Source organism: Drosophila guanche, unplaced genomic scaffold (assembly GCF_900245975.1).
Source record: "Drosophila guanche unplaced genomic scaffold, DGUA_6, whole genome shotgun sequence".
NCBI lineage: Eukaryota > Metazoa > Arthropoda > Insecta > Diptera > Drosophilidae > Drosophila > Drosophila guanche.
Window position 1 is genome coordinate 248,747 of NW_022995770.1, and position 70,051 is coordinate 318,797.

Below are 70,051 nucleotides of genomic sequence, written 5' to 3' on the forward strand. Positions count from 1 at the left end.
ATGCCCGAGGCATCGGCGACGTTCTGCTCTCCCGACACTCCCAGACCTCCACTAGATCCGCATACTCTGGCTCTCCGCCATGTTCTCTAACCCACTCTTTGAACGCCTTCCTCATTTCGTCTAGCGTCCCCTCTAATCGTACGCCAACCGCCTGAGCGCATTGCACCAGCTCCTCTTTCTTCAAATTGTGGATCCATTGTCCTTTTCCCATCGTGCCCTTTTCGATCTATCAGACCACCTTTCCCTACGTTACGTGTTTTGGTCGTGAGGCCCCACGTTGGGCGCCAGTTGTAACGAACCCTTTTTCCGGGTCTCGTGACCTGTGCTGGGCTGACTCAGCGAGAAATTGGGTGGTTGCAACGAATTTATATTGTTGCCTCGACGACCAAGTAAAAACATTGGATTGGTTTATTTCTGACAATTGGGGTTTTATTCAATATTAATCTCTATCGCTTAGCCTAGCTTATGGCTATGTTACCGCTATCTTGTGACCTGTCGATTTCTGACGGTTGGCTCCGGGCATTGCACGTTGGTGCCGCTGACCTGGGGCAATTGATCTTAATCCGCCACACCAATTCCGCACTCCAACGGTTCGCCTTTCTCTACCTTAACCTCGTCCGAAAATCTGCTGTTCACTCTGATTATGCAAGACTCACTCTGGGCATTCGATGTCGCGGGTCCCGTTACGATTTCCGCTATTCTGCACTTCGATTCACTTATTCACCCGAACACTCGGCCTAGCTCTTGGGCTGCTCACGCGTGAAGCTCCCTTCGCTTGGCGGCCACCCTCCTTATATAGGCGCCGGCTAACGGTTCTAATACGCGGTCAGTGTTTTTCCATCGGCGATTCTGATGCTTTCTCCCTTCTTCGTAACTGGACCACGATTCCATGGCCATATTTGGGCATGCGTTGGTCCACTGCCGGCCCGATCCCATCCTTCCACTCTCTTCTGCGCCGCCGTCTCGGGCTCCCCGCTCTCTGGGCGTCTCTTCCCAAATGGCCATATTTGGTCGTCCGCTGCCGGCCCGATCCCATCCCCATCCATCCCCTCTCTTCTGATCCGCCATCTTGGGCTCCCCGCTCTCTGAGCGCCTCTTCCAAATTCGCCGTGTTCGGATATCCGAGCCCCTGGCTTTAACCCTCTACAGCCTGTGAGGGACACGTTCCCTCACACTGTCTTCAGTATTCTACCCACCCCCGTACATTCCGGTACACGCGAGTCGATACAAAATGAATTCTACATCCATACATACACAAACACATATCTTTCTACACCCGCGCCGTTTCGAGTGCATAATAAACCACCATAATATCGAATATACTGTGCCTCTTCATTTCTGGACGCTCGGGTTTTCCGAGGACTTATCTGCAGCGACAGGAAACCGAGATACTCTAGATATAACAAAACAAAACAAAGTTTTAAATAAATCATGGTTTTTTAATAACATTCAGCTTTTAAAAAATAAAAAACAATTAAATATGTTGTATGGATTGAATATAGTTCGGTTAGTGGTTCCAAATAATAAAGACGCATTCACCACTTTAAAAACTTTGAACGTAAAAATATTAATTAATAAGCAGAAATTAGCACACTCTACAAAGCCCTTGAAATGGTAATCGATGCGTTGGGTGCCTAACGCGATCCAAATGCCACACAAGTCTTCCCAACGACCCGTTTAAAATATACTGGACTAACAGACTCGGTTGCAGAAATAATAATCGCCTGATTGTAGGCTGATTTGGATGGGATAGTGGATAAGAAGGCCTTAAAGCAATCTACCAGATTTTACAGTGCCCTGTGAAGTATATATGTACATATGTATAAGCTTTCTGCTTTTACTTCCTAGTGCATTTTCGCAGATCGATTGGTTAGTATTTCCACCCAGTTTCCTTCATCCATAGCTTAAATGGCATTAATGCTGAATACGATAGACATATTGCGCATCCTCGGATATGTACGTCCCTCTATTCTCAGTCAATCTAATTATTTTCGTGGCATTTCCTATCCTATCCCCTGTAACGAGCGCCCTACGGTCAGTTTTTTATTTGCCATCACATCTCAGTGGAGACTAGAGGGCGCTAGATGATCGAATTCTACCAGACTATGTTAACAGAACAGCTTGGAAAAGCTTGCGGCTCTATAAAAAAAAACTGCAGCTAAACCTCACTCTCTTTCTTAAACATTCCTTTGTTGCGGCGTTGACTTCCGAAAGGAAAGTAAAGAAAAAACCAAACTATAAGCGTTTCAACATTGCTATTTCGTATGCATGGTATACGTATCGTGGGACAAATTTTATACACGGTACTCGAAGAGTAAATCGAAATTACTCGAAAGAGTAAAGTAAAGTATCTGTGGTACAAAATGTAACACCCAGAAAGAAGCCTTTCCGACCCCTTAAAATATATATATTCTTGATCAGCATCAATAGCCGGAACCTATCCTTGGATAGGGTCTCTAGGGACTTTTCGCGAGCTTCGAAGTAGCCGTCTTTTTAAACTTTTCCCAGTTAAAAATAAAGGAATTTCCATAGAATTTCTTCGTAGCGTTCTTAAATTAATCACACTTGAACTGAATGTAGAAGGATGGTCTTTTCAAAACTCCGAGACAGATACCAGTGCCCTTTTTCCTGCAACAAGTGTTAGATCTAGCAAGTCCCAAGTTTGCTACTTGTTAATATGAAATCTAGGAGGGACTCACCTCTGTTATTGATGTCGAGTCTTTCCCACACACTGTGGTGGGCACCAGCTTCCATGTCAATGAGAAGTTGCTGATCGTTGGAGCCAGCTTTTGCCACCTAACTTGTAAGTTCCTAAGATCTTCAGGTGGTGCGGGCCTGTCGTGTGCCATGTAGCAGTAAGCTACCATGAGGCGCTTTTCCTCGCTCTTTAGCATCACCACTGTCAGGTCATCCCTGCTGTAATAAGACATAAGATAAGCGTGGATTCCCGTTCGCACGTAAAAGTTGGGGGACTTTACACACTGAAACCAGTGCATTTAAAAAATGAGCCACGCCCCCTTCCGCCCCCGCAAAAAGGCGAAAACCTACCAAACCTACAATTTTGAAGATAAAAGAAAACTAAAAACGCCATTCCGTAGTGAATGGCCATATCTATCAGATCACCAAATTGAGATCCGATCGGGTCACTATTATAGCCACAATGAAGAAATTAATTTCCAGTGGCTCAACCCACCCTGTCCCGCAGCTTTTGTTGCTCTTTTTACATTCTCTCATTCATACTCTGCTTCTGCTTCACTCGGCCCCTGCCTCTGCCCTCCCCCTGGCGATAACTCTCCCGACTTTTAACCCACCCCGTCCCGCAGCATATATTGGTTTTTTTTTTGTGTGCGGGCGCTGCCTCTGCCTCGAGTCTGCAGTATGTGGTTCTAGGGAAGGGCGGCGAGCTAAAGGAGCGTGTTGGTGTGAGAAGTGTTGCAGATGTAGATGACAGATGAAGAAAAAATTTAAAATTTAACAAAACACCGCTGAGGTGCAGATGCACTATTGCCCCAATGACCAGTTTTGGTGCCTATTTACGCCAAATTAGCGCAAAGGGCTTATGGCCGGGAGCAATTAGTATTTTGTATAACTAAAATGAATTTGTAGCATTAAGATATTGAAATGTTGCATTTACGACATACTCACAGAAGTTTGTTGCTATAGAACATACATGTAATATGTGAATACGATAGAGAAAGAGGAAGAACATGCATTTAATAGGTGAATATCGAAATTGAAAAGATGAAGAGATTAAATTGATTTGAATTCCGACTCGGTCGAACCAGCAGCACTTGGCTTTTTATTTGGAGATTTTGATTCCGAACTGGTTGCGAGGAGTTGCGGAAACAGTGGCCAGAAGCTAATTTTTAAAAGTTAAAACCAAGACTCTGTTTTTAACGCTCTGTATTAGAAAAAGAGTGACCATCAAAGTAGCGTACCGGAAATTTTCATGGATGGCGCCACTTTCGAAAAATCTGCTGTGGGTATAAAAGTTATAACGCCTAAGAAGCGTCTCACACGTCCCTTCTAGCTAAATATATTTTTGAGCAGAATGTTTCCATCGTTGTTAACATATCGACCAGATATTTATTTTCCATAATTAGGATAATACCCTTGGTAGCTAAGTGACTTTCACTAGCATCACTACCATAGTTTAAAATCATTTGCAAATACGATTTATAATGATAGTTATTATCGCTCTGAGAAACCAATATAATATTTAAATTGACTGATGAACTTCTGAACAATGAATGCAAAATATTATTCACTACTCCAACATTGCTTCCTTCAATGACACCATTATCATTTTTTCTTAGATGTACAACAAGTCTTAAGTACACACTTGACAGGTCTCGATATGTTTCACCATTTCCAAAGCACACGAACTCAATTGAAGAAGCTCTGGCCAACGATGAAACTTGTATGAAACTTCTTCAGTTCTCAGAATAGAGCTTTGTGTGGGATGTGGTTCAAACAGATCCAATTCGCTTTTCTTAAATTCTATATGGGTGGTCATTTTGTTTTCGAAAAATATCTTTTATATTTAATTTCTTGGATGATTTTTTCTTTATCGGTCTCGACTTGTTTAGATGATAAATGAGCTCGTTTTCTCCTAGACCTTCTCCTTTTATTCTTTTTACCTTCACCATTTTGGAATCGTGTACATTTATTTATTGCTTTATTTGCCTTTCCAGTTTCAGAGGCTTGATTTTGAATAGCATTTATCCCCGAAAGGAAGAGTGGTTTTATATAATTAAAAAGCCCACTAAAAAAATTTCCAATTCCTCTACCTTGTTGGATAACTCTGGGTGTCACATGTAGACTTCCTATATGATTGAACCCACCACCACATTGATTTAAATCATATTGTTGATAAGAGCTCGTCATGATGAGTATTTCTACTATGAACTAATTTAGATTTGTACAGTTTTATTTATAGCATTTCGATTCGTTTTCTGAAGTGTAGAGTTATAAATATTGGAGCTGTTGAAGATTCTAATGGTACTTTATATCCTTTGGAATCAGCAATTAATTTTGAAATTTCCTTTGGTTATCATATTTCAATAGGATAATATTCAATATTTTTGAATTGTATGAGTTGCTCATTTCCATTGAAATATAATACTCCAAGACATCGGGGTCTCTTGTTGCCAACACATCTTGGTTTAATAATGTCAGTGTAAACCAAAATCAATCCAGTTTCAAACACTTCAGACTCAATTGTTTCATTTTCATATCTAAATGTTTCACCATTTACTAAGCTAATAACGAATTCTGTTGTTTCAGTAGATATAATCGAAGAATTATTATGATTGACTGGTGTACATTTATTAAGATATAAGTCTGTGATTCGAACTTCCCATTCGTCATTCATGTTTTCAGGAATATTTACAATGTTTGTAAATGCACACTTAACGTTATCATGAAAGACATTTAACGAATCATTACTGAGTAACGTAACGAAAAACTGAGTTGTAAATGTCATTTTTTATTATATGTAATGGTTTTGGTTCACTTTTATCCCTCTTAAGATTTGCTCTTAGTTTTTGCTGCTCATTGGTAAGCTTTACTTTAGACACTGCTTGTATTTTTGGTACTTTGAATTGAGTTTCTAACGAGAAGGGACGTGTGAGACGCATTTTACTGGTCACAACTGGTCTGCACCTTAGCGGTGTTTTGTGAAATTTTAAATTTTTTCTTCATCTGTCATCTACATCTATAACACTTCTCACACCAACACCCTCCGTTAGCTCGCCGCCCTCGGTCTAAGGAACCCCCACACTGAAGACTTGCGGCAGAGGCAGAGGCAGCGCCCGCACACAAAACAAAAACGAGAAGGGACGTGTGAGACGCTTCTTACGCAAACAGCAATAAAATTGATAACATTGGTTGCACATTCTGTGCAATAAAGACCGCTAGGTTTTACAGCAGATTTTTCGAAAGTGGCGCCATCTTTGAAAATTTCTTGTACGCAACTTTGATGGTCACTCTTTTTCTAATACAGAGCGTTAAAAACCGAGTCTTGGTTTTAACTTTTAAAAACTAGTTTTTGGCCACTGTTTCCGCAACTCCTCGCAACCAGTTCGGAATCAAAATCTCCAAATAAAAAGCCAAGTGCTGCTGGTTCGACCGAGTCGGAATTCAAATCAATTTAATCTCTTCATCTTTTCAATTTCGATATTCACCTATTAAATGCATGTTCTTCCTCTTTCTCTATCGTATTCACATATTACATGTATGTTCTATAGCAACAAACTTCTGTGAGTATGTCGTAAATGCAACATTTCAATATGTTAATGCTACAAATTCATTTTACTTATACAAAATACTAATTGCTCCCGGCCATAAGCCCTTTGCGCTAATTTGGCGTAAATAGGCACCAAAACTGGTCATTGGGGCAATAGTGCATCTGCACCTCAGCGGTGTTTTGTTAAATTTTAAATTTTTTCTTCATCTGTCATCTACATCTGCAACACTTCTCACACCAACACGCTCCTTTAGCTCGCCGCCCTTCCCTAGACCCACATACTGCAGACTCGAGGCAGAGGCAGAGGCTGCGATCGCACAAAAAAAAAAAAACAAAAATAAGCTGCGGGACGGGGTGGGTTAAAATTCGGTAGAGGAAGAGGCAGAGGGACGGCAGAGGCAGGGGCCGAGTGAAGTAGAAGCAGAGTGTGAATGAGAGAATGTAAAAAGAGCAACAAAAGCTGCGGGACAGGGTGGGTTGAGCCACTGGAAATTATTTTCTCCATTGTGGCTATATTAATGATCCGATCGGATCCCAATTTGGTGATCTGATAGATATGGCCATTTCCTATGGAATGGCCTTTTTAGTTTTCTTTTATCTTCAAAACTGTAGATTTGGGAGGTTTTCGCCCTTTTGCGGGGGCGAAAAGAGCGTGGCTCATTTTTGAAATACACTGGTTTCAGTGTGAGCATATAGCACTCCGGAGCCAAAATTTTGTGGCCCTAGCTCTTATAGTCTCTGAGAACTAGCCGACAAACAAGACGGACAGACGGACAGACAGACATGGCTCTATCGACTCGTCTATTGATGCTGATCAAGAATATACATACTTTATGGGATCGGAAACGTTTCCTTCTGTGCGTTACATACAACCGTTATTCCCCACAAATACAATATACCCCATTTACGCTTCGAGTACCGGGTATAAAAACAAATATAAGCTGCGTGACGGGGTGGATTAAAACTCGGTAGGGTCATGGGCAGAGGGAGGGCATAGGCAGGGGCCGAGTGAAGTAGAAGCAGAGTGTGAATAAGATAATGTGAAAATAACAACAAAAGCTGCTGGGCATGGTGGGTATAGCCACTTAAAATTAATTTCTTCATTCTGGCTATATTAATGATCCGATCGGATCCCAACCGTTATTCCCCACAAAACAATATTCCCTATTTACTATTCGAGTACCGGGTACAAAAATGAAGTGTCCTTTACTTTACGTTTATTATGCGTTGACTTAAAAGTTTTTTCAGGCTTTTAATCTTCATCGTCGATGAGATTAGGTACATCATGTGACTAATTATTTATTGAGAGTTCCTTTTTTGGGTTTACATTATTTTTATTGTAAGGAATATCAGTTGTGTGCATTACATCAAACCCGACTGAGTCGTCTTGTGATTGTGTTCCAATGGTTTTAGATGATGGATGTGATGCTTTCAGAACAGGTCGTACATCCATTGTCTTATTTCTTTTTTTTATTTTGGTAGTAACTTGACGTATTTTGATCCATTTATTATAGTCACTAGTTTTCGTATCATTTCAAATAGGTAAAATTTGTATATATATTAAATCGTTTTCATTTTCACCTTTTATTAGTTTTTGATAAGCATTCGGAAGCATTAATATTACTTTGCTTAACTGATGCGTATTTCTAAGCATTGTTTAATATTTTTCCAAATATCCCCGAAAGCAATGAACTGATTAGAATTGGTAAAAATCCTCCCTTTTGGATGAGAACTTTTCTCTTGGAATTGATTGAACGTTTTGGGCATGAAATATAACGTAATGCATTTTTATACTTTTTGAGAGCATATAGTTGAGATTTTGATATCTTATGATTTCCTTGTAATGTGTTCAACACTATTTCCACTAATGCGTTCACCATCTCAATATCACAATTACCTATAATTGCATTTCGAAGATTTTGGTTGGCCCTTTTGAACACATACAATAAATGTTTGTTCGTTTTCAATCGATTTAGATTCTTTTTGTAAACCATTTTCATCAGCAAAGCAAATTGTGTACACAGAATTAAAAATATCTGTTCGAAATCTCAGGAGATCATTAATTCCCTCAGTAAGGTCAATAAGTAAATAACCATGTGGCTCATCTGTGACTTCTTTATATTTTCTAAGCGCTTTTCTTGCCAAGCATTGAAATTGCAGTTAATCTCTGGGGTTTTTGAATACAACGATGTATTATGTGTTTACAGAAATATCTCGCGTATGTGATGATTTATGAAATATGTTTTGTGTAACTACTATTACAGATAAGTTCCTGTGGTGAGATCCTCTCGTGAAAAGCTCGCATACATTTTTATTTAATGCACTCATCATCAAGTCATCTTATATAAAAAGAATCGGTTCATTAGCTTCATTTTCAAGTGTTTCAGGAATTTCTTTATAGTATTCGATGTTATTGAAATTTGGCTTAGCGCGTTCCTCACCATAACACCACAGTATTCGATCAATTGAAATGCTGAGCATTTCATTCCTTTCGTTTATTCAATATTCTAAAAACGTTGTCATTGTAAAAGGATGTATAAATTGTTTAAACATAGCTGATGTTTTTTTTTTCATAATTTTTATTTATTGAAAATTTATATAATATTTTCTATTCTTTAAAACCATTTATTTTGGTTTCTCGTGATCGCGTTTTTTCTGACAGTTCTTTTCGTAATGAGTATGAGAACCTCAATAATTTCAGTAAACAACTTCTGTGAATCCTCTTTTGCGTTGATCACTTCCAAACAGACACTTAAAGGAGTCCACTTTAAACAACTACTTTATGCAAGCGTTTAATGCATACTGGGATTTTATATTCTATACATATGTTTAACCATTACAGTAAACATCATAGTTCGAATTTTCCAAGATAACAAAAAGCTTGAATACATTATTTAGTGTACTTCTAGGAACTTTTTTGTGAATTCTACAGTTGGTAAAATAATTTTGAAATAAGGTCAGACTTTTTCCTATATCAATATCAATAATGTTATTTGTTAAATACTTAGACAAGAACTTCTTCTTAATTTCACCACGTACTATTACGGAGATAAGTCTGATTAGTATTTCACCTAAACTTAAATACGATATTTCACCATCTGACCAGTCCAATCCATTTATGGTCTGACGGTGCATGTTCTGCTGTTTAATCATTTCATGATCCAATTCATTTAGATGATATGGTGGTTTGAAATGAAAGAAGTTTGGTGTTACTGTTCCGGTTGGCATAAACGCCATGTCTTTAATAAAAAGTTGTTTATTATTCCCAAAGATATATTGAAAATAAACTATCACGCTTGAATTCCTGTCGATCGAGTTCATGTCGGCTTAAGATTTTGTAAGAAACTGAATCAGTCAGGGCTATCCATCCCATTTATATACCGCCCAATTCCACAAGAGTTCTTAGTTAAAAAAAATCATTCAACCCTAATGGACACGAAGCAATCAAAAAGAATTTGGTCCACCAGAAAGAAGCAAGACCACGAAGTCATTTTCGGGGTCGAATATTCTGTAGTACATAATTTAAAACTAAAATGCGGGTTTTCAACTACAAGAAAATTCACACCAATGATCTGGATGCAACAAAGCAAAAACAATTTCATTGGACTAGACAAAGATGAATGGATACAGTTGATTACCTACAAGGAGTATATTCAATTAAAACTTGATCAGTATGATTTCTTGATTCCTTATACAATTATAGATCATCCCCTATTGAGCACTATTAAATGTAATTTTAGATTTAGAAAATTCGATAAGCAGTATATTTTTACAAAAAATCATTTTGGAAATAAGATTGAATTTGATGGCGACTCTTGCAGTTCATTTTTAAGATTAGGTATGTTTTTTACAACATTTTTATGTTGGAATACGATACTTAAGCAACAAATTACATTCCTGTACTATAATAATATTATTCCTAAATGTGCTGCTCTACTAAAATTTGATATTAAACTTTCTGACTTAGACGGTGCTTATGATAAAAATGTTCAAATAGATTTAACGCGTTTATGCTTTGAAATTAAAAAAAAAATGTATATTCAAGTAAAACGCGATGTTCTTGAGTATAATCAAAATTTTTTGAATACGCAATCATCCAGAAACAATAATAAAAAATACAAATAAAAATGAGTAACCAACAAGTTGTGAATGAAATACATAAGCCTGCCAGAAAAAACTTTATCCGACGTAAACGTAATGGGAATTAATGATACTTGGCAAATCGACTTAGTTAAAATGATACCCAATTGTAAGGAAAAGAAACGCATTATTTAGATATTTGCTAACCGTGATTGATACATTATCAAAGTATGCATATGCAGTTCCCGTTAAGTCGAAAAAAGCATTAGATGTGCTATCAGCAATGAAGAAAATATTAAAACTATCTAACCATAAACCTCGAAATATTCAATCTGATCAAGGAAAGGAGTTTTTTAATGCTTCCTTCACTGAGCTTATGAAAACAAATACCATAAAATATTACCATACATATACACACACCTAAAAGCATCTATTTGCCAACGATTTAATAGAACATTAAAAAATCGTATGTGGAAAATGTTTAGTATGCAGGGAAATCATACCTGGATTCATAACTTGAAAGATCTAGTAAATGATTACAATAATTCATATCATCGAACCATATAAATGAATCTTGTAGATGTCAACAAGCAAAATGAGGAGTTTATATTGAAAACAGCTTGTAAGATTTGCAAGGTTTTCCCTAAACACAAGTTTCCATTGGTTAGAATAATTAAATATAAGGGATATGAACCGAACTGGACAACCGAGGTTTTTAAAATTTCAAAATTAAAGTCTACCAGTCCAGCAACATATGAACTGGAAGACTATATGGGGGAAATGATTAAAGGATCATTTTATGAACAAGAACTTCAAAAAGTGAAAGATGAAAATGCTTTCTTAGTGGAAAAAATAATCCGACGGTTTGATGAAACACACAATTCCTGGATAGATAAACAAGTATATTAAAATAATTAAACAGCAAGAAAACATTTTTGTATCTCGTTTTATTTTTTATAACATTTAAAATAGTTTAAATTACATAATAATTTTAAATATTTATAATTTAAATTTTTCTATAATAAATGCTTTTACTATTATTAGGATCTATAATATTTACAATTTCAAAGAGATTAAATATTATCGTTGAAAAATTATCGGATAATATAAATCTTTTGTCATCCTTATAATTTAGACTTATCTTATTTGCAATTTCAGTATACATTTTATGACCTCTACTTCTGATTACTCTCTGCTGTACATAATATGTTTTTTTATGTTTAATGCATTCAATATACTGAGCATGTAATAATCGTTTAACTACCGACTTTTTTACTCCTTTAATCTTTTTGACGTTCTGGTCAGGGCTATTATCTTTGGCAACTAAATAAGAGTATGCTCTCGCTTCTTACTCTGCAAATGAGGTCATTATACGACCCGCACTTTCGTCTTTCATTAAACCTGGTTCTTTGTTATTGCCCCGATTTATCCCGAAATGTTTGACTCTTGGTAATTTGAGGTATCAAATCGACTAGGATTGTCTTTAATTAACCCATAAAAATCTTCTTTTGATGATATAATAAATGAATCTGTATCCATGTAGAGTATTTTTGATGATGGGCATTTTAGAGAATGAAAATTATAGAAATAGTCATACATTAACCATTTTGAAAGTTCTAGTACACGAACTCCAATGTAGTGGACTCAATGGCAGCTAAATTTTCACCAAAGATTTCAACACTGTGAAAATTATGTCTAGCTATGCGTTGTCTAAACCCTGCGGAATTTTGTCTTGAATTATAGTGTTTAATTGCGAATGCGACCTAACGTCGCTTTTCTACATTCTCCATCGTTTTACCGTAGACAGCATTAACCATTAATTTATAAAAGTTTATCTCAAACTCATTCTTAGCTACTTTTCTATTGGATTTAGTTAGATCAACATAGGGTTTAAGCCAACAGGATTGCTTAAAAGATAATACTCGCGATATTTTTTCTAAAATCATACCTTTTCTATGCATAACTGCAACTGTTTCAAATGTATTATATAACTGTTTTTATCAGATAAGTCCGCTATCAATTTTGATTGTTTTCCGCCTGGAGGAATCTTATTTTCGGAGCAGCATGGTAAACTATTATGTATATTGTGTATAGCATCAGGATATTTCAGATCTACTTCTAAGATGTATCCTAAATCCCCGCAAGGAGATATACTTGGAGCGTTGAAAGATTGAATTTCATCGTTTACTTAGAAATTTGAAATTGGAATATGGAAGTGGCTGGCTCATTGCCCAACCATATAAATTTTTAGCATCAATGTACGCTAGATAGTATATAGGACCACTGGCCCTGAATCTTTCATTTAAATATTTAATTTTTGCCGTAGCTATCCGTTGAGTGCATTGAGTTAAGCCTCCGCGTACTGAAGTTTTCAAAAAGTTATATATATCCGGATCACTAACTAGCTCCAATTCTATCGTTGTATATTTAAGCATTGCATCCCATGAAACAGAAGGAGCAGTAACATAATTTATTGGGTCTAACTTATATATTCGGAAGCAAATACTCCTAAAGTTTTCAAATACATCAGCAAGAATTAAAACATCGCTTTCTAAGTATAATTTCAAATAATCTCGAATACTGCTGCAATTAAATGTTCTCCAAACCTTCTGCGCAAAGCTATAGTCTTCTAAACTACACTCCTCATCACTCAGTGAGTTGAAAAAAAATTCTCTCGAAGGTAGTTGGTGATCCTCAAATTTGTTAAAGCTATCTAAATATTCGTATGGAAATACTCCTTTTCGCCTTAACATATCAAATTTTTCCCCTTGATACTTGTTTTTTTTTTAATTTTAAAATTTGATGGATCCATATAACTAGCAAGTTTTTCTAAGCTGGAATTTAAAAATCTATTTGAATCTATATATCTTATTTTATAATGCTGTTGTTTTGAAATATCAATCTGAACAATTTGAGTTAGCGCAATGTATAACTCTTTGTTACACGGTATGGGGTTAAGTTCATCTTTTATTGATGTTACAAATAAATTAATATCATAACGAGACAAGTTATGAAAAACTACCGGAAAAAAGGATCGCTTAGTTTAAATGTTTGCTTACAAACCTATTGAATAGGACCTACATATTGACCTGTGAATTGGTTAAAAAACTTCTCCCGGTCGTCAGTCGAAATGGGCTCATCACAGGCATAGCACTCTCCATGTTCCTGATAGTCCTCATCCCAAATGTAGAACTCGTAGATTGGTTTTTTAGCGGATTTCCAGTACTTCTCATAAAGTCCCATGGTTTTCGATCGAAGCACTTGGAAAAATTTATTGATACAATCTGGTCCTGAAATAGCGTAAATCCTAATGTTTAACAGTTTTATTACCGTAAGATGGTGATAATATTTGCCTTCATATGTCCACATCTCATTTAAATGATGATTATATTCATGTACAAAATAAAATGACACTGCACATGCCGTATGGTTCTGAGCCATAGTGGTATATGATTTTAAGGGATCATTCAGATTTCTATGAAAACTTTCCAATACAGCCTCGATATCAGCATAAATGACCACAGGGGGAGATAGTTTTTTAATGAAACTTGTAGAACCCGTTTTGGTATTTGGAGTAGGATATTGGGCAGCAACTTTTCCGCACTCTTTATTGTCATGGGTGGTATTTGTGGTAGTATAAAATTGTAAACAATTTTCACAAAAATATGCCGAGGAATGGGATTTATTATGTTGAGAATAACATAATTTTTTCATGCACGTTATATAGGCATAATGCATCATTTGCAAAGAGTCATTATTAATCCCTAATATGTTGATGATTTTATGTCCTCGAATTGCTTTAGTCCTCACTGTTGGTCCTACAACGTTTTTTCCATTGTCATCGATTTCATACTCATTAATGCTAATATTAGCATTGGATGATTCGAATTTCTTTATTCCTTTGTTTGTGATTGGAAACTCAATCCCATAAAAATCCAGTCTCACTCCTTCATAGCAAATTATGTCTTGCCTGATGTCTACCATTCGATAGTATGAAGGGGTAGTTAAGTTATCTCGTGCTTTTTTTTTGGTTTGCTGTTGCGATTTTAGTGCTCAAGTGCCGTCTATATGAAAATGATGCTAAAATTGACCACTTGAAGCAATAATCATCTTCATTTTTAACATTTATTAATGCATTTAGAGATTTTATTTTATTGGGAGCTGGTATAAATCTATTTACAGCGATATGTTCCAATTTAATTATTGTCAGCTCAAAATATTCAAATTTTGTTATTGCCCAATCTGAATCCTTCTGCTGAAATTCACTACTTAGAGTGATTAAAAGGTCAAGGGCATCATTCAGATGTTCATCAATCTCCTCATTTGCATATATTGGCTTATATGATGTCACAAAATGCTTCATAGTTTCCTTTAAGGTTTCATCATCTGTTTGTTTGACATACAGTCCATATACTTTTAGATTTCGACTTCACCGACCTGTACTCACTCAAACAGTAACGCACTAATTTGGTTAAGTCCGCTTTGCAATCATTATAAAATTCTTTAAATCGAGGCGGTCACTTTTATCAGAGCGAGCACGATATTATTTTAAAGGAAATCGCGACTCTGTTGAAATTACAATAAAATTTGCATTATCCTCGAGTTGCGCTGCTGTTGCATTCTTATGTTTTTCTGACACTATATGACGCATTTCCCTAGAAGGCGGGTAACTTTCCCCGCAAGTTGTACAGGTGATATTGGCTTTTTCCAGAGAAGTCCCCAATCTAGGACGTTTTGATGCGCCTGACGTTGATGATTCTTGATAGTTTGACCCTTTGCTTGACCCTTTGGTCATAAGTACTTCAAAAGCATTTATACGATCCGAGCATTCCTCATAATGAGCGTACCACTCTGTTAATTCAAAGGACTTAGAGCACTGATCACACACAATTTTTGATGCCATTTTAGTTTTTAGTTTTTTTTTTTTTGTCAATAACCACTTGGAACCAATTTCACTATTAGAAGAGGACTAAGGAATTTGGGCCTCCAAAAGGTTCTATATATCTGGCAGTCACTTGACCGTTGAATGGAAAAGGATTTGTTATCTTTTCCAACCTGTTTCAAAAACCTCCCTGTGTAATAATATGATATGAAATTCAACCAATACATTTAATAGTACCGGCATTCTACCTAAAATCTACTTATTCTTTTTGTGTAATCCTCCCTTAGAAAAAAACCATGTTGGAAACAAATCCTATGAGTCTCTTGGTGGAGTGAAATTTCACCAATCACAGGTAAAAAAATTACCCATTGAAAATAAATAAAATATCGTTTTAAATGTATTTATTACATATTATTTGTCGAAAAATACATTAATTAATTGTATTAAACATAAATAAGAATATTATTAAAATTACGTCTTGGCTCTTTCTAGCGCAGCTATTTATTCGGCATTATCTTCGTCACGAAGAAGTTCCTCGAATCGTTTTCTGTCCCCTTCGTCATTATCATCGACCAGATCGAATATACTGTCATCATCCGGGAAGTTGAATGTATGAATTTCGTCAATCGGAGCAGCAGCCATTAGGTCATCGAGACTATCATCCCATATAATATCACTTAAGACGTTCCATTGAATTATATATTCTTGCGTTTTAATTCCGAATATCAACGAAAGGTTCACAGAGTCGGTCTGGGTGTCCAGATCTATAGTTGTCTCAGGTTGCGAGTTTATAAAAATAGTTTCGAGGTCATCCATCTTCGTTTAGAATCCACTAGTTTATGAGAAGGCTTGTAGTTGTGAGTAGCTATTATATGGGCATGTAACTAGAGGACAGTGTTAGGCATACGCAGAGACAAAAGAATCGATAACGAAAGTAAACGAACAGTCAACGGGCTAGGAGGACCTTTTACAGAAAAAACCATTAGCACCACAAAACCATAAAACCAAAAGAGATAAACGATCCCAAAATAAAATAGTGCCGCAGATTCATTTGAAAGGGACGGGATGAAACACTTGCTTGAGGGATGTTTGAATCGGTGCAGGGAACCAATCACATAAGCAGAGAGGGATAGTTGTTTGATGGTTGCTGTCCAGGATTATTGATCATGGAATTTTTGACAAAGTTAGTTCACATCTTGTCCGCTGGAGGGCGCCACAAAAGCAGTAAGGATATAGGGACTTGGTTTGGACTCGCCACAAAGTAGCATTCGATATATGAGGTAAGTATATTTACTATAAGTCGAATTGATTAATTTTTGTCTTCTCATCCTTTATGACTCCATTCTTGATGTGAGCTTTTACCATGATTTTACATACTATTTCCATATGCTTAGCTAAATATCTGATCCTAAAGCATTTACATATATTCACAATGTAATGTTAATAAATATCCCAAAAGAATGTGTTTTAGCATGATCATGTAAGTAACAGATCCTATAAGAATTTATTTCTTAATAGGAATGTTAATGGTGTCCACTAAAAACATTTTTGTTTAAATGAGCACCTAGATCATATCCTATACACACACCTGTAAAGGATCCTTGCTAAGCAGAATATCCCATAGCAGGCAACACAAGCGCCAAGTGGTGAGAATTTACTCGAATATCTAGTTCATAAAACACTTTCTCCGACGTGGCGCCCGACGACTTTGTCAAAAATTCCATGATCAATAATCCTGGACAGAAACCATCAAACAACTATCCCTCTCTGCTTATGTGATTAGTTCCCTGCAACGATTCAAACATCCCTCAAGCAAGTTTTTCATCCCGTCCCTTTCAAATGAATCTGCGGCACTATTTTATTTTTGGATCGTTTATCTCTTTTGGTTTTGTGGTTTTGTGGTGCTAGTGGATTTTTCTGTAAAAGGTCCTCCTAGCCCCTTGACTGTTCGTTTACTTTCGTTATCATTTCTTTTGTCTGTGTGTATGCCTAACACTGTCCTATAGTTACATGCACATATAATACCTACTGTAGTCAGTGTGCGTCCAGGAGAGACGACGACGGATTAGTCCGTTTCACCTACATACTTGTACATACATACCTCGACTTTTGTCTGTCTCTGCAGCTGAATGAACACCGCAGATACACGGGAAAAATGCGCATCTGCGTCTCGCACCAATTCTGTGAGATTGGCACTACAATCGTGGGTAGGGGAGAAAAAAGTGCAGTGGATTATCGAATGCTACTTTGTGGCGCCCTCTAGCGGACAAGATGTGAACTAACTTTGTCAAAAATTCCATGATCAATAATCCTGGACAGCAACCATCAAACAACTATCCCTCTCTGCTTATGTGATTGGTTCCCTGCACCGATTCAAACATCCCTCAAGCAAGTGTTTCATCCCGTCCCTTTCAAATGAATCTGCGGCACTATTTTATTTTGGGATCGTTTATCTCTTTTGGTTTTATGGTTTTGTGGTGCTAATGGTTTTTTCTGTAAAAGGTCCTCCTAGCCCGTTGACTGTTCGTTTACTTTCGTTATCGATTCTTTTGTTTCTGCGTATGCCTAACACTGTCCTCTAGTTACATGCACATATAATACCTACTGTAGTCAGTGTGCGTCCAGGAGAGACGACGACGGATTAGTCCGTTTCACCTACATACTTGTACATACATACCTCGACTTTTGTCTGTCTCTGCAGCTGAATGAACACCGCAGATACACGGGAAAAATGCGCATCTGCGTCTCGCACCAATTCTGTGAGATTGGCACTACAATCGTGGGTAGGGGAGAAGAAAGTGCAGTGGATTAGCAAAAAGTTTCCGGTGATGCTGATGCTGCTGTTGCTGTCGGTTGGGCTGTTGGGCACTTACCGGCGGCCTCGAAGCTGGGAGACTGTGAATAGATAAATATCAGAGAGACTGTTCCTAACTTTCCAGCGCGGCTACAATGAACTAACTGCAGAACGGAAAATGGAAACAAACTTTTTCGTCTGGAAGTTCGTATGGAAGTTTGAAGTTGAACAGACTCGCTCCGACTTTGGCAGTGGCTTTCTGTCTGATCGTACGCCGGCCCATTGTGAGGTATGAGAGGGGGTGGGAAAGTGAGTATATATTTCTCGAAGAATATATAGGGTATATTCTTGATCAGCATCAATAGCCGAGTCGATATAGCCTATCTGTCCCTCCGTCTTGTTGAGCGCCTGAATCTCAGAGACTATAAAAGCTGGAGCCCCAAATTTTGCATCCAACTTATGTATGCTCACACTGTTACAAGTGTATGTCAAAAATAAGCCCCGCCCCTTCCGCCACCGTAAAGAGCGAAAATCTCCCACAGGCTCAATTTTGAAGATGAAAGAAAACTAAAATAACTCCATTCTGTAGGGAAGGACCAAATCTATCAGACCACCGAATTGGGATCAGATTGGATCATTATTATAGCCAAAATAAAGAAATTAATTTGCTGTGGCTACCACACAACCAGTCCAGCAGCTTTGGTTATTTTTTGCACATTCTTTTATTCAACACTCTGCTTAGTGCAGTGCGCTGCTTTGGAGGAGGGGGCTAGCTAAAAGAGCGTGTTGTTGATGTCATATGTAGAAAAAACTTAAAATGTAAAATTCGAAAAAAGATAGCTTTAAGATAGCTTGGCGAATGGGACAAGAATGGAGTTAACGCGGGCAATTGAAGCAGAGGTACAACACGGACAATCACGGGCTAGCATTCTGATGCTGGTCCTACCATCGGCTCTCGACGATGTGCCACTCGCTTTGAATTTCTTTGGAACCATAGATGCCAAGATACAGGTAAGTGGTTTGCTTATCCCCTTGAGCAGATCAAACTCCAAAGCTACGGATTATCATCGACCGGCCGACCCAAGACCCGAGAACAACACCAGCCCGGACCCGGGCAATAGCAATCCAAGAGGAAGCGATGTCGCTCAGCGGGCGAGATATTGATCCAACGAAGACAAGCCAGGACGACGCCTGCATCCGCGAGGCGGTCGTCACACCAGCAGGGAAAAAGAGGACTCGAGGTGATCCCGGCTGGAAGCAGAGAGAGAGAGAGAAGGCGTAGGCATGAAGCAACTATAAAGAAGGGCCCGTCGGCTTAAACTCAAGATGAGCAACAAGTTTTCTCAAGTTCCTTTGAAGACTGTGCAAAACAAAGCAAATAAGCAAGTGATATTGAAATGGCTGAGAAAGTGACAACCCAAAAGTAAGAGAAACATATATAAAACAAGTTCAGCAAAGCATATTCAGACAAAATGCAACATTTTAGAAGCACAGAGGAGTTCGAACACCGCCTTGAATCTGAAGCCAATTTCCAGCTCGACTATATGGCATAGCAAAATGTAAGCCTGCAAAATAACCAAGAAAATGCTGCAAACGGAGAGAAAAGGTATTGTTGGTAATTGTATTTAAAGAATATTAGCAAATTCTCCTATTAAATGCCATTAAAAGTCATGCAAAAAATATTATGTATGAAATAAAATTGTAGACTACAAAAGGCTTAACATATTTTTTCTTTGACATTTTGGTTTAAAGGCAAACTAGATCGGAAAGAAATATTAATAGGAAAAGAAAACAGTTGCCAAAAAACCTTGCCAAACAGTTTCTGCACTTAATATGATTAATAATAATCAATTATTATATTATAATAATTAATTAATTATAATTCGCGGTGTATCGAGGGGATGCATCAAACATATCTTAAAGATCCTTTCATACTATTTTACAGCTCTTTTTATGCCGTTCCAGCATAGATGCAAGCAGTTCCAATGGAGTTCCGCCAAGTCATCTGCCCAGACATATTTCAACGTCTTATGAAATCTCTCAGATGACAAAGAACATCGACGCGGGTAGGCTCGATCCAGATACTTGGCCCTTAAACTTCCGCATGCCCGGCCCCACATTACCTTAACCAAAAAAGGAGCTATGACAAGCCACCCACAACACAACAACACTCCACAAAGGCAGAAAGGAAGCGGGCCAGACTTGTGCCATCGCCAGAGCCAGATGCTCGGTCTGCCGTTGCTCTCCTCCAAGATGAGAAAGAACGAGAGAAGCGGCAGGCTATGAAAGCGATTCCGATTGCGTACTTGCGTTTGATATAACGGGATACTACGGAAATGGGTCAAGTCCATGAGAACAGAACTTCCGCGGTGTGAAGCTGTAGAGATCGACGAGCTGTATAAAGCAGGAAAATGCATATATCTTTAGAACTCGTCAATAACTCGCCCTCAGAATGTCAGTTTGGTGCTCATGGGAGCCGCTGACGAAGACATAGTCATGAAAGACCAAATGGATGTGCCGCCTGAAGTAGAACATCCCAATGCCCTGCAGAATAAAATGTCAGGGACATCCCATTAACTAGTGCCAGGACTACGCATAAAAGTGGCTATGCCGGAGTACTTGCAGAAGGTTCAGAAAGGGCAGACAGTTGCAGTTTCCTCGGAGGAGGAGAAGGACTTGAACAAGGAAGCGCAACGGCAGCCTGCAGATATTGGATATGTGCAGCCCAAGCCACGAGAACAGGCCGAGTGCCAGTAGTGGCTACATCAGACTAGCCAAATCCTTACTTCCCACCACAAGTCACTGCTGTGGGAAGACCGATACCGAGTGATTTCGAGGAAGAAATCTTCTTCCTCGGCCTTGCAAGAAAATGGCTGGCAACATTTGGACGACATTTGCGAGGAAACCACAAGCGAGTATCTGCAGGCCAAAAGATTGCGCGAAAAATGGGTTGAGATATTTGGCAAGGGTTAGCTTCAAAACCTATGCCACGAGCTGTTCAGCAACTGCTCAAAATAAAGAGAATATGCAGAATGAAATGAAGACCTTGGAACCCCTAACCTTGGAAACCCTGACCATGCAGATTGAATTGAAGTATTAAAGCATTTGAAGCAGAAAATCGATCTCAAGTCGGCGACCAAAAATCTATCACGATTCGACTGCAAGAATCACATCAATGTCCTGCAAAAGATCGAGAATCATCACCAGCACTCGGAGCACATTCGGTTATCGCGGCGCTGGCCAAATGGCACTCTGACTATCATCAATGGCTGTCGCGACGACAAAAAAGATTTGATCGATGTGCAGGAGAAACTACTGGCCTCCATATTGAATGTCCCCCCTTTAAAGCGGTTCCAGGGCACAATGTACAGTACCTGCGCTGCGGTCCACGGCCCATTTTGGCTTTCAAATTGAACTAAAGAAGTTCGTCGAATTGTTCGTGCTGTCCACCCAGACGAGCCGCGATGATGTCTATTCGGAGTATGTGTATTATGTGATCAGTGAAATACCAGGCGTCGTGGCCCAGCTGAATGACCATGGGCATGTCTACGTGTATGTCATGATCATCCAGAAAGCGGACAAGTTTTTGATAAAACTATACTCATACTATATACTAAACTCCAAGCTCCACCATAGACCCATGTACGGGGTTGGGTTTTATTTATAAAACCTCCAAGATGATAAACTGTGTCGCCGCTGCGCTCACCCTCAAATCTTTCTGCATTTTTAGCCTAAAACAAATAGTAAACAAAAAATATATAAAACAGAAACCAAAACGAGAAGGTACGTGTCAGACGCTTCCTAAGCGTCTAAACTTTTATACCCGATACTCAGTGGTAAATCTGTATCTCAGTTTTTTGTCCAATTTTACATTTTGTCTACATACGTCATCTGCTTCTACATCAATTCTCACGCCAACACGCTCTGTTAGCTCGCCCCCCTCCGCTAGAGCCGCACACTGCACGAAGCAGAGTGTGGAATGAGAGAATGTGCAAAAAATAAAGAACCTGCTGGACGGGGTGGGCGGTAGCCACACAATTAATTTATTCATTCTGGCTATAATATTGATCCAATCTAATCCCAATTTGGTGATCTGATAGATATGGTCATTCCCCACGGAATTGCTTTTCGTTTTTAGTTTTCTCTTAACTTCACTCTTAACTGTGGATACAGCAGATTGCTGCCCTTTCCTGGGGCGGAAGGGGGCGGGTCGATTTTTTTAAATACACTTGTGACAGTGCGACCATACAAAAGTCTGAATGCAAAATTTGGTTGCCCTATCTCTTATGGTCTCTGAGTACTGAGTACAGACATGGTCATATCGACTCGGCTATTGATGCTGATCAAGAATATATACACTTTGCGGGGTCGGAAACGTTTCCTTCTGTTCGTTACATATGTATGTACACACATGTTTGTGCACAAATACAATATACCCTATTGACTCTTCGAGTACCGGCTATAAAAAAAGAACGGAAGAAAAAGTTTTTTACAACACCCTTTTTGGATTAACAAAATGGAGATAGAATATCTCTAAAAAATCGTTCTCTCCTCTCCCTCTCCTAAGGTATGTACATATGTACCTCTTCTCTTATGAAGTGCACGGTCCAACTGGTACTTGCAGATCCCGGGGAGTGACTTTTTTTGCGCCTAGGTGTAAAGTAAAGTGTTTCGGTATACATTATAGGTGCGTTTATCAGCTTTATAGAGTAGCCTAGTTAACTAACACCAGATGTAAGATGCTTAAGTTATGTGAAAAGAGCACTACCTAAAAAAAAAAAAAAACGTTACAAAAAACACTAGACTTTAAAAATTCTTTAAAAAATGTCTGGCCTAGAATATAAAAAATAATTCTCTATAAAAAAATTAAATACTCGATTTTGTCGAGTAGTGCAATGGAAATAAATTGCATCCTAGAGAAGCTTGTACTGGTACTTGTGTTTCTGAGAATCATTAAATATTATAGTTATAGTCACGGATGACCATACACATTTCGAATGTTTTTAAGAGGCAAGGTTCCGAAAATTCTAAACACACTTTCCTACTTCCCAGGAATTCAAAGGGATCGAATACCCTGCAGTGAAATATAAATACATACATATATTTAGAGCAGCGAACAATTATGCTTGTAAAAGTTAAAAGTTTCTAGCGACATTGTCTGCTCCGACCTTTTGTTTTCACATGGCTATTGTCACCCCAAAAGCCGCTTCCACTCCACGCGCTCCGCTTGGGGGTAAGCAGATAGCTGTACTCGTGTGTACGTGTTGTTGCGAAAGACGTAAACTGAAACTAGAAAATAGTTACCCCGAGCGACTGGCGTCCATTAGTGGAGAGAGCGAGAGGGGACTCGAGGATTTGTTTTGGGTGTCACAAACTCTGAGAGAGAGGCAGATGGGGAGAGAGATGGAGAATAGGCCACAGGCCGAGTAAGTTATCCTTTTTTTGGGTTCGAGTCAACGCGAATTCTTATTTGTATGCAAATATTTGTGAATTTAATAAAGAAAAGTTTTTCTACTCTGCACTATGGGTAAAAAGACAAAACTATTGTCATTAGTGTAACATGTTTGTGCTAAATATTTGAATGCGACTTTAATTTTCTGATTCCTGAATATCAATATGGAATAAAACTAGCTTTAGAAGATTTTTACAGAGTACCCTTATTTTTGTGCGCCCTTTCAAAGTCTGCTATTTATAAGTCATTGGATAAAGTTTAATTTTTAATAACTCTTTTTTGATAGTTATATGTTGCTATTGACATATCCAATTTTTTGTTCGGGTGTATTCTTTACTTTATAATAAGAAAAGTACGTGTGTTCAGTGGAACATTACTAGTGTTCAGCAAACCCCTTCACTAAGGTTCAAGTTGCAAATTATTTACCAATTAATATAGAATAAAGTGGTGTTAATACATTTTTTCCCGCTTTTGCGGGAAAAAGTAAATTTTGCAGATGCTCATTACTTCACTTATGTAGAGATGCTGGAGGTCTGGAGCAACAACAGTCGCAAAGCAGATGCAACATAATATTTTAATGTAGAATGTATGGACGAAAACTGTCTAACTGAAGACGAAACTCTCGAAATTGTAAAGAAAATTATCAAATTTATTGGTTCACTATCCAATTACTAAACGAAATGCAATCTCACATTGGAGCTATTCCAATCAAATTACATTTAACCAAGCAATCATTCAATAAATGGAATAACTATTTCTTTTAAAATTTGTTTATAGTATTGTTTATCAGAATTAATTTTTTAGTTTTTTTAATCTTTTTTGTTTATAACGAGAAGGGACGTATACCCGGCACTCAGGACTACATCTAGATGTAGAAGACATCGCCAACCGCTAGATATCGTTCACATTACAGAACACGTAGAAAAAGCCTACTAAATAAAATGCACCAAACAAATTGGATCAGTTAATATTTTCTAATTTATGAGATATTTAAAACAGCAATAAAATTGGTACATTCTTGGACCGACAGGTTTCACAGCAAATTTTTCAAAAGTGGCGCCATCTACGAAAATTTCTTGTACGCAACTTTGATGTCCAATGGTCTGCACATTCTGGGCAATAATGACCGATAGGTTTAACAGCAAATTTTACGAAAGTGGCGCCATCTAGCGTTCAAACCCGAGTCTTGGTTAAAAGTCGTAAGAGTCATCGCCAGGGGTAGGGCAGACGCAGGGGCCGACTGAAGCAGAAGCAGAGTGTGAATGAGAGAATGTAAAAAGAGCAACAAAAGCTGCGGTACAGGGTGGGATTAGCCACTGGAAATTAATTTCTCCATTGTGGCTATAATAATAATCCGATCGGATCCCAATTTGGTGATCTGATAGATATGGCCATTCACTAAGGAATGGCGTTTTTAGTTTTCTTTTATCTTCAAAAGTGTAGGTTTGGTAGGTTTTCGCCCTTTTGCGGGGGCGGAAGGGGGCGTGGCTCATTTTTGAAATACACTGGTTTCAGTGTGAGCATATAGCAGTCTGGATGCAAAATTTGGTGGCTCTAGCTCTTATGGTGTCTGAGAACGAGCCGACAAAAAAGACGGACAGACGGACAGACAGACATGGCTCTATCGACTCTGCGGAAACGCTTCCTTCTGTGCGTTACATACAACCGTTATTCGCACAAATACAATATACCCTATTTACTCTTTGAGTACCGGGTATAAAACTACGACGTAAATGGGTTTCAGTTCGTATGGGGGCGGCGGGAAGGCTAATTTGTTTCGATATTCTTGTCTGGACGTTGATATGCAATGACTGCACCATCAAGTGGCCCATGCGACACCAAGCCAAAGCCTGTTACGCGCGGAACCCAGCAAAACGCAGCCCTCCTCCCGCCCAACCGACCGTTGGGCGCTGCCGCATGACGCGCGGCGCCATTAACCGAACCGGTCGCGAGCATGCAGGAAAGATAGATGTTAGGCTAATATTCGAGGAAAATTAGAGCTAAACATAACTAGACTAGAGCTACTATAGCTAAGCAAGCAAAATTACCAAAATCAGAAACAAGGCAAAACTAAAACGAAACTAACTACGGGAGAGGTAGGCTAGTATAAGAGATTTAAGAAGAGGAAGGGAGTTAGTTGAGGATATAATGTGGTAGAGGGAATTATAATCCGAGCATAAAACCCTAAAGGGTTCGTGTGAGGCATAATTCGATCTACATAGTGGAAGGAACAAAGGAATAAAGTTTCTAGTGGGTCTAATGGGAATCGCAAAGTTTATGCGGCTCAGCAAGTCAGGGCTGTCTACATCCCCCTTGATCAAGTTGTGCATAAAAATTACACCAAGCATTTTTCTACGACTAACTAAGGATGGAAGATTTATTAAAAGAAGTCTACTACNGCGCTAAAGCTGCTGGTGGGGGCCAGGGTGGTCTTCCAAAAATATGCCCCTCTATGGGCCCAGTGGACGCCGTACGTATTTCTCCGGTGTTACGTGGGTAATTTATTCGGAACTCATCCGGTAACTGGCAGCAACCTCTTCTGTCTTCTTTTTATGTTCGCTCCATATGGCCGTGGCCGCGACGTATATGTACGTCTGTACTCTTTGAATACCACGAGGAGAAGGCTCGCTCTACTTTTTCCGGAAATCAGCTCTTCCCAGCCTAATTTTCGGTCCCCCTTCTGTTTCTCTTCTGGACGTTGATATGCAATGACTGCACCATCAAGTGGCCCATGCGACACCAAGCCAAAGCCTGTTACGCGCGGAACCCAGCAGAACGCAGCCCTCCTCCCGCCCAACCGACCGAGGGGCGCTGGCGCATGACGCGCGGCGCGATTAACCGAACCGGTCGCGAGCATGCAGGAAAGATAGATGTTAGGCTAATATTCGAGGAAAATTAGAGCTAAACATAACTAGACTAGAGCTACTATAGCTAAGGAAGCAAAAATTACCAAAATCACAAACAAGACAAAACTAAAATGAAACTAACTACGGGAGAGGTAGGCTAGTATAAGAGATTTAAGAAGAGGAAGGGAGTTAGTTGAGGATATAATGTGGTAGATGGAATTATAATCCGAGCATAAAACCCTAAAGGGTTCGTGTGAGGCATAATTCGATCTACATAGTGGAAGGAACAAAGGAATAAAGTTTCTAGTGGGTCTAATGGGAATCGCAAAGTTTATGCGGCTCAGCAAGTCAGGGCTGTCTACATCCCCCTTGATCAAGTTGTGCATAAAAATTACACCAAGCATTTTTCTACGACTAACTAAGGATGGAAGATTTATTAAAAGAAGTCTACTACGGTAGGATGGCAGTCTCACAGTTGCATCCCAGTTGAGGCCCCGTAGGGCAAATAATAAAAAGTTTTTCTGTACTGATTCAATACGGTCCTGATGTATGTTGTACTGAGGGCACCATACACATGAGCCGTATTCTAAAATCGGACGAACAAGCGAGATATAGAGAGTCTTCGTTATATAGGGGTCCTCAAATTCCTTTGACCACCTCTTTATAAACCCAAGCACACCCATGGCTTTATTTACCATGGTAGAAATGTGTTCAGAAAACTTTAACTTGGGGTCTAGTTTAACACCTAGATCATCAACCAATGTAATTCTCTCAAGAGAACTACCGCAGATGGTGTAAGGAGCCACGAAGGGGCTGGAGCGATAACAAGTCATTACATTGCACTTCGAGGCATTAAAGTTTTAGCATATTTGCACAGCACCATGACTGAAAGCTATTGAGATCAGATTGCAAGCGAGAGTGAAATCAAATGTGCTTATACTGGACACAGAGTTTAACATAATCCGCATACATAAGTACTCGAGAATTTGTTAAAACAGAAGGCAGGTCATTAATAAAGAGTGTGAAAAGTAAGGGGCCTAAATGCCTACCCTGTGGTACTCCAGAAGTAACCATAACAGGAAAAGATAAGGAGTTTTTGAAAAGGACCCTTTGAGACCTAGAACACAGGTAGCTAGAAATCCATCTCAACAGATTGGGCGGAAACCCTAGAAGGTCGAGCTTTTGTGCAAGAAGAGAATGGTTTACAGAATCGAATGCCTTACTGAAGTCAGTGTAAATAACATCCGTCTGCAAGTTACCTTGGAAGCCTTTAATTACAAAGGAGGTGAACTCTAAAGGATTAGTGCAACAACTAGCAGCGGCATATTTAGGAACGACACGACCTCTATATTCACTAAACGTCTCTACGACGTTCACGCCTCAATTTTCAAAGAGCTTGTAAAATCCTTATCGCCTATTGAATATATATAGAGATATCAAAAATCGCAGTCTGAACGATGGAAAAAATACCTCTCCTTAATATTTCCTAAGGAAGGTCTACCCCCAAGCTAGAAGAATGGATAGATAGAGTGAATATTTTAAGCAAAGGTCCGCACAGAGACTCGGCACAGTACCTGAGTACACAGCCGGGAACTCCCTCAGGGCCCGGTGAAAATACCGGCTTAACTAATTTAAGTTCATGAAGTAAGGAGCCTTCATTAAACAAAGGACAGAAAATTCCATTCGACCTTGGTAAATTATATGGATACATATGACCTGGGTAGCTTTGCTGGGAATACCCCCCTCCTCCACGTCGAGACGAACGATCATTTCTATAAGTTGTGTACCGATCTGCCAAAACTTCGGAACTAAGAATGTCCGGCTTTAACCAGGTTTCGGTAAACACAATAACATGGGATGACAATGTGAAACTATCCATAAAAAGAGTGCTCAGCTTACTACGTAAGCCGCGAGCATTTTGATAGGCTACAAAGAGGGATGTTAGTTTTTTGACTGCAAGGAATTGCAGTGGGAAGAGGAGAATGGAGCGGAGGAGGAAGGACCACTGGCCGCACTACTAGGAAGAGTTATGGGGGGCCTATTTTTCTTCTTAGCCTTAAACTCTTTCACAACCAGGTGCTCTGGCCAAAATTTGGAAGAGCAAATGGTCTCGAAATGAGTTGGAGACACGCTAATCTTGAAAGAGGATATCTCCCTGGCATAAGAGAAATTAAACTTCTCCACCTTTAAGCCAACGGCTTTTATTTTGCTTTGTATAAAAGCAGTTACATCATTAGATGTGAGGTCAGGGGCAAGCCGAGAGACAAAAACTTGCCGCTTTGGTGGGACTCCCACCAGAGGTTTTGGCACCACAGATCTGGTACCTGTGACGGCAATATCCGGTGGTCCGGGACGTTTATTAACTGGTGGGATCGAAATAGATGGGATGGGCTTTGGAACGGACTCGACAGACACGGACGCTACAGTACTAACTGGCTGCATGTTCTCCGAGATGATCGATTCGGTAGCCGAAACTTGATCACCAGCAGTTGTCGTTGCCCTTGGAGTAGCGAACGAAATTAGCTGCTGCACTATCGGAGTGGACGGAGACAGTTGATCAGCAGCGANATCAGTCTAACACAGAGGAATTCCAGGTCTTGTGAGACCTGGACTATGAAAAGTTCCGACGTAAAGTTAGAGTTTACTGCAATCAGAACCCCTCCTCCACGTCGAGACGAACGATCATTTCTATAAGTTGTGTACCGATCTGCCAAAACTTCGGAACTAAGAATGTCCGGCTTTAACCAGGTTTCGGTAAACACAATAACATGGGATGAAAATGTGAAACTATCCATAAAAAGAGTGCTCAGCTTACTACGTAAGCCGCGAGCATTTTGATAGGCTACAAAGAGGGATGTTAGTTTTTTGACTGCAAGGAATTGCAGTGGGAAGAGGAGAATGGAGCGGAGGAGGAAGGACCACTGGCCTCACTACTAGGAAGAGTTATGGGGGGCCTATTTTTCTTCTTAGCCTTAAACTCTTTCACAACCAGGTGCTCTGGCCAAAATTTGGAAGAGCAAATGGTCTCGAAATGAGTTGGAGACACGCTAATCTTGAAAGAGGATATCTCCCTGGCATAAGAGAAATTAAACTTCTCCACCTTTAAGCCAACGGCTTTTATTTTGCTTTGTATAAAAGCAGTTACATCATTAGATGTGAGGTCAGGGGCAAGCCGAGAGACAAAAACTTGCCGCTTTGGTGGGACTCCCACCAGAGGTTTTGGCACCACAGATCTGGTACCTGTGACGGCAATATCCGGTGGTCCGGGACGTTTATTAACTGGTGGGATCGAAATATATGGGATGGGCTTTGGAACGGACTCGACAGACACGGACGCTACAGTACTAACTGGCTGCATGTTCTCCGAGACGATCGATTCGGTAGCCGAAACTTGATCACCAGCAGTTGTCGTTGCCCTTGGAGTGGCGAACGAAATTAGCTGCTGCACTATCGGAGTGGACGGAGATAGTTGATCGAGGGACAGGCACTTGCAGATCACGAGGAGTGACTTTTTTGCGCCTGGGAGACTCATTCAGCACTTTAAAACTGCTGAATTGAGATTCCATGGCTAGAAGCCGATCGTACTGCTTTTTAAAGCACACGGTCAGCTCCTTAAAGCCCTTTCGCGTCTGCCTCATAAACGTGACCATGTCATTCTCGATAGACCGACATGCCTCACAACTGTAATGCAGACCATTACGCTTCGAAATTGCGTCACCCACGAGGCCTGAGAACCCAATACATTTTGCGTGCACTACGTTATCGCAGAGCCAGCAAGGGATGATCAGCTGGTCGTGGGTGATCTGCTTTTTGCAAGCCTTAGCGGAGCACACAACCAAGTATTCCATTATTTTATTATTTATTTTGAATATATAAATAAATAAAACAAATAAATATTATTTTCACAAAACAAATAGCAATGGGACCAGTGTGCCGACCAATTGCTTAAAGAAATTTTTAAAGCGGGATCGAAAACAGATGAGCACAGAGAGGAGAGAAGGACAAGCGCAGCGGCAGCTAAAACAGTGTCGCGTGCGGTGACGTGTCTTTCATAACTCTCGCTCTCTCCCTCTTGTCAATGAGCTTGATATCTCACTTTCTGTCTTCGCGTTGATGTTCTCTCTCGCCAATTATCACTCCCGCATGAATGTTGTTCTTTTTCGTGTTTGTGTGTTGATTGGCTGCGTGTTTACTTATGCTTTTTAATTTTAAACAAAATAATAGGCAAGCACTCGCGTATTAGGATAGTTAAGAAAAGCGGCAAGCTATTCAATAATTATAGAAGAATTATTTCGAAAAAAAACCCGTTGTTTATCCAAAATAGAAAGGAAAATACGGAGCGCAAAACAAAAACACGTCTGGTCACTACGAAAGAGAACGCAAATTCCCAAATTATTCGGTCTAACAAACATTGGTGCAAATTTAAAGAAATCTATCTTTACTTTTGGGATTAATGCCAACAATTTGGGCTTTTTACCCATAGTACTCGCTGGTGTTTCTGCGTGTGTAGCCAAATCTGTGCCTTAGCTTTGTTTATTTGTCCCTTTAATGGTCCTTCATTATAATGATTATTATCAACGCCCCGTTGTCAGCAATTCAGCATTATGATGGACTGAAGTAGAGATGGTCACTGGCCATGGTCTTTGAATTTTGAAGATGTCTTACAACAACAGCAGCAGCAAAAAAACTCTGCTGCATCATGCATACGCAGTATAGAGAGTATGATACATATACGATACGTATGTATGTACATATGTATGTAAGAATGTATGTACATATGTACATAAGCATTGCTTCGACTGCAATACGAAACGAGCGTAAGTCTTCATCGATTTATTTTTGTCGTTGGTGAACACTTCGCGTTGATCCGAATCTTTTATTTTAAAAAAGGTCGCAATAAAACAGAAGCGACGAATTGCTACCCGCTGCCGCTTCCTTCCCTCCGTTGCCTACGGAGGCATAATTTGTGACATAATTATGTGTTCGAACAAGCGCAGCCTAACCTTCTTTACTGAAATCAAATAGCTGCTTTTTAACGCAGTTAACCATATTTATTAAATCAAACAGCATGTAGTCACGGAAACACAAAAAAATATGGAATAATCAGCACTAGAGGAAGCAGGAAAAAAGTTTACACATGGAACAGCAGAAGGGCGGTGCAGGAGGTATCAATGTCCGAAGTTCGACTGCTCGTGACCGAAGAACGTAAACGTCTCGTTGCAGCGTATTTCGTAGCAGTCCGGGAAAGACGTGAAGTGCCTCGATAAGCGCAGGTCGAAAATGAACTCGCAGTACGGGTAACTGAAATCAAAAAGGAAACACTGAAAACAGAGAGACTTCCAGATGCTGGTAATTGTGTGTGGATGGATGGTGTGGATGGAGCACCAACAGCGAAAAAAGGATTAAAAGCTGATGCAACATTTATTCCAAATGGCGTTGGCTTTGGCGATAGCGATGGCGATGTCGATGGCAGTAGCTTCTCTGCCCGCTACAGCAATAACGATTGAAAACGATCCAAAAATGCTCCTAGCCATTTGAATTGGTGTGCAATTCGAATTCCGTGCTTTAACGTACACCTGTACAGTAGACATTTCCATGCAGTCTTTCGGCGGATAAAAAAACTGAAGTGTTCACGTTGGGGAGCTACCACTGTACATGTGTGGCTAAATAAGTACATATGTACATAAATGTACAATTTATGTTCATATGTTTGCGTGTGCGTGCATTTTTAAATGTTTTCTTATCCCAAGGTCCAAGGTCCAAAAAGAAAGCCCAAAGAAAACGCCAAATAAGTTAACTTTAAAATGCAGTTCACACCACAAAGTAACAGAAGCATGCATAAATTGTATGTTGTGTGTTATACATACATACATACATTAATACATACAAGGTACATACATTTTTACATACATATGTACGAGTGGGTTATTGGGTGAATTTTTCAATGGCAATGTGCCTTAGCGAGTGTGAGTGAGTGAGTGATTGTAAAACTTACATTGGCGGAAACCACAGGAAGCAGCGATATGTGCAGAGTATACCAAACGGTCGCTTAAATTCACCATCTGCCGTTTGAATCGAGCCGGAATTGTGCTTCCTCCAGCACTGTGATGCCCAGCCTGTGGATGGTACTCAAATGTGGTCACACACCCGGAAACACACACGACTCAATGTGAGAAAGTTCCAAGCATCTAATCTGTTTGCCAGCACCAGATCTTCCTTAAGCACAGCCAATTAAAGGGAGTATTTTTTACCTACATAATTGCCCGGCTGCACTCTCGTATTTCTCTTAGGCTGGCAAACAGCTTAGATTAGACTATTGATAAGATAAAATATTCCATAAAGAGAAAAGGTTCCCTTTTTGAACTTTCCACCATGCTGTGCTTCCCGTTAAACGGGAAGTTCACAAGATCCTTATTGTATTTTCTGTTGAATCGTTTTTCCCATGAGGGGAGAGCTACATGCAAGTTCAAGTATTTGCAGCAATCAATCACCCAATTTACGTGTACTTATATACATATGTAACAAATTAAAACACATCATACGCACAGTGACCGAATTGTAGTCTAATTTCGGCCTTAAACACTTGAACAAAAAATAAAACAAAAACAAATACTAGTCGGAAATCAGGAAGGTGGCTGGGATTACGTACTTCCATAGTTGTGGTCGCAGAGACAGCATAGGACCAGCAGCAGCACGAATGTGGCTGTGGTTGTGCTTCTGCGTGTGCGGATGGCAATGGTTGTGGCTCCCTTGGTATGTCGCGGGGGTGCCACCGATTTGGCCATGGCGCAACAATCGAAAGTACAAACCCCGTCTGAGGCGAGGTCCGTTTGTGCCATGGAGCGGCTCTGAGGGCCTGCGTGTCTGCGTGCTTTGAGTGCTTTGCGTGAATGTGAATGTGAGTGTCTCGGCGCGCTGCTTAACTGCAGCCTGCGATGGGTGTCGCGAATATGCCGAAAGTCTCGAATGAACAGGGGACGCAGCCGGAGCGACAACACCACAAAAATCAAAATGGGAAAGAAAGAAAATCCGGAGGCTTGGGGTTGTGTTTCGCTTACATACGAGTACGAGTACGTGTGCCTAAATTGAAGCCAATTGATAAATTATTGTATGCGCTCATATGGGACGCCTCGTCCGCCTCTTTGCCGTCCTCTCTTCTGCGACTCTCTGCCATGACTGCCGTGAGCCCGGAGCGAGATGGAAACACTCCGCCACCTTCGCTTTCGCTCTCTTATGCCATCTATTCTACCGGCTTCTGACTCAGGCTCTGGGATACAGCTGTTGCCGCCGAAACCTTTGGGTTTTCGCTTTCAAATACATAGCTACTTGTACATACATATGTATGTACATACAGATATGTTTGTGCAAACAATAATACATATGCACATACATATGTAGGTCAGAGCATTAAATGCAAATTTATAAATACATATTTTTGGCACCGCGTTTTCGCCAAAAATGAGTTTTTAATTAAAAAAAAAAACACTCGCACTTGAGTCTGAACAGTTCAATCCCAGCATGTACCATATGATTATGCATAAACGCAAGAATTAAAAGTTCCCCATGTGACGCTATCCATCGTGGGAATTTGGTTGTGATTGAGGATAGCCACTTTTCTGTTACACACATATTGTACACATATCGAACAGCTACCAAAAAATTAGATTTGGCTCGACTTTTACATATCACACAACGTGTAAGTAAGTCCTTCGATGAACTTCGACGACAAAAAAATAATATAGAGAGAAAAAGAGTGATGTATTTTTGATAAGCTTGAAAGATAAGACGGATAGCAGCAAAATTGTGCATAAAATATATAAATAATAATAATATTGAAATGGCCATTTCCATGAAAAGGTCCAAGGAGACCAAAAAATTAAACAGTCCTTAGATCTCTCTGAACTCAGCGTATAAACAAATGCAGAATATTTTCACTTCGTTGTGGAAATACCCCTGATAAAGCTGTAGAGTACTGTATAGTGTCCCAACATCAGTATTGGTTTTGAATATTCCATTTGGAGCAGGTTTTCCCGTAAGCTCCATTCACATTTTATTAAGAAGTATTTACACACGTGCGTGCGTACTGAGAACAATTATTCTTGTCTACTACTTATAGCATTAACATTAACATTTACATTTTGCGGGGGCGGAAGGGGGCGGGGCTCATTTTTAAAATACACTAGTCACAGTGTGAGCATACAAAAGTCTGGATGCAAAATTTGGTGGCTCTAGCTTTTATGGTCTCTGAGATCCTGGCGCTCAACAAGACGGACGGACAGACGTACAGAAATGACTCAATCGACTCGGCTATTGATGCTGATTAAGAATATATTTACTTTATGGGGTCGGAAACGTTTCCTTCTGTGTGTTACATACATTCACTTTGTGAAAAAATACAATGTCCCCTATTTACTCTTCGAGTACCGGGTATAATAAAGCTAATCTGTCATGGGCATTCATACATTAAAAACTAATTTTTGGCTAAAACGCTGGCACATATGTATGTATTTTTGTGTGCACACACATTTCTGTATGTACATACATATGTATGTACTTCTTGTCTACTACTTATAGCATTAACATTAACATTTACATTACCATTAAAAAAATAAAGCTAATCTGTCATGGGCATTCATACATTATGATAAAGAAGGGATACACACATATGTACATACATATGTACTTATATACATAAGTGAGGGTTTGGGAGACTACATGACTGCATTGCAGTTACTGTAGCACTTACATGAACTTTCTGGGCAGTGTCCCCAAGAGTACTCGAAACGACAGCGTTGAAATGACCCACCAGAAGGTGACACAACTTTTGCGCTGTGTTAATTAATTTGTTTATAACAACTTCTAAGTAATCTAATTCCCAGTCCCCAGAAATGGCCGTAATTTGCCAATCAACATGAAAATATGTAGTAGCCAGCGACAGCCCACGCACCCAAGCACGCTGGCATGGTGGCATGGTAGCATGGGAGCAGATGTTGGAATTACGCACTAATTTCAAAACGAGCGATAGCGCTGCGTTCCATTCCGATCCACAGTCCATCCATCCGAATTACGTTCCCCCTATCAACGCACAAAGCACAACGCACAACGACAACGACCCCAATCCCAGTGACGAATACATGGACAGAGCCGAGATCCACTCGATCCGAGTCGAAATCACTTGATCTTCTGTTGCGGGGTCCACTGGCCTTCAGCTATCAATGTCATTTCGTTTGATTCCATTAGGCTCTGGTCCATCTGGTCCAAGCCGCATCTGAGGCGTGTGTTCTTTGATCTGTGCACTCCCCCCTCTCGTACTCCCCAGACGTACGCTTAACGGCTGTGGTTGAGCTCCCGCCTGGCACAGCCCACTTGGTAAACTTTAGTTGGCTCCTCATCACAAAACCTCCACAAACTTGAGCGGAAATATCGCTTTTAACAAAGCAGCGTCCGACAAAGGAGATACGCAGAAATAAATAGAAACGAGAAGGGACGTGTGAGACGCTTCTTACGCGTCACAACTTTTATACCCGGCACTCAGTACTACATCTAGATGTAGAAGACATCGGCAACCACTAGATATCGTTCACATTACAGAACACGTATTAAAAAGCCTACTAAATAAAATGCATAAAATCCATTTTCCAATTTATGAGATATTTAAAACAGCAATAAAATTGGTACTTTTTCCCTGCACATTCTGTGCAATAATGGCCGCTAGGTTTCACAGCAGATTTTTCTAAAGTGGCGCCATCTATGAAAATTTCTTGTACGCAACTTTGATGGTCACTCTTTTTCTAATACAGAGCGTTAAAAACCGAGTCTTGGTTTTATCTTTAAAAATTACCTTTTGGCCACTGTTTCCGCAACTCCTCGCAACCAGTTCGGAATCAAAATCTCGAAATAAAAAGCCTGCTGCTGGTTCGACCGAGTCGGAATTCAAATCAATTTAATCTCTTCTTCTTTTCAATTTCGATATTCACCTATTAAATGCATGTTCTTCCTCTTTCTCTATCGTATTCACATATCACATGTATGTTGAATTGCAACAAGCTTCTGTCAGTATGTCGTAAATGCAACAATTCAATAGCTTAATGCTACAAATTCATTTTACTTATACAAAATACTAATTGCTCTGGGCCATAATTTGGCTAATTGGAGTAAACAGCCACCAAAACTGGTCATTGGGACAATACTGCATCTGCACCTCAGCGGTGTTTTCTCAAATTGTAAATAGGTAGGGGCCGAGTAAAGCAGAAGCAGAGAGTGAATGAGAGAATGTGAAAGGAACAACAAAAGCTGCTGGACAGGGTGGGTTTAGTCACAGTAAATTAATTTCTTTATTCTGGCTATAATGATCCGATCGGATCCCAATTTGGTGATTTGATAGATATCCATTCCCTACGGAATGGCGTTTTTAGTTTTCTTTTATCTTCAAAACTGTAGATTTGGGAGGTTTTCGCCCTTTTGCGGGGGCGGAAGGTGGCGTGGCTCATTTTTGAAATACACTTGTAACAGTGTGAGCATACAGAAGTCTGGGTGCAAAATTTCGTGGCTCTAGCTCTTATTTTTTCTGAGTACTAGGCGCTCAACAAGACGGGCAGACGGACAGACAGATATGGCTCTATCGACTTGGCTATTGATGCTGATCAAGAATAATATTCTGATCAATATTCTGTGAAATATTACTTTTGCACAGCACACCACTGCACAGAAGTTCAAGTTACATGTTATTAACCAATTATTATAGAATCATGTGGTGTTAATGCTTATTGCATGTTTTTGCCCCTTTTCGAAAAATTTTAAATTTTTCAGATATTTATGAGTTCACGTATGCAGCGCTGCTGGAGGTCTTGACCAACAACAATCGTGAAGCAGACACAATAAAGTGTTGTAATTTAAAGACTGTTGACAAAAACTGACTAACTAAAAATGAAACTATTACAATTCAAACGAAAATTATCAAATTTATTGCTTAGTTAAACAAGTACTAAGCCAAATTCAATTGGACGTTGGAGCGATTCCAATCAAATTACTTTTAACCAAACAATCATTCAATCAGTCAATCAAATATATTTTTTTCAAAAGTTCTTAAATGTTTAAAGGATCTTTTAGCATAATTAATCTTTTGAACAATGGGTTCCAGTTTGCATGGGGGCGGGAGGTAGACGGGGTCCAAATGACTACATTTATTTTCCAAAAATCTACTTTAGTCTAGCAAACATTCATGCCAATTTGTAGAGCTCTTTTGGTTTGGTTAATGCCAAAAAAACGGGCTTTTTACCCATAGTGCACTGAAAGCATTTGTAGCATTTAAACCTGCTCAACAAAATTAGTGAAAATGGCGTTGCTGACGCACACTTGGAGTAGCTTCGATTGTCAAATTCAAAGAGATGATTCAAAGTGTTTCTGTCCCTCTTTATGTACCTCTTAAACGGTTTCCATTTCCATATAAAATCTAGTAGTAATCAGACTTATTCTATGAAATTAAAAGCTTAGACTGCTACTGAAATATAAATAAATACAATAAAATAGCTAACAGTATGTTTACGGATATGACCTGCACTGCAGTGGGGAGCGGGGCTGGGCTAGCAGCTGGGGCTCTAGCTAAAATAATTTAAGAGCGTACACTTGACGGTGGTACAGTCGGGCAGTGAGGTGAACAGCACGCAGGATAGCTTATAGTCATAGATAAACTCGCAAGTGGGGAAGCTGCAATGAGAGAGCGAGAGTGGAGAGTGGTGAGTGGAGAGTGTGAGTGAGGGTGGTCATTGGGGAGCACAGACCCTCTCGGCTCACCTTGTTGTGAAGAACCAAGTGCACTTGAAATTGCACAATATGCCGTAGGGCTTCTTCAGCTGCTCCTTCTTGTTGACAATGGTGTTCTGCAGGTTGTAGCCATCGTAGCGCCGCCAGCAGTGGTTGATGTTACCTGAGGGATGCAACCGTAGAGACGTGACCGTGGATGGCTCATTGAAGTCGGAATGAAAGCTACTTACGGCGTATGTGGTGGCTCCCGCCGTGGTGGTGGAAGTCGCGCCCCTCCAGCTGGCTGCCGTGCCCGTTGGTCGCCTCCACGCCTCTGCCGCCATCGAATAACAGCAGATACCACAGCACCACTGAGCTGACGATAAAGATATAAGTCACTAATTTGCCCATGTTCTCTTCAACGATGTGGCTTCTTGTCTTGCTTTGGTTTGCTCAAGGTTAGGGTTTGGTTTAGGGTTTGCTCAGCTCTAATCTGAGCGACGCAGCAACAGCAGTAGCAGCAGCACGAGCCCTTTCCTGAATTGGAATCCTATTTTTCCACTGACTCCCCCCAAAAAAACTGTCCCGGCAGTTTCTCCTCCTCTCAATTGTCGCTGCTTTCCGACGTGCTCAGTGCTGCAAGTCAAGTCTGCAAAGTTCGCATATATATGTATACGGTATATGTGAGTGGTTATGGCGATTGGCTTTTGGCGTTTGGCTTACGGCTGTTGCTCTCGCTGTTGCTGTCGCTGTCGTTTTCGTTGTCGCTGCGAATGTCGCCCCTGCACTAAATACATTTTCTGAAAAAGTGAATTTTCTGTGCCCAGAGCTCGGCTGGTGGGGCTATGGGCTCCTCCGTCTGTGCAGCGCTGCGTCGTAATACTCGTCACTCAGTTCAACGGTCTCGGGCTCCCGGAGCAGTACTGGACAGCACAATTTTCCACAGTGGTCCAGCCCGCCTGGGCACTTTGATGCCGTTTATTTTTGGATCTTCTCGGACACCAGCTGCAGCAACTATTCAATTTGAGAGCGTGTTTTCGGTTCCCTCCGGTCCACTCCGGTCCGGTCTGTCACTCATTTTGCTAATTTAAATAATCAAACGCGAATTAGATGCGACGCCGTGACGCTGCGATGTGATGTTGTGTGTGTGTGCCTAATGCCAACAACACGCTCCGATAGGGCTAATAACCTGGCCTCTGAGATTCTCATTTTTTCAGCGAATGCAGCTGTGATTCTCATGCAAGTTCAGCAGACTAACAGGCTCGGTCCAGACTGCTCCTACCATAGAGCGCAGTCGATTTATTTTGTATTTTGGGTCTCGCGTTTGCATCGCGTTTTAGTGTCAGAATTGCATCTTAGGGTGCAGCAGGAAGGACCAGCCAGAGACTAGATTTTTCAAAAATAAAATCTTTGGATAACACCTTCAAATGTTTACAAATTCCAATCCGCGAATTTGTGAATCTAGTTTAATTCGCCGCTTGGTACTTACAAACTAAAATTTCTTCAAAAAATACAAAAAGCTTTCAGGGTCCAAATATTATATTCCCGGTACTCGAAGAGTAAACAGGGTATATTTGATTTGTGGTGATAAGTGCATGTATGTAGGTTAGGTTAGGTTGTCGAGATTGTCCGTTTTGATTCCGCTTGGATCCACTCCTCTTCTCCTCCCGCTTTGTACGGTGTCAGCAATGGTCCCATCCCGATGCCCTTACAAAGTTTGCTATCTTCCTGGGACCTATAAAAGTCATTTTTGAATGTTCGTTTAAAAAAGGTGAGCCTAGATATCTTAGCCTCCTTCTACTGAGAGCCGGACAGGAGCAGAACAGATGTTCTACTGTCTCCTCCTCGTCCTCGACTCTACAGCTACGACAGAAGCCGTTAAAGGGGGCACCAAGCCTATTTGCGTGTTTGCCTATTATCCAATGCCCTGTGAGGAGGCGAACGACTACGCTGCATCTTTTTCTGCTGAGTTTACATAGCTCAGCGGTGCGCTTTTTCGAGATGTCGGACCCGTAGTAGGCTAATAACATAATGCCATGAAATCTCATGCGGAAATTTGTCTCTGCATTCGAGTTCGAAGAAATCTCGTTTAGTGATTTGAGTAGCCACTGTAGATATTTAGGTGAGTAGCCATGACTGTGGAGACATCTCAGTGCCTTCGTCAACGCCATGACTTCCGCTTGGAAGACACTGCAATGATCCGGGAGGCGAAATGATAACCTCGAAGAGGGTTTTCGTGTACTACCTGGGAACGCAATAGTCCATTCTATAAGGTACTATGTTGTTGTTCCTGAGGATCACCGAGGGACCATAGTGTCGTATTGCTGCCTTTACTGCCGGTTCCTTTCTTGCAAGGTCTTTGCCCTGCAGGCACAGGAAAGGATTCATTTGCATCAAAAAGTCGTTGGACCTTTGCCAGTTGATCGTCATTTTTGACAGAGCCGGCCAACATACACTGTGACTCCGTAGAGCAGTATTGGTTGGGCTACGGCTTGTTATATCCATTGAACTATACGTGGGTTAAGGCCCAATTTTATTCCGATAACTTTTTTTTGCAATGTATAGGACCTTTGTAGCCTTCCTCACTCTTTCTTTCGTGTTTAGGTTCCAATTAAGCTTCTTATCTATTACCAACCCCAGTTTACTGGTACTGTCGCTAAAGGATAGCCTACATTTGATTAGTTTTGAGGGGTTGAGTAGCGGAGTTTTTTACTTGTTAGTGAATAGTACAAGTACGATCTTGTCCAATCTAACAATCGCGCGAGTTTTATGGTCATAAGATCACAGATTGTTTGACGAAATTGTACCGTGAATATTAAGCCAACGTCGTCTGCATATGACACTACTTTGCTCCTCCGATTGTCCTCAGTTGTAGCCCTACTATTATCTCAAAGGTTTTGAGGAGAAAGGAGCTCAGACTAATCGGTCTGAAGTCCTTTTCCGTTGAGTAGGAGGCTTTTCTCGCTTTCGTGATGAAGACAATTTCTGTCTTGAGCCCTGCTCGAGGAATCTTCCCCACTGTCAGTATCTTTTTGAAGATACATTGTAACCAGTTGATTGGCTGGACTCCAGCCTTCTGCAATTGAACTGGGGAGACCTTGTCTGGACCTGGCGATTTGAACCGTTTGAAGCTGTTCATCGACCAGCAGATGTTCAGTTTTGTGATGAGGTGCGCCTTCGAGGTGGCTGGGACCCCACTGAGGCGTTCAAGTGGTTCGGTGGTTGTACACCTTGGGAAGTGTCGAGTGGCATGTGTGGGAAGTCCTTGCTGGGGTTGGTCCACGTGCGATCTTTACTCTTGATATATCCCACAGAGGTATTTGTTTTTGAGAGAATCTTGCTCAGCCTTGCGGCTTCTGCCGTCTCCTCGATTTCAGTACAGAATTTTTTCCAGCAGGCTTTTTTCGATCTACTGGTTTTCATATGTATTTTTGCGAATAACGGTTGTATGTAACGCACAGAAGGAAGCCTTCCCGACCCCATAAAGTATATATATTCTTGATCAGCATCAATAGCCGAGTCGACAGAGCCATGTCTGTCTCTTAGAGACCATAAAAGCTAGAGCCACCAAATTTTGCATGCAGACATCTGAATGCTCACACTGTTACAAGTGTATTTCAAAAATGAGACGTGTGAGACGTGTGAGACGCTTTTTACGCGTCACAACTTTTAAACCCGGCACTAAGGACTACATCTAGATGTAGAAGACATCGCCAACCACTAGATATCGTTCACATTACAGAACACGTAGTAAAAAGCCTACTAAATAAAATGCATCAAAAAAATTGGATCAGTTAATCGTATTTTCCAATTTATGAGATATTTAAAACAGCAATAAAATTGGTACTTTTTCCCTGCACATTCTGTGCAGGTTTCACATCAGATTTTTCTAAAGTGCCATCTATGAAAATTTCTTGTACGCAACTTTGATGGTCACTCTTTTTCTAATACAGAGCGTTAAAAACCGAGTCTTGGTTTTAACTTTTAAAAATTACCTTTTGGCCACTGTTTCCGCAACTCCTCGCAACCAGTTCGGAATCAAAATCTCCAAATAAAAAGCCTGCTGCTGGTTCGACCGAGTCGGAATTCAAATCAATTTAATCTCTTCTTCTTTTCAATTTCGATATTCACCTATTAAATGCATGTTCTTCCTCTTTCTCTATCGTATTCACATATCACATGTATGTTCTATAGCAACAAACTTCTGTGAGTATGTCGTAAATGCAACAATTCAATAGCTTAATGCTACAAATTCATTTTACTTATACAAAATACTAATTGCTCCCGGCCATAAGCCCTTTGCGCTAATTTGGCGTAAACAGCCACCAAAACTGGTCATTGGGACAAGAGTGCATCTGCACCTCAGCGGTGTTTTATCAAATTTTAAATTTTTTCTTCATCTGTCATCTACATCTACAACACTTCTCACACCAACACGCTCGCTGCCCTTCCCTAGACCCACATACTGCTGACTTGCGGCAGAGGCAGAGGCAGCGCCCTCACACAAAACAAAAAACAAATATATGCTGTGGGACGGGGTGGGTTAAAAGTCGGAAGAGTCATCGCCAGGGGGAGGGCAGAGGCAGGGGCCAAGTGAAGCAGAAGCAGAGTGTGAATGAGAGAATGTAAAAAGAGCAACAAAAGCTTCGGGGCAGGGTGGGTTTTTTCATTAACACTCTGCTTCGTGTAGTGCGCGGCCTCTGCCTCTGCCGCGTCTCTGCCTCTGCATCTGCCATGAGTCTGCAGTGCATTGCTCTAGGGGAGGGTGGCGAGCTTAAAGAGTGTGTTGGCGTGAGAAGTGTTGTCGATATAGATGACAGATGAAAAAAAATGTAAAATTTGACAAAATATAAAGTTGTGACGCGTAAGAAGCGTCTCACACGTCCCTTCTCGTTTATATAGGGCAAGATTGATCTTGTTGTCTACCCATAGTTAACCTCTCGCTGTTGCTGGTTATCTAGGGTACGAGGTCGCTGGGAGGGTCGTTTTGTTCGTGAGCCATGTAGGACGACATTACTCTAAGCTGTGTCCCTTGCAGCTCCAGGCTGGCTGCTGTGTTGTCGCCATCACTAAAATAGCTTTCTAGCTTAAACGCAGGTGCGAATTTTACCTTCTTTCGGTGCTAAAATCAACTTGTAGTCCTTCGTCTCTAATGCACAGACCTTATATCCTACCACCCAAACTCCAAGATCGATTCCTCTCGATTCCAAGCGGAGTATGAGGGCAGCAGTTGCTGCTTTACACTTATAAAAAAAGAAATTAAAAAACTTATAGAAAAAAATGAGCTACTATCGCTGGGCATGCACCAGAGAGATATGCACCAATGCGATGCTATGTCTGAGCTCTGTCCAGGTGGTTTGCGTCCATTCTTCAGGAGCTCCCACTCGTGATTATCCCAGTGGACAGAGGTGATGCAACTTGAGCCAGCGCAAAATGTAGTGAAACTAAAAGGCATGATTGCATACCCCCAGGCCACGGTGCCTTCCTCAAAGGAGCTAAAATGCGGGTTAGCCTGGCACTTTATGCAAAGATCCATGATCTGGTCGCGGCAGATAGAAAAGTTGTCCACGACAGGCGCACTGGGCTAAGGCATTCCACTCTCTGACCACGAAACGACCACCTTTTCTCGGCGTCACTTGCACTATCCATATTCAAATACCACTTGTTTGGAGACCTTTTTTAAAAATACTTGCCCTGTCCATCCAAATGCAATGAAACTCGAAACTGATATAGTCACTAGGTTGCCTATGAATTACTCAATCACACTCCAAAAATCGTTCTTATGTCAACTTCTCCCATTCCCCTGGTTGTATAGAAAATATTGCCGCCAAACTGAAACTATCCGTGTAAGTACATACATATATTGACTGAGCAGCGGGTATAAAAGGCGCGAATTTGGTTCGACCACACATCGAATATAACTGTTCACTCTTCGGGCACCGGGAATTCCCCTGTTTCAACGTTGGCCTCACTAAAACGCAAGTACAGTTGCCGGTCAACCATCAAGGAGCTTTCTAGTCTAGGAGATGAAGTTGAACTCATAAACAAAAATAAAGTAGAAATGGTAAATTTAGTAAATTGTTACCTTCCCGTATTCAGGAAATGCTACGCTGATCTAACCGAAACTGTTCATGTCTTGACTTAATGTTCACATCAAATATAATATACCCAATATAAAAAAATAATATTTTATGTATGGTTCATTTACAATTTTGTAGGCCTTCTAAATATATTTGAAGTTCTTCCTAAAATTAGATTTTTGCGACTGCAAGAAGACATGAGGACATTATACCATGAGGCAATTGCGTTAAGTGAACCGTGCACAAATAAATCATTGCGAGGGAGGATCTTATATCTTCAGTTACTTGAGCACTTTGTGGGGCTTTGGTCACTTGCAGAACACCTTTAAAATGGTTGGTCATATCTACTAAATGGGTGTATTGGCATGTTCTGCTGGCGATCCAGCATGTTGGTTATATTCCAAGAGAAGAAGTCAACCCATGAACGAGAGACCGCAATTTCCTTTAAGAAATATTTTCAGTGGGCGATGGTGAGGGGCAAGTGGAGCTTTGCACATGCACAGCAAAGCATAGCAATTAATGTCTCGAAATCTGAAGAAATTCTGTGTGGCAGACGTAACTTGTATTGGGTTGCGGCTAAGGAAGTAATTACACTGTGCCACAGTAGTTTTGGATTTTGAAGGCGGCTCCTTCCAGCTACAGGCAAGCAAATTATAGTTTTGTTCAGTTGCAGTTGACAATTTCTTCACATATGTAAATTTAATGTATTACAAATGCAGATATGAAATAGTCTGATGAACAGAGGTAATCAAGTGTAAGGTCTGTGGCTGAGGGTGTGGGTGTGGGTGGCATGCGGCGTGTGGCGATGTTCTTACACTGTGGCTATAGCACATGCAATGAAAAGTTGTAAGAAATTGAATTGAATGCATGTAGAGCTAGCACAAAGTCAAGAAGCGAACAAATTACCTCTAGGCGGTCGCTTTGCAAATGTCGTACTTGTTTCCTCACAACTACATATACATATATGTACATATATATGTACATATGCATACATACATATGTACATATGCATACATACATTTGTACATACATACGTAAATACATATGTACATACATACGTAAATACATATTTACAAATGTAGTTTGTAAAACATTTCGGATCTTCCTTCTCTTTGCGACTGGCACCGAAGTTGGAAGGAGAATGGCATGGGGTAGTGTGGCGAACTATATAAAAGAACTGTTTTAACTTTAACTAAATTGCACATTTAATAGCCTATAGGGAAGGCATTGTAAGATGGGAAAAGCCAGAACACTTTCGGACTTCAAGTTTCAAGTTTCCACAAGATTTGCTTGCTTTCCGTTTCCGTTTAAGGTGGCGCATACGTTTTAGAAAGATTTTCACATCGAGATAATTTTCCCTGCCGCTTCTAGTTTCTAAGAACTAGGCAACAAAAAATACGAACATATGTAAACGACTAGATAGTATAGATGATAATCAACCATAAAAAATGGCACTTCTCGGCAAAATGCACTTTTTTTTCGCTTCGAACCAAACCGAATTTTTCTGATAGATTTGGGGCATTACAATTTTGTAATGAGTTAAAGTTTCTTTCCTAACAAAGAATTTTTCTTTGACGAATTAAAAAAAAAAACTTGTATATTTATACCCAGTACTCGAAGAGTAAATAGGGTATATTATATTTGTGCACAAAGTGGATGTTTGTAACGCACAGAAGGAAAAAATTCCATATCTATCAGATCACCGGGGAATCCGATTGGACTATTAATATGGCCAGAATGAAGAATTTTATTTGCATTGGCTAAACCCACCTCGCCCAGCAGCTTTTTTTGTTTTTTGCAAATTCTCTCATCCACACTCGTGTCACACTTCGTGTCGTGGGCCTCTCTAGGGGACGGGGGTCGAGCAAAAAGAGCGTTACTTAGAACTTAGTACTTAGTACTACTTAGAAAAAAATGTAAATTGTCAATTGACACGTGTGTCCCACTTTCATGTCCGACTAGATCTGCGAAACCTCCTTGGTTCACCAAAGAGTTATCCAGTCTAAAAAATCTAAAATCAAGACTATTTAAAAAATCTCAAGAAGTTGGTTCTCCCTCTTCTCTTTCTAATTACTTAATAGCTCGGTCAAATTTCACTGTTCTTAATACTCAATGCTATAGGAACTACCTCCTTCGATGCAGGATACGTTTTTCACAGGACCCTAAACAGTTTTACAGCTTTGTAAACAGTAAGCGTAGAACGTCCGCACATCCATTCTCGCTATAATTTTTTAATATGTCGGCAAACAATGATCAGGCAATCGCCGATCTTTTTGCAACATTTTTTCAAAGAACCTATTCCCAGCAAAGCTACCCAGGTCATATGTATCCATATAGTTTACCAAGGTCGAATGGCATTTTCTGCCCTTTGTTTAATGAAGGCTCCTTACTTCATGAACTTAAATTAGTTAAGCCGGTACTTTCACCGGGCCCTGACGGAGTTCCCGGCTGTATACTCAAGTACTGTGCCGAGTCTCTGTGCGGACCTTTGCTTAAACTATTCACTCTATCCATCCATTCTTCTAGTTTTCCCCCCATCTGGAAGGAATCCTTTATAATTCCTCTCCATAAGAAAGGTAGCAAGTCTGACGCTAAAAACTATAGAGGTATATATAAGTTATCCACTATTCCTAAAATGTTCGAGAAACTTTTAACTCCGCACTTGCAGCATCTCTGAAATCACTTATATCTCCAGCTCAGCACGGATTTATACGGCGACGATCAACAACCACTAATCTTTTAGAGTTTACCTCCTTTGTAATTAAAGGCTTCCAAGGTAACTTGCAGACGGATGTTATTTACACTGACTTCAGTAAGGCATTCGATTCTGTAAACCATTCTCTTCTTGCACAAAAGCTCGACCTTCTAGGGTTTCCGCCCAATCAGTTGAGATGGATTTCTAGCTACCTGTGTTCTAGGTCTCAAAGGGTCCTTTTCAAAAACTCCTTATCTTTACCTGTTATGGAATGAAGACCTCATGGTGTCCCATCGGTAAATCCGGGGAATGAAAAGTGTGAGAAATAATTACTGGACGGAAGACATAATTGTTTAAGAGCTCATGAATACATACGCCTACTACAATTTCTCTGTGTCCAGTATAAGGACATTTCATTTCACTCTCGCTTGCAATCTGATCTCAATAGCTTTCAGTCATGGTGCTGTGCTAATATGTTACAACTTAATGCCTCGAAGTGCAATGTAATGACTTTTTATCGCTCCAGCCCCTTCCTGGCTCCTTACACCCTCTGCGGTAGTTCTCTTGAGAGAATTACATTGGTTGATGATCTAGGTGTTATACTAGACCCCAAGTTAAAGTTTTCTGAACACATTTCTACCATCCATTTATTTCGGTACCCACACGAACCCAAATATTTCTCCACCAGTTTCCTTAAACTCCTGGGGATATATTGCTTCTGAGAGATATAGAGCGAACAAGCAGGCTAAAATCTTATGCCGAGTACACATACCACGGGAGTCATGTTGTATGTAGTCCTGCGTATTGAATCAGTACAGAAAAACTTTTTATTATTTGCCCTATGGGGCCTCAACTGGGATGCAACTGTGAGACTGCCATCGTACCTTAGTAGACTACTTCTAATAAACCGTTATAACGGACACGGGAAGTGTCGTCTCGTCAGAACTCTCTGTCTCCTAAGGGTTGGCCGGCTAGGCTCAGGGAAAATTGGATGGGTTTTGTGCTGCGAAAACGAACTCCGTCACCTAACAAAGTCGCAGACAGATTTACGGGAAACTTGGGTCGGGACTGCAAACCCGGACGGAAATTAATGTCAATTACCGACTGTGAAAAACAAGGGGTTAGTGCTCTTCCCTCTTGACCCACCCTCCATGTAGAATATCATAAGAATATGCCATTATGATTCTACCCAAAACCTTCTGCCGCTGCGTTAAGTGCCTTAGGAATCCCTCCCAAAAAGAAAGATTAGCAATTCATGTTATATCGTTATAATTTTACTTTAACTTGTATAACTTCACATTATTGATAACCCCCATTATTTTAACCCTAACCCTCAACCTTATTTCTAATGCATGTATGTATATGTGGGACTAACTAACGACATATGAATTCAAGATAATGATAAAAAAATAATTAAAATAATATAATAAAATATAACAAGCAACTATTTGTACTATTAGTGATGTAAGAAAGAAATAATTAAGTGAATTAAGTGGCATAATTGGGGTTATTGTTGTTAATAATAATTCATTTTAAAAATGGTTAATAATGCATGTCTCACTGTGTTAGATGTTATTCTCCTGAACCGGAGTGTTTGTGTATATATGTGTGTCTACTTACAGACTTTTAAACATCTGCAGGTGTCGTTGGGCACAAGTTCACGCTGGCATAAGAACTGTTAAGAGATGGAGAAATATTGCAAAAGAAAAACAAGAAGCATTGTGAAGCGGTATTTTACTAATACCCTTATATTGACACAATGAGACCGATGATACACCTTTTAGAATTAATTAGTTATGCATGAATTTAACTTTTTTTCTGCTTCTTATTATACCCGGTACTCGAAGAGTAAATAGGGTATATTGTATTTGTGTGAATAAAGGTTGTATGTAACGCACAGAAGGAAGCGTTTCCGACCCCATAAAGTATATATATTCTTGATCAGCATCAATAGCCGAGTCAATAGAGCCATGTCTGTCTGTCCTCTGTCCGTCTTGTTTGTCGGCTAGTTCTCAGAGACTATAAGAGCTAGAGTCACAAAATTTTGGCTCCGGACTGCTGTATGCTCACACTGAAACCAGTGTATTTAAAAAATTAGCCCCGCCCCCTTCCACCTCCGCAAAAGGGCGAAAACCTCCCCAACCTACAGATTTGAAGATAAAAGAAAACTAAAAACGCCATTCCGTAGGAAATGGCCATATCTATCAGATCACCAAATTGGGATCCGATCGGATCATTATTATAGCCACAATGGAGAAATTAATTTCCAGTGGTTAAACCCACCCTGTCCCGCAGCTTTTGTTGTTCTTTTTACATTCTCTCATTCACACTCTGCTTCTGCTTCACTCGGCCCCTGCTTCTGCCGTCCCCCTGCCCAAGCCTCTGCCGACTTTTAATCCAACCCGTCCCGTAGCTTATATTTGTTTTTTTTTGTGTGCGGGCGCTGCCTCTGCATCTGCCGCAAGGCTGCAGTGTGTGGGTCTAGGGAAGGGCAACGCGCTAAAGGAGCGTGTTGGTGTGAGTAGTGTTGTTGATGTAGATGACAGATGAAGAAAAAATGTAAAATTTGACAAATAACCGCTAAGGTGCAGATGTAGTACTGAGTGCCGGGTATAAAAGTTGTGACGCGTAAGAAGCGTCTCACACCTTCCTTCTCGTTTTGATTGTGCGATTGGGCTTGTCAATGACCCACAAGATTTTTTTATACCCGGTACTCAAAGAGTGAATAGGGTATATTGTATTTGTGCAAATAACGGCTGTATGTAACGCACAGAAGGAAACGTTTCCGACCCCATAAAGTATATATATATTCTTGATCAGCATCAAAAGCCGAGTCGAGAGAGCTATGTCTGTCTGTCCGTCTGTCCGTCTTGTTTGTCGGCTAGTTCTCAAAGACTATAAGAGCTAGAGCAGCCAAACTTTGGCTCCGGACTGCTATATGCTCACACTGAAGCCAGTGTATTTCAAAACTGAGCCACGCCCCCTTCCGCCCACGCAAAATCTACAGTTTTGAAGATAAAAGAAAACTAAAAACGCTATTCCGTAGGAAATGGCCATATCTATCAGATCACCAAATTGGGATCCGATCGGATTATTATTATAGCCTTAATGGAGAAATTAATTTCCAGTGGCTAAACCCACCCTGTCCCGCAGCTTTTGTTGCTCTTTTTACATTCTCTCATTCACACTCTGCTTCTGCTTCACTCGGCCTCTGCCTCTGCCCTCCCCCTGGCGATGACTCTAACGACTTTTAACCAAGACTCGGTTTTTAACGCTAGATGGCGCCACTTTCGTAAAATTTGCTGTGAAACCTATCGGTCATTATTGCACAGAATGTGGAGACCATTGGACCATCAAAGTTGCGTACAAGAAATTTTCATAGATGGCGCCACTTTCGAAATATTTGCTGTGAAACCTATCGGTCCAAGAATGTACCAATTTTATTGCTGTTTTAAAAATCTCATAAATTGAAAAATATTAACTGATCCAATTTGTTTGATGCATTTTATTTAGTAGGCTCTTACTACGTGTTCTGTAATGTGAACGATATCTAGTGGTTGGCGATGTCTTCTACATCTAGATGTAGTCCTGAGTGCCGGGTATAAAAGTTGTGACGCGTAAGAAGCGTCTCACACGTCCCTTCTCGTTTATATTGGAACACATGTATGTAAATTAATCAAATAAATCTCGACTCTTTTCTTTTGAGTGTAGGTATGTATGTGTAGGTATTTATGTATAAATGTGTACATACATATGTACCATATGTTTATATTTAAATATAATTTTATTTGATTAATTTACTTTTTAACTTTTCCAACAAATTGATGCTGATCAAGAATATATATATACCTTATGGGGTCGGAAACGTTTCCTTCTGTGTGTCATCATACAGCATAAGCGCTTTAAAAAATATAGCTTTGGTATATTAAAAGTTGTGACTTCTATTCCGATGTATTGACAGTTTTGCCCAATGTGCAGTGGTAAGACGCAAAGGAGCGAGATGGCGCCACGATTCAGCGATCTCCATGGGCGAGCGAGAGAGTGCGTAGTGGGGCGCTGGCAAAAGCGGATCGGATCGGATCTAATCGCATGGCAGTCTGAATCGAGTTGGATTCAGAGCACTTTCTATCACGAGCGCGGCAGCACCCATGTCTCAAGATAGGTACACACACTTTCTGGCCTGGCTGGCCATCGGCAGTGCCCTGGCGATGGCGCAGGTAAGCGCCTACTCGGGCCTTATACCGCCGGATCCATGTAAGCGGATGTGCCATTCAGTCAGTGTATGCCACTGAGAGAGTCCCAACTTTATTATCCGCGATTGTCTTTTGCAGCAAATCCCGGCAGATGCACTTATCGGGGCGACGCCTTGGAGTCGGGTGTCAAAAGCGGTATCTCCCCCTGCCAGCGCCTCACATGCAACGCGGATGGCTCCATACTTATCGAGGGGTGAGTGTAGAGTACTCTAATTAGCCATGCGCACAGCACTCCACTGATAAGCCATACATGCACACACACACACACTCACACATTCAATTGTACGCACGTACACACACACACACTGACTCGATCACAACCACTGCACTATGGGGAACTTGACCACTTTTTCTGGACGAATCTCAATTTTCTAACGTCTATAAAACAATATTTTTTTAACCGATATGCATTAGAATCACACCATCTTTAATGTTACGTACCCAAAAAAGTAACAGTGCGTACCACTGAAAAGATAACATCTGTAGAAGTCAGCTATTTGCTATGAACAAGCGAAAATGATCCGAGCAATCATTTTTTTAATCAAGTTAAAATTGAAATTTAAGTGCATTTTTGATATGTTATCGATTCAGACAGTTATTTAAAATGTACTTAGTAGTTTGAAATTAAGAAATTTACCTCATACTTGGTTTAATGGCTAGTTTTTAAACATGTCTATATATGTAACGAACATTTGTATTTGAAGAGGCTTACAAAGTGTCTGGTAGTTCCCGGAAGCATTAAACTTAATGAATATTGTAGACTGTTCAGTCCTTGGTCAAGTGTATGTCTGCGCTTTTCTGCGTCTTCGCAGATATTTACATTTTCGTAATATAACCTATGGTTTGAAAATTCTGATTCGCTTGCAAGGTGGAACTCAGTGACCAAGTAAATTACAAAAGTGGATGCCAATTTACATTGCCTTTAAGCGGTATGAACTGTCACTAGTTTTTTGAGCGATTAGGGGTTATTTTTAGACCCTTTGAAGAATTTTTTTTAACAGTTTCTCGATCCATTTTCACAATTTCACGGAAAACATGAAAAAAATGGAAAATAACTGCGCAGATTGCCTAAATTCATATAAAATCGTACAATTATAATAATGCTGACACCCTTCCAGTATCTCTTCACTAATGTGCAGTACTATTGTGTCCAACATTTCTTTAACTCAAGTAAAAGAAGCTGCTTTTCAGGATACAAGAAATCAATGTAAAAGTCCGTTTATCGTCTACTTTTCAATTTTTAAAAATCCTGCCAAGGAATTTTTAATAAAATATGACTAAATATACTCCCATCATTTGATTAAATTTAAAAATAAAATACTAATTCGATTTTACACTGAAGAAAAGGCGTTGCCACGTCCATTTCTCCAACATAACTCCCTCTCGCTAATAAGAACTAATATCAAAAAATTACATTAAAAAAAATTGTTTCGTTTGGAAGCTATAAATTCTTGCCACAAAAAGTGGTCAAATTCCCCATAGTGCACTGTCGGCAAACATGAGTTCAAATTGTAGCTTAGGTAAGTAGGGATGGATGACATAGCAAATGTATATACATTTGTATGTATGTAAATTCTTTATATATACATTAAGTTTACACATGTCGAGTTCTCAGACAATTTAGTTTAGCCAACATGAAATTCTACAAGAAATTGAGACTAACTAAAATGTTTACACTGAATTAAAATGAGATTTGAACAGACAGATTGAAGGCGTTTTTCCGTCCAATTCGGTTCTAATTTGAAGGACTGCCTCTTGCCGAGCTTTCAATCTAAAAACAAACTACGTATGTATGTATGTACATGGTCAGACTGATTCTTCTTCTTTTGATTGGTGCGCTCTGTACTCGTGCACTGACGTCATTAAAGGCACAAACCTTTTTATACCCGGTACTCGAAGAGTAAATAGGGTATATTGTATTTGTGCGAATAACGGTTGTATGTAACGCACAGAAGAAAACGTTTCCGACCCCATAAAGTATATATATTCTTGATCAGCACCAATAGCCGAGTCGATAGAGCCATGTCTGTCCGTACGTCTTTCCGTCTTGTTTGTCCCCCAGTTCTCAGAGACTATATATGCTATATCCTGCTATATGCTCACACTGAAACCAGTGTATTTAAAAAATGAGCCACGCCCCCTTCCGCCCCCGCAAAAGGGTTAAAACCTGCCAAATCTACAGTTTTGAAGATAAAAGAAAACTAAAAACGCCATTCCGTAGGAAATGGCCATATCTATCAGATAACCAAATTGGGATCCGATCGGATTATTATTATAGCCACAATGGAGAAATTAATTTCCAGTGGCTAAACCCACCCTGTCCCGCAGCTTTTGTTGCTCTTTTTACATTCTCTCATTCACACTCTGCTTCTGCTTCACTCGGCCTCTGCCTCTGCCCTCCCCCTGGCGATGACTCTAACGACTTTTAACCAAGACTCGGTTTTTAACGCTAGATGGCGCCACTTTCGTAAAATTTGCTGTGAAACCTATCGGTCATTATTGCACAGAATGTGGAGACCATTGGACCATCAAAGTTGCGTACAAGAAATTTTCATAGATGGCGCCACTTTCGAAATATTTGCTGTGAAACCTATCGGTCCAAGAATGTACCAATTTTATTGCTGTTTTAAAAATCTCATAAATTGAAAAATATTAACTGATCCAATTTGTTTGATGCATTTTATTTAATAGGCTCTTACTACGTGTTCTGTAATGTGAACGATATCTAGTGGTTGGCNTGTCTGTCTGTCCGTCTGTCCGTCTTGTTTGTCGGCTAGTTCTCAAAGACTATAAGAGCTAGAGCAGCCAAACTTTGGCTCCGGACTGCTATATGCTCACACTGAAGCCAGTGTATTTCAAAACTGAGCCACGCCCCCTTCCGCCCACGCAAAATCTACAGTTTTGAAGATAAAAGAAAACTAAAAACGCCATTCCGTAGGAAATGGCCATATCTATCAGATAACCAAATTGGGATCCGATCGGATTATTATTATAGCCACAATGGAGAAATTAATTTCCAGTGGCTAAACCCACCCTGTCCCGCAGCTTTTGTTGCTCTTTTTACATTCTCTCATTCACACTCTGCTTCTGCTTCACTCGGCCTCTGCCTCTGCCCTCCCCCTGGCGATGACTCTAACGACTTTTAACCAAGACTCGGTTTTTAACGCTAGATGGCGCCACTTTCGTAAAATTTGCTGTGAAACCTTAGCCAGTAATAACGTGTCTTACACCTCTGGTAACCTGGTAGTTTCAACGCATGTTCTTTAAAAGTATCTACCGCGGTGAAAGCTTTATAAACGACACTTTGGATAGCCAGGTTCTTACATGGTTAAAATAACGACAAAATTTTTAGAGTATTTAACTTTTTATAATTGACTAGGTTAAACAAACTACGTAAAATAAATATAGGCTCTTACTACGTGTTCTGTAATGTGAACGATATCTAGTGGTTGGCGATGTCTTCTACATCTAGATGTAGTCCTGAGTGCCGGGTATAAAAGTTGTGACGCGTAAGAAGCGTCTCACATGTCCCTTCTCGTTTTTTTTTTGTGTGCATTCGCTGCCTCTGCCTCTGCCGCGAGTCTGCAGTATGTAGGTCTAGGGAAGGGCGGCGAGCTAACGGAGCGTGTTGGTGTGAGAAGTGTTGTAGATGTAGATGACAGATGAAGAAAGAATTTAAAATTTGACAAAACACCACTAAGGTGCAGATGTAGTCCTGAGTTCCGGGTATAAAAGTTGTGATGCGTAAAAAGCGTCTCACACGTCTCTTCTGGTTTTTTTTGTTAAGTTTAATGTTTAGGTATATTTAATATTATGAAATAAATGGTTTGGTCTATTTTTTTCTCCATTCATATTTCCTTATTTTTCGTTTAATTTTCTTTCTTAATTTTATTTATGATTTTTATTTTAATAAAACTGAGAGTAGGAAAGAATGGGTGACATACGGCCATGTGGGTCTATTTAGGTGCGCATAGGTGTATGGTCAACCGCATGGGCAATGACCGCAGAAGGAATTTTTTCTTTTTTTTCCACCAATTACTCAAGCACCAACGATTTTTTTAGAAGCAAGGCACGGTCACTATACATTATACATTGATTATACATTATACTATACATTGATTTATATCGTCGTTGCTGAAATTCTCGTAGGTATGTAGGGGTATATATGCCTAGGTCCCGCTAACCAAGTCCATCCGTGTCTCTGCCGGCAGGCCGGGTCCGGTGACACCAAAAAATAGGGTCTGATGATCGTGGTGTTGGAGCGGACCACCCTCCGAAATTGATGGATAGGGCCGGATCGGCCAGGTCAGCAATTATTCTGCCACATGTGGGTCATAACCTATGTATATGTACAAACATGAGATTATGTAATAAGGCCACTTTGGATTTCAGATATTCTTTCATACCTTATATCCAGGTTTAGTTTTTTTTTCTCTGCAGCCACAACACTTTTCAGTTCGTTTTCATCGGGTTTATGTTCCCTTTTACTGTTTTCAGAATTTTCTCCACGTTTTTTTTTTCCTTTTCTATATGAACATAATTAGTCTTCCACCTTTGAATGAAATGTTTGCTCTGTGCAGCATGCACTTAGCCTAATTACTTTACCACCTTCATAAGCTGTGTCGCCAAATGAGATCGAAGAAGCTTCCAGAAGGGCTAGCCGTAAGGTATGCTTGCGGAGAGAAAATCTTTGCATGTGAAAGCTTTTCGAGATAAAAGCTTCAGATCTTGCATGCGGTGCTCTCTGAAATGTATGTACAGTGGGAAAAGTTCACTATTTGATCGATAAAATAAGAAAGAATGATCCCAAAAAAAATGTTCTTAATACAATTTTAGTACAGGCATTCTAATTTTTATTTTTTTTTTGGTTCGCAACCTTACACCTTTCATCCTTAGTTAGTTGTAGAAAAAAGGCTTGGTGTAATTTGTATGCATAACTTGATCAAGGGGATGTAGACAGCCCTGACTTGTTGTGCCGCATAAACTTTGCGATTCCCATTAGACCCACCAGAAACTTTATTCCTTTGTTCCTTGCTCTAGTTTAGTTGTGTTCAGCTCTAATTTTCCTCGAATATTAGCGTAACAGATATATTTTCTGCTTGCTCGCGACCGGCTCGGTTAATCGCGCAGCGCGTCATGCGGCAGCTCCCCTCGGCCGATTGGGAGGGATTAGGGCTGCGTTCTGCTGGGTTCCGCGCGTAACAGGCTTTGGCTTGGTGCCGCATTGGCCACTTGATGGTGTAGCATCCAATCCAGTCCAGGCGATATGTATGTAGGTATACTTAATATTTCTATGTAGATACATTTTAAATAAGCACGTATACATATATATGTATTTATATATATATATATATATATATATATATATGGATTTGCATATGTCGACTCGGTTACACTACTCGACACGGTTTTGCCGCTTCGATCCAGACCATCTTTTTATGAAAGATATGGGCTTAGAAATGGTTTGATCATAATTTTTTTCATGGCAGAACTTTCTTTTAAAGAATTTTTAAACTCTGGTATTATTTTTTATTGCTTTTTTGTAGAGGTAGTGCTTCTTTTTTCACACAACTCAAAAAGTTGTAAATCCCTCAGTAAATCAGAAAAACTCGGTTTGTTTCGAAGCGGAAAAAAAAGTTTGATTTTGTCGAGGAGTGTTATTAGTGCTTCTTCAAAGTTATTGACCAGCATGAAGAGCCTGGGTGCATGAGAAGAAAATACCAACAAGAACTGATTTGAAAACATAGTTATGTTCTGAAATGAAAGAAATTGGAGTTATTAAGAGAGTTATTAAGTTAGCTAGATAATTAGTTGTATTCGACCATGGAACCCCCCATATTCACTTCATTGCTGAAATCCGTGTCGGATCAGATAGGACGCATCACTGTAGCTAGAATAGTTCGAAGTATGGATGTACCGATGGATGTGGCAAGATTTTGTACGAACTTTAAGTCATTAAACTTCAAGATGCAACCAATTCGAAGAAATACAACTGGAATAGAATCACTTTTTCTTTTTCAGCTGCGGCAAACTGCGAATTGAGAACTGCAATCGAGGCGAGCGCATCAACCATGGCAAACCCTTCCCGGAGTGCTGTAAGCTGAAGTACAAGTGCAAGCACATCGGGGCGGCACCCTTCTACATTGAGCGGGATACGGCGGAGCCACTGTTGCAGGAGTTGCAGCAGCAGTAGCAGCAGCCCGTGATTAAGATCATGAAAGCCGAGGATGCCATATTCATGTATTTTTCTTCTCCTGATACGTATGTTCATATATGTATGAATGTTCATACATGTATAAACATATGTACAAGTTAACAAGAGTTAACTAAATTGACCACTGGGTGGAACGAATTCTGCAATATTGTAAAATGAGCAGTTTCGTCACCCGTGGGATCGCCGTCGTCACGATCGCCGGATGCCGGTCGCCACTGGACACCACACACGAGGCGCAAGGTCAGCATTTTTGCTGGTCAGCGACGAGCGCCGTGGCCGGCAGCTAAGGGTCCGCAGTTGGGAAGTTTAGAGTTCTTAAGTTAGTTTATAATATTCAGCCGAGTGGCGATGACATGTAACGTCTCGCCTTGCGAGCATTAATCACTCCTTACATACATTTTATAAATACAATAAATAAATAATTCCCGTGTTATATTTAAATATTACTTACATACATATGTATGTATGCATATGTATATTATTAATAAATATCCTGGTTTGTTTTTTTTTATATTTTTTATGTGCTTTGTATTTATGGTATGTGTGGAGATGACTCCCACTCCCAACACTCACCCTTCTACAACACACAGGTTCTCTTGGAGTGTCGGCAAGACCCGTAGTATAGCTGTAACCATGAAGAAACTACATAACTCGTCGGAAAAAATTAGGCAAACATGCGAGTGAAAAGTGCGAGTGAAAGAGCTCTCGCTGTAAGTGTGAGGGCAACGACAATGGAGTGTGCTGATTAATCATTTGAAGGCAATTTGAAAAAGGTGAAGAAGGTATGTGTTTTGAAAAAATTAACATATTGAAAAAATTTTTGAAAAAAAATGTTGTCCGCAACCAACCTTCTGCGTCGACAAGCAAACGAGCACTGAAAATCGGCACTCAGCCACCGACGAGGCCTCCTTATAGTTACTTCATGGCTGTAACAGTTACAGTTGCAGAAGCAGTGCCAGTTGCCGGTTCGGTTGCAACAGGAGCAGCAGCAGCGGCAGCGACAGCGTTGAAAAAAACAAAGCGCCACCTTTTGTCGCATAGCCTTAATTAGTGCGGAATAATGAACGACCCCATGACGTAGCAAGCCGCTGCGTGTAGGAGTGTTCAACAGCTGTAGGGGTTGCACGAGCCAGAATTTGTTTGACAACTCCACTCGAAAGCAATCAAGTTGAGCAAATTACTCAATTAGTTAAGAGGCTGTGTGGAGAAGGGCTTCTAATGCCTTTTTCCTGCACAGATAGCACCATGATGCAGCCAACAAAACTCACTGGACTCACACCGATGCACACTGGATGCAGCATAAAACTTTAGAAATGCTTTCCTTGAGAGGTTTGCAAACCAAAAATAGCTTTATATAAATTGTAATGTACTCATGCCGAGTGTTTACCTTAATCTAATTAAGGACCACCCTAACGGCAAATTGTAATAGTGCTACATAAACTTATAATAAATTCCCACGCCAGCATGACACCTGAAAATTGCAATATAAAGCAATGCAGTCGCGAACGGTGATCCATCTGACATTCGGAACAACTGCCGCCGTATGAATTATAACGTCAACATATCGACATGCGACATATAATTCGGAGTGCTAAATTCCCACGCTAATTTGACACGTGCATGGGGCAACTCGCCCTCTTTATTTTGGTATAACTAAAAGTTCAATTTTACAATAAAGATTCATACCGACATAATAAAAGCTGTCTTATTACATGGCGATCCTGCCAGGCGCCAATTCAAAAACAATACTAAAATAATTTTGTATTGGTCCCAGAGGCATTTATCTCCAGATACCAACAAAACAATAAAATAATAAATTTCATAAACATGGCTTGTCCTTGTCACGTCCCATTTAAGAAAATCCAAAATAAGGGACATGTCCAAATATTTCTGAAAGACTGGCTGCCGCCTGTCACGCGGAGATTCCAATTCCACGGGATTCAACTCCACATCGGGGAGCCACTGCCTGCCACCTTAAGATTCCGATGCGGGAGTATCAGACAGCATGGTAACGAAAGCGGCTTCATAAGATGCCTGAAGCAGACGTCCTATTCCTGACCGGGAATCCTTCAATGCAGAGGGATCAACCTACCATAGAGGAATTATTGGAACAGTTTCCAAATTCAGGACCAAAACGGCTGACGGTAGCCTAATACAAGGAGCGACAGAAACGCCGACAAGAAAAAAAACGGAAACCACCAAAAGGTTTTCAAGAACTACCGTCGCTTAAGTGAGGTGGTACACAGGTCCGCCTAGTCCGCACGCGACGCCTCCTCATCGGCCTGGAGAAAGCTACCAGGGGCAAAACAGACGACCAAAAGAAGTACCAACGAGAAGGGACGTGTGAGACGCTTCTGACGTGTCACAACTTTTATACCCGGCACTCAGTACTACATCTGTACCCTAGCGGTTTTTGTCAAATTTTACATATTTTCTTCTTCTGTCATCTACATCGACAACACTCCTCACGTCAAACCGCTCATTTACCTCGCCCCACTTCCTTAGTTCCACACACTGGGAATCCACGGCAGAGACGCGGTAGAGGCCGCACACTGCAGAAGCAGAGTGTGAATGCGAGAATGTGCAAACCAACAAATAAAAGCTGCGACTATAATAATGATCCAATCGGATCCCAATTTAGTGATCTGATAGATATGATCATTCCCTACTGAATGGCCTTTTTAGATTTCTTTTATCTTCAAATTGTAGCTTTGGGAGGTTTTCGCCATTTTGCGGGGGCGGAAGGGGGCAGGACTTATTTTTGAAATACACTGGTTTCAGTGTGAGCATAAAGCAGTCTGGACCCAAAATTTGGTGGCTCTAGCTCTTATAGTCTCTGAGAACTAGCCGACAAACAAGACAGACAGACAGACATAGACTTGGCTTTTGATGCTGATCAAAAATATCTATATACTTTATGGGGTCGAAAACGTTTCCTTCTGTGCGTTACATACAACCGTTATTCACACAAATACAATATTCCCTATTTACTCTTCGAGTACCGGGTATAACAAGTAACAGACTTTCTCAAAAGTCTAACAGAATGCCTCGACAACATTTACAATAGGCACCATTGGCAAAAATTTGCAGATTTCGACACAACAATGCTGCAAAACAGCGAAGACTGTGAAGACAGTTCAGAAGGTGAAAATCCATTAGATGGTGAAAAACCGAAAAGCTGAAACACGCCGCAAACAATAATATAATTTCTTTATAAAGCCAGAAAACTCGTCCCAGACATGGGAATGAAATGTAAACGTTGTAGACAGTCAAACAAATTCGGAGAACGAAAAAACTTCTCATAAAAAATAGATAGCGCTGGAAGATCGATCTTTGTGCTTTACATTTTCATTTAAATTTCAATAGTTTCATCTCAACAAAAACTACACTGAACGATAAAGTATCCACGCTTCTAGAGGATACAGCGGCAGAAATTTCAATATTTAAAATTGGCAAAATAACAATTAATATACTTAAATACTTAAATTACAACAAACCTTAAAGGTATAGGGAAAAGTACACTTAATACACTGGGAACAATAGTAGCAGACTTTATTTGTGACCATATTTTAATAAAACATACTTTCAATTTAGTTCAAGATGACTTCCTAATAAACTGTAGTGGCATTATTGGTTTAGATTTCATTAAAAAATATAATTGCATTTTAGATTACCAAGATAGGCAAAACTGGTTAATTTTAAGACCACACGATTTTCACGAAGACTTTGCCATACCTACGCGCAAAGCACAAAATATAAACACAATAACTATTTCAGCTAGGTCTTGTACTTCACCAGAAAATTAATAATGGCAATTTTATTGCAAATACAATTACCACCAGCAAACAAACTTTTGTCAGAATGATCAATACAACTTATAATAATTGTGCAGTGTCCGATGCAAATATTCAAACGGAAAATCTTGACGATTATAAATAAATTACCAGTACAAATTTTAATGTAGGCAAAAGCAAAGAAACTTTAAAAAAACGTAATAAATATTTTCCAAAATGTATAAAAAAGAAAATGAATAGCCTGTGTTCGGAATATGTTGATATACTTGCATTGGAGAGTGACCCGATAGCAAACGATGGAACTATAGAACTGCCCAAAGCAAAAAAGAAGAAATAAATTCTCAAATAAAGAAACAACTACAAGATGACAGTGGTCAATGAGGACTCATCATCTGCGACCAACCAATTTCGCTGTAGCGATTAAAAAAAATAAAAAATAAAAATAAAAGATGACAGTCCTCAGCATCTGCGTATCCCAGCCCATTGCTACTAGTACCAAAAAAGTCACTACCAGGGAATACCTAGAAAAGATGGCGAATGATTGATTATAATTATAATGATATTAATTGATTATAGGGGCACAAATAAAAAACTAATAGCTGATAAGTTCCCACTACACAGAATATATGATATTTTAATCAATTGGGAAGATCAAAGTATTTCTCCTGCTTGGATTTAACATCAGGTTTCCACCCAATTGAACTAGACAAGATGCCAAGGAACGTCACATCTTTTACTGCAGACAATGGAACATATAGTTTCAAAAGATTGCCCTACGGTCTCAAAATAGCGCCAAATTCATTCCAACGAATGATGACAATGGCATTTGCGGGACTATCACCTGCACAAGCATTTCTCTGTATGGACGATTTAGTTGTATTAGGGTGTTCGGAAGAACACATGTTAAACTATAAAGGGAAGTGTGAGACGCTTCTTACGTGTCACAACTTTTATACCCGGCACTCAGTACTACATCTGCTCCTTAGCGGTTATTTGTCAAATTTTACATTTGTTCTTCATCTGTCATCTGCATCAACAACACTACTCACGCCAACACGCTGCTTTAGCTCGCCACCCTTCCCGTAGAGCCACACACTGCAGAGTTAGGGCAGAGACGCGGCAAAGGCATAGGCAGAGGCAAAGACATGTCTGCGCGAAGCAGAGTGTGAATGAGAGAATGTTCAAACAACAAATATAAGCTGCGGGACGGGGTGGGTTTAGCCACTGGAAATTAATTTTTTCATTGTGGCTATAATAATGATCCAATCTGATCCCAATTCAGTGATCTCATGGATATGGCCATTCCCTACTGAATGACGTTTTAAGTTTGCTTTTATCTTCAAACTGTAGGCTTGGGAGGTTTTAGCCCTTTTGCGGGGTCGGAAGGGGGCGGGGCTAATTTTTGAAATACACTGGTTTCAGTGTGAGCATACAGTAGTCCAGAGCCAACATTTTGTGGCTATAGCACTTATAGTCTCTGAGAACGAGTCGACAAACAAGACGGACGGACGGACAGACGGACAGAAATGGCTCAATCGACTCGGCTATTGAAGCTGATCAAGAATATATATACTTAATGGGGTCGGAAACGCTACCTTCTGTGCGTTACGTACAACCGTTATTCACACAAATACAATATACCCTATTTACTCTTCGAGTACCGGGTATAAAAAGAATTGGCTGCCATTCACTGCTCAATCGCATATTTCAGACCATACCCATACGGTACCTAATTCATAGTAAAAACCGATCACCGTCTATTAACATACTTATTTTCAATGAAAAAACCCCTCATCAAAATTGACGCGATTGCGCTTGGATTTAGAAGAATATGACTCTGTGGTGGAGCATATAGCAGGGATAGAAAACTGTGGAGCGGATGCGCTATCCCGCATATAAATATCGGATTTGAACAACTTGACAGCCAGGGTAGCACGAATATGTAAAGTTATAACTCGGTCGGAGACCGAAAAATTAAAAACAAAAAATTCTCCTAATCAGAGTATCAAGGAAATGTTAAGGTCCCAAAAATATACGAAGCGCTATTTAAAAAATAAGTAAAACGACATGTCGAGCTCATTCTGACCTTTTCGAATTTATTATTCAAAAAGGAAAAAAAAGGATTTGTAGCCAATAAATTGGCGAAATTTTGTGAATTTTTGATTGATTGGTGAAAGACCTGATTACACTACTCGACACGATTTTGCCGCTTCGATCCAGACCAACTATATGAAAGATATGGGGCTTAGAAATGATTTGATAATAATTTGTTTTTTTTTTTCTATAGCAGAACTTTTTATTTAAAGAATTTTTAAAATCTGTTATTTTTTTGAACGATTTTTTTAGAGGTAGTGTTTCTGTTTTTCTCACAACTCAAGTATTTTACATCTGGTGGGTAATTAACTTAGTCATTATTTAAAGCTAATGAATGAATCTATAAACTGTTCATAACACTGTGGTTTTAGCTTACCGTTTAAAAAATATTCTGTTTTGAAATGCAAAAATTGAGATTTTTGTGAAGTATTTTTTACAAAATATTGACTTTAAAAACTCGGAAGCGGAAATTAAAGGTGCAATTTCTTAGCCTGTTGTTTGCAGAGGCATAGCCCGAATTTAAAACATTTATCAGCATCATTTTTGGTAAATCCTTTTGGTGATACTTTTGTAGGTAACCCCAAACCATTAAACTGGCCCTGGAATTGCAGTCGTCTCGGAAATCTAGGAGTATGCAAGCCATGCCAGTCATAGCAAAACATAATTTCAACGGGAGTCGTAACGTTTTGAAATCAAAAGGATTCTTAGAAAAACCCCCGGCACAGCCAGCTATTAAATGTGCTTCCACATGGAGCGCATTGTCTTGAAATCTTATTCAATTTCGTTGCTTTGCAGGGCGAATGTTTCTTAATCTCACAACTGGATCTCTACTCTGAGAGAGAGTATGTCTGAGGGAAGACTTGAAGGATTAAAGCTATTAAAAAACTCAACAGGGTATTGAACCTCGTCATCAGCTCAAGAACTGAATCATTAACTGATGTACACTTCACACTTTCCCCTTCAAAAGCGACTAACAAAGCGGTTATTTTCTGAGTGAGTAATTTTCTGATTGAGACACACTGTAACGGAACACTGGCATTGAAGTTCGCTTTCAAGAGACGAAAATATAACTATCATTCGCGAGAAAACAACTAAAGTCCATAATGAAAATCCAAATGAGATCAGTTATGATAGGGGTTTTTAATTAAAAGGTTGTGCAGCTCCCAAGAAAAGTTGTAATGACATTACATTAAAATTTAATGATTAAATCAAAACGAAATACAATAGAGCCAGCAAGCAGCATCAGTTACCAGAAGCCAAGAAGTTCAAGTCACCCGACGTAGTCGGCTAGGATCTCGGTGCCATCCCCAACAATCCACATACATATTTGAGCTTTTTTTGTAGTGCACTTCTTCTGGCAAAGCCAGCGAGCCACTTAATCATATCAGCATGCTCGTATTAATTCAATAGGCAACGCCGCCAAGGGTAATAAAATACAATTTTCACATCGGTTTAAAGCTCAAAGAACAGCCTTTCATCCCACTCACAGCGCAAAATTCCAACAGTCAATATTAATGGTAGGGCACCTCCAAGTCAGCAGCAGTCCGACCATCCTCTTTTCGGTCCGTTGGAATAACGTAACACTCGTATGCAAAATTTTCGCAAAGTAAACGTCGTAAGTTTATCATAATATGGAAAAAATCCAAAGAGTGGCGCAAAAAGAAACATGAGCCAATGTGCCTGCCAGGCAATAGCGAATGAACCATGCTCTGCGAGCTGAGATGAAAAAAATAAATTGTACATGAAATACCGGGCTGAGATTAAATCAATATGTATCAAATGAATATGCATACATATATGTACATATGTGTATCCTTTTACCCATGAATTGTTTGGATAAGTACGTGGACTAACCAACCACACCTATGACCTATGTAAATTTGGTCTCGTACAGTGCAATGCCATGACAGTCGCACCACAGGTTCTGATTAAATATGTTTACCCCTTCGCTGGACAGGGTAGCAAGAAAACCAGAACAGCCCATGCTCATATTACAAATATTTTATTTATTCCCTATTCTTCTTAGGTTAAGGGGTAAAAAGCCGGGTAATCGATTTATGTGGGGCTACTTACATTTCTGATTTTCCCCGTGTGGATAATGCGAGGCAAACAAAACGAGCGGGGTGGCAAAGGCTAGCTTTTGTTTTTGGCTTAACATTTGCCAAACCCCAAGTGCAACCTCATGAGTGTGGAGTGTGGCTCCTTGGGGTGGTGGCAAGCGGGTTGAGGTAGCTAACTGATGCACATATGTATATATACGAGTATGTACGAGGGCGAGCTGAAAAGTAATCGGTCTTACCAATATGACACATTTCAAACCCCCCATAAATATTTTATTCGATTGGTATTTTTTATCAGCTTATTGCTGAGAGAGTTTCAGACGGTTTTGCCACGTCTTGTACTTTTGAAGGGAGTTTAGGCAAGGTTACTTTTTGATTTTGAAGACAAGATTCAAAAAAGTAAATTTCGTAGGCTATTAAAGAACTGAATCTACGGTTAAGTTTAATAAATACTATGGGTGTTTTGCACTGTAATTTTATACCCGGTACTCGAACAGTAAATAGGGTATATTGTATTTGTGGGGAATAACGGTTGTATGTAACGCACAGAAGTATATATATTCCTGATCAGCATCAATAGACGAGTCGATAGAGCCATGCCTGTCTGTCCGTCCGTCCGTCCGTCTTGTTTGTCGGCTAGTTCTCAGAGACTATAAGAGCTAGAGCCACCAAACTTTGCATCCAGACTGCTATATGCTCACACTGAAACCAGTGTATTTCAAAAATTAGCCCCGCCCCCTTCCGCCCCCGCAAAAGGGCGAAAACCTCCCTGAAAACCTACAAATGAAGAAAAAAGAAACCGCCATTCTATGGGGAATGACCATATCTATCAGATCACCTAATTGGGATCCGATTGGATCATTATTGTAGCCACAATGCAGAAATTGAATTTTCAGTGGCTAAACCCACCCCGTCCGTCAGCTTATATTTGTTTTTTTCACATTCTCTCATTCACACTGCTTCGCGCAGTGTGCGGCCTCTGCCCCTGCCGTTCCTCTGCCTCCGCTACAGCCTTGGCTAAACCCATGAATCAACTATAGTTGGTCTCGTCGGCAAAAATAAGGGAGGCTAACGAATCTGTCAATAAGTGCGAGTGAAAGGGCTCTCGCTGTAAGTGTGAGTGAAACGACAATGGAGTGAGCGCCCAACCTTCGCCATTCGGCTGCCGCCGACGAGACTTCCTTATAGTTGCTTCATGGCTAAACCCACCCCGTCCCGCCGCTTATATTTGTTTTTTTCACATTCTCTCATTCACACTCTGCTTCTGCAGTGTGCGGCCTCTGCCTCTCGCGTTCGTCTGTCTCTGCCTCTGCCGGGACTCTGCAATGTGTGGGTCTAGGGGAGGGTGGCGAGCTAAAGGAGCGTGTTGTCGTGAGAAGTGTTGTTGATGCAGATGACAGATGAAGAATATATGTAAAATTTGACAAAAAAAACGCTAAGGTGCAGATGTCGTACTGAGTACCGGGTATAAAAGTTGTGACGCGTAAGAAGCGTCTCACATGTCCCGTCTCGTTAAATGGTACATACGGGGCCTACTGCTTTTCGTTGTGCCCGTACAAGCAGAAACGATGCTTCATATCCTGGAGTCCCAGTTTTGGTGCTGGGCTATGGAAGATTAAAATTGCAAAATATTCTGGAAGCTATAGGCAACCACATCACTAAGTAGTTATATTTTTAAATGATCAGTTGGATATGAAAAGGCTTTCCAAAATATGGCTGACGCGTTTGCTCACAATCGGCCACGAACGAAATGTGACAACGTGTGACAACTTCGAAGGAGTGTTTGGTGTGTTTTAACCAAAAGAAGGACACATTTCTGCCCCGTTTCGTAGTCTTGTATGAAATGTCCATCAAACAAAGCACACCAGAGAGGAGAGAGAGCAGAGAGAGCAGTCAAAACACGAGGTTTCTCTGGCTAATTCTGAGGCAAAGTCAACCAAGTTGACTACCTTCGGAATAGTAAACAAATCAAAATGCAAACTAAATGGATAGATTTAATGCAAATTTGAAGATAAACGAACACATTTGGACAAGAAACAAGAAGGGACGTGTGAGACGCTTCTTAAGCGTCACAACTTTTATACCCGGCACTCAGGACTACATCTAGATGCAGAAGACATCGCCAACCAACCGTTCACATTACAGAACAAGTATTAAAATCCTACTAAATAAAATGCATCAAACAAATTGGATCAGTTAATATTTTCCAATTTATGAGATATTTGAAACAGCAATAAAATTGGTACATTCTTGGACCGATAGGTTTCACAGCAAATTTTTCGAAACTGGCGTCATCTAGCGTTCAAAACCGAGTCTTGGTTAAAAGTCGGAAGAGTCAACGCCAGGGGGAGGGTAGAGGAAGGGGCCGAGTGAAGCAGAAGCAGAGTGTGAATGAGAGAATGTAAAAAGAGCAACAAAAGCTGCGGGACAGGGTGGGCTTAGCCACTGGAAATTAATTTCTCCATTGTGGCTATAATAATGATCCGATCGGATCCCAATTTGGTGATCTGATAGATATGGCCATTTCCTACGGAATGGCGTTTTTAGTTTTCTTTTATATTCAAAACTGTAGATTTGACAGGTTTTCGCCCTTTTTCATGGGTGGAAGGCGGCGTGGCTCATTTTTTAAATACACTGGTTTCAGTGTGAGCATATAGCAGTTGGATGCAAAATTTGGTGGCTCTAACTCTTATAGTCTCTGAGAACGAGCCGACAAACAAGACGGACAGACAGACATGGCTCTATCGACTCGGCTATTGATGCTGATCAAGAATATATGTACTTTATGGGGTCGGAAACGTTTCCTTCTGTGCGTTACATACAACCGTTATTCGCACAAATACAATATACCCTATTTACTCTTTGAGTACCGGGTATAATAACCTTCGTGACGGGGTGGGTCTACTCCAGGGGAAGAGCAGAGGCAGGGGCCGAGTGAAGCAGAAGCAGAGTGTGAATGAGAGAATGTAAAAAGAGCAACAAAAGCTGCGGGACAGGGTGGGTTTAGCCACTGGAAATTAATTTCTCCATTGTGACTATTTCGCGTTTGCAAACCTCAAGAAATATCTCAGCGGAAAATGATTTTAGTTCAACGATGAAGTTTTGTTGCAAAAATTTATATTTTGAGAACCTCCACAAAGTTTTTAAGGGAAAACAAATTTGGATATATGCTAAGAAAGGTATGTAGAGCTAAGAAGATATTGTTTTGACACACTGTTGTTAGCTTCTTCGGCAACTCTGACTCCATATTAACGACAAATATTCTCCGTATTTCGTTTTTAATATTTTTGTTTATTATTCGAAGATTAAATACAATTTAAATGGGCGTGGCCATGAACAACGATTCGGTTTCTTAAAAGGAAAACAAATTGAGAGCTCGATTAAAGTAACGGGTTTGCGTTGGACATACGTATGTAGAAATAATTGGACTGCTCAGAGAGATGCACGACGATCGACAATATTTTAAACTGCACCAAGAAAAGGGCGAAACACCGCAGTATAAGCAATACGAAGGGTGCATACATATGCGTGCGCTTTAACTCGCTGTGAGAGGGAGCGATGAGCGCGACAGTACATATCAATATAAGAGAGTATAAATGTAAACAAGGCGAGCTGATCTTAATAATTTTGTATTTGCTGCTGCTCCCAGCACACACTGTTCGTAGGAGGGCGGCTTCCTGTCGCTGCAGATAAACTCCTCGGAAAGTCCAAACGTCCCGAAATAAAGAGGCACAGTATATTCGATATTATGTATGTACAGGCGGTTTATTGGAAATGTGTATGTAGAGTATAACTTAGTATGTCGACTCGCTTGTACCGGAATGTACGGGAGTGAGTAGGGAACTGAGCTTAGCTTAGCGGCTGGCTGCCCGCCAACTCGCGAGCGCCAGGCAAGAAGGAGAGCGCAAGAGCTTAGGGAGTGAGAGCGAGAACGAGCTCCGGCTGTTATCAAAATCCCGCTGCTAACTCGCTGCTGCTTCTTTCAACATCCTCCCCCCCCCTGCAGTACTGCAAAAAGAGATCCTGGGTCTCGAAAGCGGTGTTCGGCCTGTGACGCAGAAGCTGCAGATGGCACTAGAAGTGGTGCGTGGGCTCGAGAAGAGGGCGGCAGTTGCGCACCGTCCATGTGGAGCAACGTGTGGTGGCTCCGGTCACACACCTTACACCGGTCACCGCTTCGACAATACTGTCCGGAGTGCTGGTGAGCCAGGCAATTGGTGTAGTAGCTGAAGTTCCGGACAGCTCGGAGCCTATCCTCGGTCCTTAGGAGGAGAAAACGGCGACACTTCCGTAGCGGATGGATTTAAGAGCAGACTCAGCATTGGTAGGACTCAGTACCTCGGGAACGTCTGCTCGGAATGGTGCGGTCGCTATGCGACCGAGACGCCATGTATGCATGCGGAAGGCTAGGACGAAATGACGAAGTCGAAGAAGCATTAGTAATTTGCGGAACGGAGCGGAGCATGGGGGTAAAATATGTCTGGACATGAGACTGAGGTTCGCATAAACCTGAATTCTGTGTAGTAGGTACTGGTAAGCTTGGGCCTGGCCAAGCTGTCGAATTGGGTACGGATGTGGAGGACTCACGGGATGCTGGAGTACCGCGATGCAGCAGCGTGTGGTGACGGGCTCCACACGTGACGTAATTGTGGGCGCTTGTACATTCTCGTAGCTGGTAACCTCGGGCAAAACAGTTTAAGCACAACTGCTTCGTCTTAATGCATCTAGAACGTGCTTCAACTTCCATTTGGAGGAAGTGCGGGCAGAGTCGGATTATGTGATTTTTCTTGGAACAGATCACACTTCTTCGGATTCCCG

The 70,051-nt window shown here is 40.4% G+C and overlaps 3 protein-coding genes across 4 annotated transcripts; 1 reads left to right on the plus strand and 2 right to left on the minus strand.

Annotated features, from left to right (window-relative positions):
* Nucleotides 1-31,379: 31,379 nt before the first annotated feature.
* Nucleotides 31,380-33,292, minus strand: LOC117591292. The gene is made up of 3 exons (XM_034284492.1): nucleotides 32,951-33,292; nucleotides 32,297-32,417; nucleotides 31,380-31,602 (listed from the first exon to the last, which is right to left on the minus strand). The coding sequence occupies exons 1-3, from the start codon at nucleotides 33,138-33,140 to the stop codon at nucleotides 31,470-31,472; spliced, it is 444 nt and encodes a 147-aa protein (XP_034140383.1). The 5' UTR covers nucleotides 33,141-33,292; the 3' UTR covers nucleotides 31,380-31,469.
* Nucleotides 33,293-37,348: 4,056 nt separating this feature from the next.
* On the minus strand, nucleotides 37,349-39,277 carry LOC117591291. Of its 2 annotated transcripts, XM_034284489.1 has the most exons (4): nucleotides 38,767-39,277; nucleotides 38,295-38,692; nucleotides 38,095-38,227; nucleotides 37,349-38,007 (listed from the first exon to the last, which is right to left on the minus strand). In XM_034284489.1, exons 2-4 carry the CDS (start codon nucleotides 38,452-38,454, stop codon nucleotides 37,899-37,901), a joined length of 402 nt encoding a protein of 133 aa, XP_034140380.1. In that variant the 5' UTR covers nucleotides 38,455-38,692; nucleotides 38,767-39,277; the 3' UTR covers nucleotides 37,349-37,898. The 2 variants fall into 2 exon arrangements, with proteins under 2 accessions (XP_034140380.1, XP_034140382.1); XM_034284491.1 differs by lacking the exon at nucleotides 38,767-39,277 and having other exon boundaries at nucleotides 38,295-38,699.
* An 11,636-nt stretch (nucleotides 39,278-50,913) lies between these two features.
* LOC117591295 lies at nucleotides 50,914-57,319 on the plus strand. Its single transcript, XM_034284496.1, has 3 exons — nucleotides 50,914-51,072; nucleotides 51,150-51,264; nucleotides 57,093-57,319. The coding sequence occupies exons 1-3, from the start codon at nucleotides 50,967-50,969 to the stop codon at nucleotides 57,262-57,264; spliced, it is 393 nt and encodes a 130-aa protein (XP_034140387.1). The 5' UTR covers nucleotides 50,914-50,966; the 3' UTR covers nucleotides 57,265-57,319.
* Nucleotides 57,320-70,051: the final 12,732 nt, after the last annotated feature.

Bases quoted from the DNA above. Each gene is read 5' to 3' on its own strand.
- LOC117591292 (XM_034284492.1), bottom strand. From the start codon at position 33,140: ATGGCACAAACGGACCTCGCCTCAGACGGGGTTTGTACTTTCGATTGT. The intron at 32,418-32,950 runs GTACGTAATCCC...TACCATCCACAG, and splicing joins CTGCGACCACAACTATGGAA to GCTGGGCATCACAGTGCTGG. The intron at 31,603-32,296 runs GTAAGTTTTACA...TTTTGATTTCAG, and splicing joins TTCCTGTGGTTTCCGCCAAT to TTACCCGTACTGCGAGTTCA.
- LOC117591291 (XM_034284489.1), bottom strand. From the start codon at position 38,454: ATGGGCAAATTAGTGACTTATATCTTTATCGTCAGCTCAGTGGTGCTG. The intron at 38,228-38,294 runs GTAAGTAGCTTT...TGCATCCCTCAG, and splicing joins CGGGAGCCACCACATACGCC to GTAACATCAACCACTGCTGG. The intron at 38,008-38,094 runs GTGAGCCGAGAG...CTCTCATTGCAG, and splicing joins ACTTGGTTCTTCACAACAAG to CTTCCCCACTTGCGAGTTTA.
- LOC117591295 (XM_034284496.1), top strand. From the start codon at position 50,967: ATGTCTCAAGATAGGTACACACACTTTCTGGCCTGGCTGGCCATCGGC. The intron at 51,073-51,149 runs GTAAGCGGATGT...TGTCTTTTGCAG, and splicing joins CCTTATACCGCCGGATCCAT to CAAATCCCGGCAGATGCACT. The intron at 51,265-57,092 runs GTGAGTGTAGAG...TTTCTTTTTCAG, and splicing joins GGCTCCATACTTATCGAGGG to CTGCGGCAAACTGCGAATTG.